This window comes from Hibiscus syriacus, unplaced genomic scaffold (genome assembly GCF_006381635.1).
Source record: "Hibiscus syriacus cultivar Baekdansim isolate YM2019G1 unplaced genomic scaffold, ASM638163v2 tig00110457_pilon, whole genome shotgun sequence".
Classification (NCBI taxonomy): domain Eukaryota; kingdom Viridiplantae; phylum Streptophyta; class Magnoliopsida; order Malvales; family Malvaceae; genus Hibiscus; species Hibiscus syriacus.
This window is the reverse complement of record NW_024062744.1, coordinates 284,938-357,026: the sequence shown is the minus strand read 5'-3', so window position 1 is coordinate 357,026 and position 72,089 is coordinate 284,938. Positions and strand designations below refer to the sequence as shown.

General features: G+C 35.0%; 2 protein-coding genes across 3 annotated transcripts; one reads left to right on the top strand and one right to left on the bottom strand.

Annotated features, from left to right (window-relative positions):
• Nucleotides 1-44,141: 44,141 nt before the first annotated feature.
• LOC120126321 (transcription factor MYBC1-like) lies at nt 44,142-46,206 on the top strand. Of its 2 annotated transcripts, XR_005516452.1 has the most exons (3): nt 44,142-45,233; nt 45,362-45,424; nt 45,852-46,206. XR_005516452.1 is itself a non-coding variant. In XM_039144540.1 (2 exons), the coding sequence occupies exon 1, from the start codon at nt 44,322-44,324 to the stop codon at nt 45,219-45,221; it is 900 nt and encodes a 299-aa protein (XP_039000471.1). In that variant the 5' UTR covers nt 44,142-44,321; the 3' UTR covers nt 45,222-45,233; nt 45,852-46,206. The 2 variants fall into 2 exon arrangements, 1 of the variants encoding a protein (XP_039000471.1); XM_039144540.1 differs by lacking the exon at nt 45,362-45,424.
• Nucleotides 46,207-54,199: 7,993 nt separating this feature from the next.
• LOC120126337 (4-alpha-glucanotransferase DPE2-like) lies at nt 54,200-67,486 on the bottom strand. The gene is made up of 23 exons (XM_039144555.1): nt 67,349-67,486; nt 66,822-67,172; nt 64,738-64,855; nt 64,585-64,640; nt 64,338-64,465; nt 64,089-64,215; nt 63,798-63,994; nt 63,340-63,418; nt 63,204-63,242; nt 62,841-62,960; nt 62,647-62,748; nt 62,389-62,472; nt 61,999-62,241; nt 61,717-61,842; nt 61,536-61,610; nt 61,004-61,072; nt 59,937-60,056; nt 58,959-59,056; nt 58,684-58,843; nt 58,482-58,580; nt 54,859-55,056; nt 54,613-54,706; nt 54,200-54,481 (listed from the first exon to the last, which is right to left on the bottom strand). Exons 2-23 carry the CDS (start codon nt 67,164-67,166, stop codon nt 54,336-54,338), a joined length of 2,823 nt encoding a protein of 940 aa, XP_039000486.1. The 5' UTR covers nt 67,167-67,172; nt 67,349-67,486; the 3' UTR covers nt 54,200-54,335.
• Between the last annotated feature and the right edge of the window lie 4,603 nt (nt 67,487-72,089).

The following is a 72,089-nucleotide window of genomic DNA, read 5'->3' as shown; positions in this document are numbered from 1 at the left end:
AGGATGAAAATAGCTAATGTTAGGCTTTTTAATTTTAAAAAGTTCATATGGATTTTTCTTCAAAATAGGCCTAATCGTTACTTGATTAATAACATAACAAGCGGTATTTGTGGCTTCCGCCCAAAAATATTTTGGCAAATTGTTTTCACAAAGCATGGTTCTAGCCATTTCTTTTAAAGTTCGATTTTTCCTCTCAACATCTCCATTTTGTTGAGGGGTTCTAGCTACTAAAAAATTATGGCTAATACCATTTGAATTACAAAATTCAGTAAATCCAAAATTTTCAAATTCAGTTCCATGATCACTCCTAACACTAGTTATGGAGTAACCTTTTTCATTTTGGATTACTTTTGAAAACGTGATGAATTCTTTTAATGCTTCATCTTTAGTACTTAAGAATAGAACCCAAGTATATCTAGAATAGTCACATACCAAGACAAATGCATATTGTTTTCCACCCAAGCTAGTAGTTCTAGATGACCCAAAAAGATCTAAGTGGATCAATTGTAATAATCTAAAAGTTGATACATCGTTAATGGATTTAAAAGAAACTCGCTTATGTTTTCCTTTAGCACAAGCATCACATATTTTATCATTATCAAATTTTAGTTTAGGCAACCCTCGAACTAAATCACCTTGAATTAGCCGTTGCAAAACACTCATACTAACATGTCCTAGTCTCCTATGCCATAACCAACTATCATGCTCATCCTTAGCAACTAGACATAAATTAGTCATATCAATAGAATTTAAATACACCATGTAAATGTTTCCTATTCTATGACCAACAAGCATAATCTGATTAGATGCAATGTCAATGACTTTACAACCATTAGTTTCAAACATGACATTGAATCCCTTATCACATACTTGACTAATACTCAAAAGATTATGCTTTAACCCATTCACATATAAAACATTTTTAATTTGTATGGAATAGGTATTACCTATTGTACCTATACCTTCAATATGACCTTTTGAATTATCACCAAAAGTCACTTCTCCTCCATTTTTGGCGTTAAGCTCTATGAACCGGCTTTTGTCTCCAGTCATGTGTCTGGAGCATCCACTATCAAGGTACCATGATTTTAAATTTGTTTCCCGTGCCTTGTAGCAATGCTCCTTTTCCTACAAACATAGATTAATTTCTAATTTTTGGTACCCAAATTCTTTTGGGTCCATATTCATTAGTTTCCAAAATCCTAGTCCCTTTAGGTATCCATTTGTGTAGGATATCCTTATCTTTAGTAGTAATGAGTTCTTTAAGAACACATATACTTCTAACGATTTTTCTATTAGAGGTTCTTCGGGGACCTCTATGGTTGTAGTTTTTAAAACTTTTTCTAACAAATTTGGATTTTGAATTTTCTCAATTTTCAAAACGTTTTGTTCCAACTTTATCAAAAGAAGCTTTAAGATCATTAATTTTCTTTTGATGATCATCATTGACCTTTGAAAGTAAATTCTGCAAATCCGAATTTTTCTTTTCAAACTCTTCTAGTTTGGTTTGGAAATCTTTGATTTGCTTTCAAAATCATTATTGGTTTTGGATATGAGCTTATTTTCATTTTTCAATTTTGAGACATCATTTTTATATTTTAAAAACAATTTCTCATAATCCGAAGCCAACCCATTATATTCCTCTAATAACTCATCATAATATAAATCATCTAATTCAAATGAGTTAGAGGTTACCTTAGAATCTTCCCCGAATGCCATCACGCACAAGTTTGCTACTTCTTGTTTCTCTTCATCGGAACCTTGTTCATCACTCCATGTAGCCACATGAGCCTTGTGCTTATTCTTTGATTGACCATTTCTTTTCAATTATGGGCAATCATATTTGACATGCCCCGGCTTTTTGCATTCATAGCAAATGATAGGGTCCTTCTCTTTTGGTTCATTTTTAGGCCTTCTTTTCGTTTAAATTTTCTTCCACAGTAAGGTCTCATCATTTTTCTGAACTTTTTGGCAAACAATGTCATTTCCTCGTCATCATCATCATCATCTTCATCCGAATCACTCTTATCTTTTGTGGATTTGAGAGCAACTCCAATGTTTTTCTTCTTCTCCTTCTCCTTTGGTGTCTTGTCAATCTTATCGAGGTCCACCTCATCTTCAAGCATCATTTCATGAGTGAGGAGGGAACCGATTAGTTCTTCAAGAGTTAAGGACTTTAGGTTATTAGCCTCGATGATTGTCGTCTTCTTGGATTGCCACGATTTTGGAACTGAGTAAACTAACTTCCTCACAAGCTTTTCGTTTGGAATGATCTCTCAATATGATTTGAGACCATTGAAAATCGTTGAGAATCTATCTGTCATAGCTTTGATATCTTCATTTGGTTTTATCCTGAAATTTTCATAACTATGTGTTAAAAGACTAATTTTAGATTCTTTTACTTCGTCGGTGCCTTCATGAGTGACTTGTAGTTTATCCCATATTTCTTTGGCGATTGTACAAAAGGAAACTCTTCCATATTCATCTGGTCCAAGAGCACAAAATATGATATGGATGGCTTTGGAGTTGAGCTGGAACATTCTTGTCTCTCATTCACTCCACAATCTTGGATGAGTGAGAGGTTTGATATATCCGTATTCTACAACATTCTATGCTCCCATGTCACTTGATTGAATGAAATACATCATTATATTCTTCCAATAGGCATAGTTATCTCCATTGAAGAAAGGAGGCTTGTTGACGGGCATCGAATCGAGACCGGAGTCGATATTTGAAGTAGAGACCATTGATGACTTGATAATCGATGTAACTCTTCCTGAATCGACTCAAGAGGTGATTAAACCTTCAAATGAGTGAGGCTCTGGTACCAATTGTTGAGTTAATCGATCGATGGAATTGACCAAAAGGGGGGTTAATTGGTAATAAAAATTTTGGTGGAAGCTTTTGCAGAAAATTGAAAAGATTTGCACAGCGATTTAGAGTGGTTCGACTTTCTCAACCAAAGTATACGTCCACTACCTTAGCTATACACACTAAGGATTTTCCAACAAATTCACTAATTTGTTCTTTCTTTTGAGGCCAAAGAGATAACCTTACAACTTCCTCAAAAATATACCCCAATTCTTGAGAACACTCTTTCTCAAATAGAAGATTACAAATTTGCAAACTTACAAGGAAATCTTCACAAGGTAGATTGTTTTCACAATTCTAGAACAAAGAAAAGAACACTAAAAATGAATACAATTGAATACAAGTAGTGTTCTTGAAAGCAAAATGAACATTGAATGAAAAATAGGCTTGAAATGCTCAAACTTGAGGTTTGATGCTTTCTCTTTGATTCTCTCTTGATTTTTGTTTCTTGTGTTTTCTTGTTATTGATCAATGGCTTCTAAGCTTGTTTAAATACTCCTTCAAATTATTCTGAACGTTGGGGATGATTAGTTGAGTCAATAGAGTCGTTTAAGTGTGAAAACAATTAATTAAATCAGTTGGGAGCGTCAGTGCATCGGTGCATTAAGTGTAAAATTCAAATATTTTGACCGTTGGACCCTTAGTGCATCGGTTCACTAAGAGGGCATCGATGCATAAAATGCATTCGATGTTTCAAAATAGCCTGAGTGCATCGATGCATGGCTGGTGCATCAAATGCATTCGATGTTTTCATAAAACTCTGAGTGCATCGATGCATAGTATGTGCATCGGTGCATGAAATGCATTCGATGTTCAATTTATTCCATGGTGCATCGGTGCATCACTCTGAAAAATTTATTTTAGGCTTGATTTTGGTTCAAAATACTTTGTGAAAATTGTTTCAAAAATATATTAAGTATAAAACACAATTTTATATATTTAGTAAGGTTTGAAATTGATCTTGAAGACTTGGAGTAATAATTTGATATTCGAGTAATTAAATCGAATATACTTAGAAAATCATTTGTAAAATCTTAAAATTCATTTATACTTAATTTGTTATATTGAAACATCAAAATGTTTTCAATATAAATACCACACATACATGTACTTATATAGTACTATGAAACATATACAATAACATATGATGCATGCACTCATTTTCATGTACTCAAGCACATATAATAATCAAATCAAACACATGCTTATATTCATGAATTCATGTATTCTAATATAGAAAATAGACTTGTCGCAAGTCTTATTTCCATAACAAATCATATACCAACTAATATGCACTCACCTGGCCTCTCTAGTCAATGTTGATTTCTTATCTCTTTCTCGATGACTCTTACTTGATCGACTTGTCAGAACTTGCTCTTGATCATTATCTACACAAATATACGACTTAAATGAATATTGGAATTCAAATCGTTATAACTTATCAGTGTAACTTATGCTGGAAGAAACACTTAACTTAGTATTTTATACTCAATAGTATCGGTACTCCCCATATAGTACTGATACCACTCTTCTATGGTATCGATACCTCTACTTGGTACCGATACCCTCTTGGCATTCTGTGCTAATATCTTAAAAATGGTATCGATACTAGTCACTTAGTATCGATACCTCTTAAATCAATACCAATACCTCATAAATCAGTACCAATATCATTCTTTTGGTATCGATACTTTTTAAAGATTTCATTCAATTTTATCATATAGTATCGATAATGTTCCTTCAGTATCGATACCCTAAGCTCAATTTCTACTCATCTTTGCTTTGAAGTATCGGTACTGGATGAACAATACCGATACCCCATGCCCAAAATATACATTTTAAACCTGAAAATTCATCAAAACTTATCTAAACTTCTTACTTTAAACTCCTATTATTACTTTAAACTCACATATACTTCCTTAAACCATATTATACCACTTTATAAACATCTAAACATTCAATATCTCATTAGAATACTTGAAACTAAAAATCTTGCCAATTATTCAACTTTGTAATTCATCCCATTTAACCTCTTTAATCTCTTATTCTAACTGATGACAAGTCAAATATGACTTCTGAATTAGTTAATAAACTCTATTTCAACAATTCACTTAAAAACCATTTTTCTTTAATCACCTATAATTTGAAATTCTTTTAGTGTTAAGCCACCCTAAGTTTCCCTTAAGCTTTATTAACATCCCAAGAATAAAATCAACTTAAAAATTACAAGAATTAACCAACTAAAAGCATTCTCACCTTTGAAAATGAGCTCACAGTGGAGATGAGGAAGAAGAAGTTCCCATCTCCAGGCTTTTCCTTTTTCATTTCCCACTTCCAAGTGTTTATATCCCTTAAATAGATAAAATAAAAATCTTCTCTTAGAAAAGACCCTAATGCCCTTATTACTTTCAAACTTTACTATTAAATCCAACATCAAAATTCTCCAGTTAAGTCCTTGAACTTTTTATTTTTTTGAAATTGAACACAAAGTTTTCAAAACTTCTATTTTAGTTATTAGCCATGATTTTGGGATGTTACAAGTCAGGGTGCATAGATAATACACGGTATGGTCAAGTTTGCATTTAGATAATGTAGAGGAGTATCAATGTCACATTTAGATAATGTGTAACAGTTACAGTCATTAGGGTTAGAGACCCTTAGGAGGTGTACTCATGGTGAGGCCCTTAGCAGAGGATTAAGGGAAGAGTAAGACTCCTACTTTAGTGATAGAAAAGTAAAGCCTTAAGTAGGTAGCACTTGATCTATATCATGCATGTACCTATTACTTAGTCCCAAGTATTCAACATGTTTATTTTTATGAAGTTCTTATGCTGCTCTAGATTAACGATTATATTTGTTGGGCTTTGTAAGCTCAACCTTCATATTTTTTCCGTTGGCAGCTCAGTAGCTTGAACAAGTTTGTGGAGCACTATCACAACAGGTCTTCCAACAACTCTTTCAGAGTATTGTACCATAGTTAGTGGGTATATGTATTCATAGAACCTTACTCATGTATTTAGTTTATGAAACTTAGAGTTTGTATTATTTAGGTTTTAAATTATGTGTCATGGAGCTCCGATTTTATAAAATGTTTTTATAACAATTATTTATGTTTTATTTATGATACCATTCAACATGTTTGAAAAGAAAATGAATAAGTTTTGAAAATTAAGAGTTGCCTCGGCAGCCCAAGGTGGCACTTTAGGCCTAATCGGTTTAGGGTGTTACAAGCACTAAGATCAATTAATCATATATCTAATAACAACTAAGTGACTTATTGTGATGACCATACTTATGCTTTGTGAGAGGCTTGATCATTGGATCGACAATATTATCATCTGTCGATACTCTACATATTTTCATATCTCTTTTATCAATGATTTATTGAATGTGATGGAATTGTCTAAGTAAATTTTTGGATCGCTGGTGAGATATGATTTTTTTTACATTTATAATGGATCCATTGTTGTCTCAAAAAACTATATGGCAACTGATAAACTAAACATAACTCTTAATTTAGAAATAAACTTCTTGATCCAAACAACCTCATTTGTAGCCACATTGGTTGTAATATTCTTGATTTATATTATAGACTTAGTTATTGTATCTTACATTAAACTTTTTCAGCTTACAATATCTTAATTAAGATAAAACATAAAATATGATTATGAGCGTAAATTATCTTTATCAATTTGGAATTTAGTATCTCTATAATCTTTTATACTTAGCTCTTTGTCACCTCCATATATAAGGAATGCATCATTAGTCCTTATCAAGTACTTAATATTATTTTAAATTGTGACCCAATGACCTTCATTAGGATCTACTTAGTAACGATTTGTATTGAATATAGTGTGTACACATGGCTATGTAGATCAACTAAGGACGTTAGTGGTTAGGACGTTAGTGGTTGTTAGTATGTAGTTACTATATAGTTAGGGTTCTTGTATTCATAACTATGTAACAGAATGAGTACTATAAAGCTAATCTCCTCTCCTCTGTAAATCATATATTTTCTTTAAAAAAAAGTAAACTTTTTGAATAGATTTCTTGTATTAGAAACTTCATCATGGTATCATTCGCTTCAAGATCTTGAGGGTTTCGTTGTTTGCTGTGTCTGCGATGGAGTTTTCTGTTTACGCTTGTAATTCATTCACCAATAATAATGTCAATGTTGTTCTTGACGAGATTAACTACATGTTATGAAAGCAGCAAATTTTGTTTACCATTCGTAGTCACTTCCTCGAGCACATGTTAAATGGGCAGTTGCAATCTCCGCCTGAAACAGTTGTCTGTGAAGATGGTGCCTTAGTTCATAATGAGTTGTATGGGAATATGTTGCTCAAGATAGTGCTCTTACTTCTTGGTTGCTATCGAAAATTAGTCCTCATCTATTATCTCAATTTCTTAGTGTTGAAAATGCTACGAATGTGTGGCGTACCGTTCAACAGTTCTTTGCGAATCTTTCTGCTACAGCAATCATGAATATGTACTACAAATTACAGTCATTGAAAAAGGGTAATGGCAGTATGAGGGTTTATCTCACTCGTATAAAAGAAGTATGTAATGTTTTATCTTCTTGTGGTAGTGCTATACGTCTATACCACAACCTGAGCATATTGTCAGCATCTTGAAGGGGCTGCCTTGGGAATATCAACCTTTATGGCCGTTATAACAATGATACGCGAATCTTTGTCTCTTGATAGTGTTTTTTCTATGTTAATCAATACTGAAACACAATTAGCTGGTTTTGATACTCAATAAGAGTCAATTTTGATATTTGTTCATCTTACTCATGTGAATCTTGGCAAAAATATGACTGAAGTACAGGCTGGGTATAATGATCGACAAATACCTCGTCAAGAGTTTAGGGGTTGATCTGGTGGGCGAGGTTGTGGTCGTCCTCGTGTACAATGTCAATTATGTGGTAAGGTTAGGCATCTTATTATGTTGAAAACATTTTGATGTTTCGATATAACAAATTAAGTTAAATGAATTTTAATATTTTACAAAAGATTTTCTAAGTATATTCAATATAATTATTCGAATATCAAAATATTACTCCAAGTCTTTCAAAGTTCAATTTCAAACCTTACTAAAGTGTAAAGTTGTGATTTATACTTAAAATATTTTTAAAACAATTTTCACAAAATATTTCGAGCCAAAAATCAAATTTGTGAAAGGATGCACCGATGCACTCATTGATGCATCAATGCACACACCATTTCGAATGCATTTTATGCATCGATGCACAAACCATGCATCATGCATCGATGCACTCAGGCTTGTTTGAAATATCGAATGCATTTTATGCATCGATGCACCCTTAGTGCACCGATGCACTAAGTGTTCTAACGGTTGAAATATTTGAATTTTACATTTGATGTATCGATGTACCTTGACTATGCATCGATGTACACACGCTCCAAACTATTTTTATTAATTTCACACTTAAACACTAATCATCCTCAACATTCAGAATCATTTGAAGGAGTATTTAAACAAGCTTAGAAGCCATTGGTCAACAATAAGAAACAACAATCAACAAGAATTGAGAGAGAATAAAAGGGAAAGCATCAAACTCATTGTTTGAGCACTTCAAGTCTATTTTTCATTCAATATTCATTGTGCTTTCAAGAACACCATTTGTGCTCTATTGTATTTATCTTTGAGTGTTCTTTTTTTGTTCTAGAAGTGTGCAAACAATCTACCTTGTGAGGTTTTCCTTGTAAGTTTGCAAATTTGTGTATTTATCTTTGAAAAAGAGTGTGCTCAAGAATTTGGGGTATAATTCTTGAGGGAGTTGTAAGGTTACTCTTTGTCCTCAAAAGAAATAACAAATTAGTGAATTTGTTGGAAAATCCTTAGTGCGGATAGCTAAGGTAGTGGACGTAGACTTTGGTTGAGAAAGTCGAACCACTCTAAATCACTGTGCAAATATTTTCAATTTTCTGCAAAAGCTTCCACCAAATTTTTTATTGCCAATTCACCCCCTCTTAGTCAATTCCATCGATCGATTAACTCAATAATTTGTATCAGAGCCTCACTCATTTGAAGGTTTAACCACCTCTTGAGTCGATTCGGGAAGTGTTAAATCGATGAAGATGGAGTCCACTTTCGGTTCATTCTCCATGGTAGAATCCAGACCAATTGATGTGCCTCCTTACTTTAATGGAACAAATTATCGTCGTTGTAAGAGGTTCATGATGATATTTATCCAAGCACGTGATATGGAAGCTTGGATGATAATCGAGAAAGGATATTCCTCTCCTACGAAGAAGGCAAAGAAGTGGTGTGATCAAGAACGAAAGAAAGCTCAACAAAACAAAAAGGCTATACACATGTTGTGTTGGGCAATTGATCCAAAAATATATAAAGGAATTTCTTCTTGTTCAAATGCCAAGGAGTTGTAGGATAAGCTTGAGGAAATCTATAGAGACGAGAAAGAAGAGCAAATTCCAGTGATGTCTCTATTAGCTCTAACAGAGCCAAAGGTATCTTCAAACTCAAATAAGTTAAATTTACATTCTTTTAATGAGTTACAAGATGCCTATGATGAATTATTTTCGGAGTTTGAGACCATGAACTCCAAATATAAAAATCTGATTTCTAAATTTATTGCTAAAATGATCTTCTTTTGAAAGCTAAAATAGACTTGGAAAATCAAAATGAAATATTGAGAAATGAGTTAGAGCTTTCAAAAATAAAATCTGAAAACTTTGAAAAAGAAATTTTTAAATTAAACAAATTTCTTCTAGAAACGAAAATGGATTTTGAAAATCAAAATGAAATCTTGAAGAAGGATTTAGAGCTTTCAAAAATGAAATTTGAAAGTATTGAAAAAGAAAATTTCGATTTGAAAGTTAAGCTTGAATGTTTAACAAAAGAAAAAGAAATCATTTTAAATAATTCATCTAGTTTAATAATGACAACATGTTCACATTGTCATTATCATGGTCATAAGGAACATACTTGTCATTTAAAGAAAGGAAAAAGATTTAAAATTAGACAAGTATGGGTTCCAAAAGGAACAAGAGGCATTGAAACTAATGTTCAAGGATCCAAAGCAATTTGGATATCAAAATCTACTTAAATGACTCTTGTAGGTGTGTGGGAGCAATGGTGATGATGATATTCAAGGTGCTCTAGCCACACATGAAAAAGGAATGGGTAACCTCTAAACTTAATGTTATTATTTTATTTGGTTGCTCATTTAGTTTATGCATGCATGAGGTTTTAAATGTTGAATAATTCTAAATGATTATTGTCAACACACCTTTTTCGTCCTACTAGGATTCAAACTCTCAAAAATAAGATAGAATTCTGCTAGGATTCAACTCTTAAAATAGGATAGAATTTTGCTATGTTTTAAACTCCTAAAGATAGGATCCACAAGCATTATAAATAGCCATTGTAGCTCACTATTGTAACACACGATTGGCATACGAAATTACCAGAAAAAAATACGAGCAAATAGATTGTTTTGAAGCTATTGTAAACAATTCAGGAGCAATAAAAGGTGAAAGCTTTTACCTTTCGCATTCTTTTCTTCACTTGCATGTGTTGTTATTCGTCTTTGTGCTTGAAAAAAAAATAGTTTTGGCCGAGGAAAAGGGGTTGTCGTTCGAAACTTTTCTTTTAGATCTACACAACCCCGAGGCCGTTTTGGAAAAAATACTAGGATATTTAAAACGAGGGAAGGAAAGGCTTTTAAAAATCATTTTTTTTTAGGTTTGTCGCAGATGAACGGTCCCTTATGTATTATTTTCATATTTTTATTTATTTCTTTTTGATAATTCGTATTATTAAGTATATATATATATATATTAATTATTTTTATTCTAATATTATTTTAATGTTTTTTAAAGTTATTATATATATATTTATAACTATTATATTTATTATTATTTTACTATTAACGTATATAAATATATTTTTCTCTTTTGCTACTATTATTATCATTATATGTATATTTTTTATTGTATTTTATTTTTATTTTTACTTTTTTAAACATATGCATATATATACATTTAATTATATTTTTATATTTTATACTTCTTTATTTTTTTGTTTTCATGTATTTATATTATATTACATTATTATTTTACTTTATTAAATTATTATTTTTTTGTTATAATATTTATTATATATATATATTATATCATAATGTTTTTTTTGTTTATTCATTCTTACTATATTATAGGGATACATCACACTCATTTATTACCTACGGTCCCACCCCTTATCGTCTTTTTCCTTCCCGACAATTATACTTCACCAAACCTTGACTTTTTTTTTTACTTTTTTGGTGTGATTGCGTTTTTTATTTTACTACTTATTATCATTATTATTATTTTGCACTTAATAATTATATGTTTTTATTCCTCTTTTAGTTTTTCATCATTTTTTTTATTTTTTTTCCTTCTATTTTCTTTATTTCATTTACTCTTATTTCCTTTTCCTTTAACGCGTTTCTCGACTTTTTAAGGGTACTCTTTCAAATTGATCGGAGGTAAGTAATTTTGGATCATATGTTACCTTTAAATTTTAACTTTCGATTTTCTTAATTAAAAACAACTGGAAATTATGTAGTACCGAAAGGGCGGTTCAAGGGTGCTAATCCTTCCTTGACCGTAACCGACTCCCGAATCCGACATATCTTTGGTAAGACGCATATCAGGTAAGATATAAGGTATCCGATTAACATATTTATTTTTTTAAATAAATAATCGGTGGCGACTCCAATCACATTTTTCAAGTCGAAGCCCAATTCTGGGGCCCAACCGAAAGACGGTTAAGACAGCTTGGCGACTCCGCTGGGGACACAGGTAAGTGAGTCAGGCTAAGGTAATTTCCAGTTGTCTTTTTAATGAAAAGGGTAAGTTTAAATTTTAAGGTAACATTTTGATCCTTATTACTTACTTTTGATTATATTTTCGAGTAATTAGTTGTACTAACCGTTTTCTCAATGATTTCAGCCCTTAAAGTCTTTTTTCATCTAAGGCTCTATACCCGAGCTCCGAACCCGTTTTAAGTGGGGGTGAAAGCGACGCATTCGTGTGAATTTATTCACCGCATATGCCTAGCAAGTAGCCTTCGGGATTCATATACCTTATGTCTTCGTGTGAATTTATTCTCCGCATAGACATAAGGGAATGTGTCCTCTCGAGTTTAACTTAGTCCACACAAACCTGTGATGGGTTTAGGACTAAGGGTCTGGCAAGCCCAAAGGGGCACCAGCAAGGAGAACTCGGGTACCGTTTTTTTAGAACCTAAACCGGGAGACTATGGAGAATTAGAGCCCACTTCAAAACCTCACTTCAAACCCTAGGCTGCTTTATTTCATGCTTTACTTTCTGTTCAAAGCATGCGAACTAGACAAATATGCGGTTAGGATTTGTTTGAAATTAGCATGCGAGATAGAGATCATGTCCGGGTAGGAATAATAAGCATGTGGGGTAGGTATCATGTAGGGTAGGACTTTCATTTTTATGATCGTTTTTTATTATTTTTCACCTCACTAACTCTTTTCATCTTTATTTTATTTTATTTTCATCACTTGCATCATTAAAAAGAGGTCATTGATCCACTAAAACGTGTTTGTTAAAACTCGAATAATCTGAATCCATGGACAAATGTGTTGTAATACAAGAGATGAAAATACAGAGGATAGTCTACAAGGCGACTATGTGTCACATTCAATCCAGAAGACGTGGTGCCCACAATTGAAGAGTATATCACTCTGCTGCATTATAAAAGACTCAAAATGAACCGGGTCTACGTCAAGCACAATGAAAGCTTATCTTTGAAGAACTGACTGGCAGAGGTTGCAGGGGCAAGATGAAGGTTATGTATCTCGGAAGTCCCTTTGAACACAACAATGGCAAAATGATAGCTGAAATTGGAGACCATTGTCGGCGAATTCAAGAAACAGATTAATGAACTTCACATAGTTCCTATCAATTAAGGGCTCCAATGACGAATTCGTTAGGAACAGGCTCAACAAAAGTAAATGCTCGAGATGCGATCATTCGAGACTTCTTGGACCAGTACAAAAAATAACTCAACATTTTCACGGTTCATCCAGAGAGGCCGGAGAGGTTCGACAGGTTATTCAACCGGTGAAAGACGAAAGCAGAAGACTAGTCAACATGTCAGAAGCTGTCAGGATATTTTTTTCTCTTAAAAGATAAAACATTTTTGTCCCCAATAAGGATTATTCATAATAACAGTCACATTTCTTGGATCAATGCCTCGAACATTTCATGCATTCTTGCATTCTTGCATTTTTGCATCTTCATCTACATTTTTAAGCATTTTCATAAACATGAAATTAAATCACGGAGGATTCGATGAAGTGGTCTTAACCACATTACACCACATGGAAGCCAGATTTTAACAATTAAAGAAAAACTGAAATCAGTACAGGGGGAGCTGGATCAGCTGATTGTAGGACTAAGCCTGCCAGGATGATCTGAGAAAAGAGTACCCATCTCCTAAGGGCTACGATGTTGAAGTTGTTACCACATAAGGATTCCCAAACATTCTTCTGAAAACTGTAAGGCGCTTGCCGAAGAAGGGGGCATGGCATATACCATTTGCACTTAGAGGATTATTTTGTTTGAACACATCTTTTAAACGATTGAATTCATGTTACTTTCTAAGGTGGAGCAATTGAACAAATTTTAATCTTTAGTTCTTTGAATATTAAATGAATTAAGGATTCTTTTAATTCTTCAAGAATTATAGATTTTTGACATATGACAATATTAGACCTTTCTTACCCTGTCTCAAACCCTAGAATAAAACACATTGATTCTTTACCCAAAATAACTCATGGTCATTATCAAAAAACCAAATTTTGACATTACCTCCATTTGAAATTCTTGAACATTACCTTTATCTTTTTGATACACCCACACCTTTCTTTGAGTCAATAAGATCACACAACTGTCTTTTTAGACTCAAAATTAACCTTTTTTACCATTAAAACCCAAGGCATTGAGTTGTTCATTTGAACATGAGCATTCTTCCAAGATACAGTTTGGGGCATCTCGCCAGGAGCCTGAACATTGAGACATGTTGGGAGCAAGGAGCAGAAAAAATAATTCATTCGAAATAATTCTATCATGCATTAATTGCACTGTTTTCATATGAATAGAATTAATCCTGAAAATCTATCCCCCTGGGGATACCTCTTCTTTGAAGACTTACATGTATGAAATGATGAACGGCTTTCTTTCTTTATCCCTTCACAACAGGAGAAAATATATATCCCTTGCGTCCCCTTTTGAGCCTATAGTATTTTTTTTCTTCTGATTCAACCCTAACCAAGGATCACCCTCCACACTGGGGGTAAGGTGGAGAAAATCTGCTCACATGAGTGAAGACATTGATTCAGATGAGATACCGAAAGGTGAACCAAATGCCAAGTGCGATGATTCAATCAGAACAAAAAGGGCAAAAAGAAAAAAGAAAAGAAGCAAAAAAGGAAAAAACAAGAACAAAAAAGAAAGAACAAAAATAAAAAAGGGAACAAAAAGTACATGCAAAAATTCCCTAAAGAAAAATGGTGCATCAAGCTTCAATGAGATTGATCAAGCACAATCATTCCCGAATCACTGAATCCCTTCACTCGAAGATCATAGAGCATCAAGAGAAAGAGACATTTTGAGCAAGACAAGATCGATGGCATCAGAATGAATTGATCCTTGGTTCAATACCCTGAAACACTTGTTTGGGCCTATTTATCCTTTTCTTTCATAACCACGAACCCTGGCCTACATTACGTGCCTTAAAAGTCCCTTCTAATCATACATGGATTTCTAAATAGAAGAGACTATCTTCAGATTTCATCCCGCCCATCAAGATTAATCTTTGTTTGCAAAAAAATAATGTAATTAATGTATGGTAGAGAAAAATAACAAAGGGGGGGTTCAAGACGTAAATCCCGAATAACGTCTTGAAACCAAATGAGGATTCGAGTTGAAAACCTGAAAAGGCGGCTCGAATATAAAAATTGTGCAACTGAAGCGATCACACAAATTCCTTGATAAGGCATCGCACAATCCGAGTGTGACAACGAAGGTTGGGAGTCAGAGAACACTTCCAGTAGAGAAGCATGCAAGCTACCCCATCAATCCTTTGAGCATCAAATACCAAACCTTTGAGCATCAAATTCCAAACCTTTGACCAAACACAATGACCTGGGACTTTTTATCCTTTCCTTACTTGACCATCTCTGAAAGATAGCTTTGATCTTGACACTTGTAAAATAGCTATAATTTATTGAAGGATTAACATTGTAATTAATTCTTTGATATCCAATGAACTCTAGTTTTATGATTCGTCTCAATTGTAAAACCGTGAAAGGGGCAATATTTTTTTTCAAACAAGACAGTCTCTCTAGAGTGGATCTTGGTAAATGACATGTGACTCTTAGACACAAAACTCATGCTCAGAATCAATGCTGAAGCAAGAAATGAGGAACATTTGAGGCATCTTTGAAGATTCAACATGAAATATTGGGGCATTTTTTTGGGCATCTTTGGGGATTCAACATCCTAATGCGAATTATCAGGCCTTTTTCAAGAGATAAAATATAACCAATTCATGTTATATGCATCTTATGCATACATTTTAGAGCATCATTTTTCCCCACATACATAATTTTTGCAGCTTTTAGAGTCAAGTTTCGACTTCAAGACAAAGGATACTCGATTCAAAAGCACCTTTAAAGATTGATGTTGGTATCTTAACTCAGCAGCAAGAAGCTACACTTCAACCAATTTGACATATTGAAAGATCAACAGATCTTAGAATCAACTTCAGACGAGTTCGAGATATAATTCAGAACCGATCCAGTTCGCATTTTCAAGTTGGATTTCAACTTCACGACAAATGATATCCAATTCCTGGCTCAACTTCACGACGAAGGGGCCACCCACGATTTCAACTTCACGACGAAGGGAATCGTGCTCACCATTGTCTCTCTTGAGACAGTTTCCCTTGAAACAAACTTTGTCTCTCTTGAGACAGTTTCCCTTGAAACAAATTTTTTTCTCCCTTGAGACAGTTTCTCTTGAAACATAAACATTGAAAACATTTCCCTTGAAATGAGTTTTGTCTCTCTTGAGATAGTTTCCCTTGAAACAAAATTTCGTCACCATTGAGACAGTTTCTCTTGAAACATAAACATTGGAAACATTTCCCTTGAAATGAATTTTGTCTCTCTTGAGATAGTTTCCCTTGAAACAAAATTTTGTCTCCCTTGAGACAGTTTCTCTTGAAACATAAACATTGAAAACATTTCCCTTGAAATGAATTTTGTCTCTCTTGAGATAGTTTCCCTTGAAACAAAATTTTGTCTCCCTTGAGACAGTTTCTCTTGAAACATAAACATTGAAAACATTTCCCTTTAAATGAATTTCGTCTCTCTTGAGATAGTTTCTCTTGAAACATAAACATTGAAAACATTTCCCTTGAAATGAATTTCGTCTCTCTTGAGACAGTTTCTCTTGAAACAAAATTTTGTCTCCCTTGAGACAGTTTTCTCTTGAAGCATCATCTTTGAATATGTTTTCCTTGGAACTAATTTCATCTCCCCGTGAGACAATTTCTTTTGGAACTAAGTTTTATATCTCTTGAGACAGTTTTTCTTAAAACAAAATTTTATCTCCCTTAAGACCGTTTCCCTTGAAACAACAAATATCTTTGAGATCGTTTCCCTTGAAACGAGTTCTGTCTCTTTTGAGACAATTTCTCTTGAAGCATCATCTGAACCGTTACACTCAGCTCAGGCACATACTTTGGATAGCATTTCTCAAATCAAAAAATAGAATGTGCACATCAGATTTGAACATTTGAAGAATTTGAGACCATGGATCAGAACTTGAAGATTCCAGAACCAAGATTCCAGAAAAACAACCAGAGATCGAGATTTCTCTCCTGAGCCCCAAAATAACATATGTTGTATATTCATTTTAGGCATACCTAAGAGCATTGCATCCATCTCATCACATATATGCATAACTTTTTTAGGTTTTAGCTAGAGTCAATTTCGACTTCACAGAGAAGGATATTGGACTCGAGACAACACAAGTTCAACTTCACAACGAAGGGACGGCTGGTTGTCAACAATAATTTCCTAGTTTCAGGGCCAATTTCAACTTCACAGCGAAGGATATTGGACCCAAGACAGCACAAGCTCAACTTCACAGCGAAGGGGCGGCTGACTGTCGACAAGCAATTTCGGAGCCAATCTCAACTTCACAGCGAATGATATTGGACTCGAGACAACACAAGTTCAACTTCACAGCGAAGGGACGGCTGGTTGTCAACAAACAATTTCCCAATTCCAGAGCCGATTTCAACTCCACGACAGAGGATATCGTGCTACCCGAGACAACACAAGTTCAACTTCACAACGAAGGGACGGCTGGTTGTCAACGAACAACTTTTCAGTTTCATCCGCGATTTTAACTCCACGACGGAGGATATCGTGCCACTCGAGACAACACAAGTTCAACTTCACAACGAAGGGATGGCTGGTTGTCAACAAATATTTTTCAAATTTCAGAGCCAATTTCAACTTCGCAGCGAAGGATATTGGACTCGAGACAACACAAGTTCAACTTCAAAACGAAGGGACGGCTGATTGTCAACAAGATTTCGTTCAGAGTCAATTTCATCTTCACAGCGAAGGATATTAGACTCGAGACAGCACAAGCTCAACTTCACAGCGAAGGGGCGGCTGACTGTCAACAAACAATTTCCCAGTTCCAGAACCAATTTCAACTTCACAGCGGAGGATATTGGACTCGGAACAATATTTGGATTTCAACTTCATGGCGAAGGATATCCAATTCTCAGGCTCAACTTCACGACGAAGGGGCCCTGTACGATTCCAATTTCACAAACAGATTGACCCAACTTCACGACGAATGAGTCATCTGTAACGCATCAACACCGAAGTCTTCAGGTCAAGTTTCACCTTCACGACGAAGTATCTTGATCCAGAAGATGATTCAAAGGCCACTCGCCAAAAGCTTTGAGTTCGATTCCAACTTCACGACGAAGGATATAGTGCTCAGAAGCTTCCAGATGAACTCGACTTCACGACGGAGGAGTCATCCGTAACTCAATTCGACATGGAGTTATTGAAACATCATAGTCAATTTTCAACTCCACCGAACGAAAAGTGTGTCTTTCAATCTTTGCCCTATCCCCGTTACACGACTATGGGCAAAGAGGGGCAGCTGTCAACACACCTTTTTCGTCCTACTAGGATTCAAACTCTCAAAAATAAGATAGAATTCTGCTAGGATTCAACTCTTAAAATAGGATAGAATTTTGCTATGTTTTAAACTCCTAAAGATAGGATCCACAAGCACTATAAATAGCCATTGTAGCTCACTATTGTAACACACGATTGGCATACGAAATTACCAGAAAAAAATACGAGCAAATAGATTGTTTTGAAGCTATTGTAAACAATTCAGGAGCAATAAAAGGTGAAAGCTTTTACCTTTCGCATTCTTTTTTTCACTTGCATGTGTTGTTATTCGTCTTTGTGCTTGAAAAAAAAACAGTTTTGGCCGAGGAAAAGGGGTTGTCGTTCGAAACTTTTCTTTTAGATCTACACAACCTCGAGGCCGTTTTGGAAAAAATACTAGGATATTTAAAACGAGGGAATGAAAGGCTTTTAAAAATCATTTTTTTTAGGTTTGTCGCAGATGAACGGTCCCTTATGTATTATTTTCATATTTTTATTTATTTCTTTTTGATAATTCGTATTATTAAGTATATATATATATATATTAATTATTTTTATTCTAATATTATTTTAATGTTTTTTAAAGTTATATATATATATTTATAACTATTATATTTATTATTATTTTACTATTAACGTATAAATATATTTTTCTCTTTTGCTACTATTATTATCATTATATGTATATTTTTTATTGTATTTTATTTTTATTTTTACTTTTTTTAAACATATGCATATATATACATTTAATTATATTTTATATTTTATACTTCTTTATTTTTTGTTTTCATGTATTTATATTATATTACATTATTATTTTACTTTATTAAATTATTATTTTTTTGTTATAATATTTATATATATATATATATATCATAATGTTTTTTTGTTTATTCATTCTTACTATATTATAGGGATACATCACACTCATTTATTAACTACGGTCCCACCCCTTATCGTCTTTTTCCTTCCCGACAGTTATACTTCACCAAACCTTGACTTTTTTTTTTACTTTTTTGGTGTGATTGCGTTTTTTATTTTACTACTTATTATCATTATTATTATTTTGCACTTAATAATTATATGTTTTTATTCCTCTTTTAGTTTTTCATCATTTTTTTTATTTTTTTTCCTTCTATTTTCTTTATTTCATTTACTCTTATTTCCTTTTCCTTTAACGCGTTTCTCGACTTTTTAAGGGTACTCTTTCAAATTGATCGGAGGTAAGTAATTTTGGATCATATGTTACCTTTAAATTTTAACTTTCGATTTTCTTAATTAAAAACAACTGGAAATTACATAGTACCGAAAGGGCGGTTCAAGGGTGCTAATCCTTCCTTGACCGTAACCGACTCCCGAATCCGACATATCTTTGGTAAGATGCAGATCAGGTAAGATATAAGGTATCCGATTAACCTATTTATTTTTTTAAATAAATAATCGGTGACGACTCCAATCACATTTTTCAAGTCGAAGCCCAATTTTGGGGCCCAACCGAAAGACGGTTACGACAATTATGTTTTATCTCATGTATGTTGAAAAGTATTGTATGATGAACATAATAACTTTTGGTAATGTTTTATAAACTCTAGTTCATCATATTAATTTTTGGTCAAAATTGTTTTTAAAATGTATTTGATATCTCTTTAACAATTGATATCGATTTTTCAAGAACTTTGGTTTTGCAAATTTTGACCTTAAATTTTTCTTAATGTTTATGCATAGATCTTATTTTTTTATTATAAAGTTTTAATGCATAACATTTTCAAAAACTTTATGCATAAATTCTTAATCTTGATTATCGACATTGCATAATGTTTTATTTGTGAATGGGTTAAAAGCATAATCTTTTGAAAAATGAATTTAATAAAAAAATACAATGTCTTATTTTAAATTAATATTTGCAAAATTGATTGACATTGCATCCATTTTGATTATGCTTGTTGGTCATAAAATAGGGATATATACATGGTGTATTTAGATTCTATTGTTATGACTAATATATGCCTAGTTACTAAGGATGAGCATGATAATTGGTTATGGCATAAGAGACTAGGACTTGCTAGTATGAGTGTTTTGTAACGATTGATTCAAGGAGATTTAGTTAGAGGGTTGCCTAAACTAAAATTTGATAATGATAAAATCTGTGATGCTTGTGCTAAAGGAAAACAAAAGCGAATTTCTTTTAAATCCATTAATGACATATCCACTAGTAGAGTTTTACAGTTGATCCATTTAGATCTTTTTGGGCCATCTAGGACTACTAGCTTGGATGGAAAACAATATGCATATATATTTGTATATGACTATTCTAGATGTACTTGGGTTCTATTTTTAAGTACTAAAGATGAAGCATTAGAAAAATTCATCACTTTTTCAAAAGTAATTCAAAACGAAAAAGGTTACTCTATAACTAGTGTTAAGAGTGACCATGGAACTGAATTTGAAAATCTTGGATTTACTGAATTTTGTAATTCTAATTGTATTAGCCATAATTTTTGAGCACCTAGAACCCCTCAACAAAATGGAGTTGTTGAGAGGAAAAATCGAACTTTAGAAGAAAGGCTAGAACCATGCTTTGTGAAAACAATTTGCCAAAATATTTTTGGGCGGAAGCCACAAATACCGCTTGTTATGTTATTAATCGAGTAACGATTAGGCCTATTTTGAAGAAAACTCCATATGAACTTTTTAAAAATAAAAAGCCTAACCTTAGCTATTTTCATCATTTTGGATGTAAATGTTTTGTTTTAAACAATGGTAAAGGAAATCTTGAAAAATTTGATGCTAAAAGTGATGAAAGAATTTTTGGATTATTCCTGAAATTCTAAAGCTTATCGAGTATTTAATAAAAGAACTTTAGTTGTAGAATAGTCTATACATGTTGTTTTCGATGATAATCCCCTTCCGAGGAAGGATTCTTGTGTGAATGATGATGTACGTATTATAAACACAAATGATGTTATATATGATGTTGGAGAACCATCATCAAAGGAAGAAACGAAAGATGAGGAAACTCAAGATCCTCTCGAGAATCCAACCATTGAAGAAAGGGAAGTCTCTTACCCAAGGGAATACAACTATGTCAAGGATGGTGAAATAATAGGTGATCCATCCAAAGGGGTAACAACTCATTCTTCTCTTAGAAATATATGTAATTATGTTGTATTTATTTCATGCATAGAGCCTAAGAATATTAAAGAAGCATTAAATGATGAACATTGGATTATGTCTATGCAAGAAGAGTTGAATCAATTTGAGAGAAGTACAGTATGAACATTAGTTGAAAGGCCTAGTAATAAATCTATTGTAGGTACTAGATGGGTATTTAGGAATAAGCTTGATGAAAGTGATAATATAGTGAGAAACAAGGCTAGACTTGTTGCTCAATGCTATACTCAAGAAGAATGCATAAACTATGATGAAACATATGCTCCCGTAGCTAGGATGGAAACAATTAGAATGTTATTAGCATTTGCATGTTTCAATGAATTCAAACTATATCAAATGGATGTTAAAAGTGAATTTTTAAATGGTTTTATAAAAAAAGAAGTGTATGTGGAACAACCTCCTGGTTTTTAAGATTCAAAAATTCCAGATCATGTTTTTAAATTGACAAAAGCTCTTTATGGTTTAAAACAAGCTCCTAGAGCTTGGTATGAAATATTGTCAAACTTTTTAATTGAAAAAGGTTTTTCAAAAGGAAAGGCTGACACTACATTTTTTTAAAGCATAAAGGTAAAGATTTATTAGTAGTTCAAATTTATGTTGATGATTTAATATTTGGTTCTACTAATGATGTTCTTTGCCAAGAATTTTCTAAGTTAATGCAAAGTGAATTCGAGATGAGCATGATGGGAGAACTCTCATTTTTCTTGGAACTCCAAATCAAGCAAAGAAAAGATGGCATCTTCATCAATCAAGCTAAGTACGTCAAGGATATGCTCAAGAAGTTTGGAGTGGAAAATGAGAAACCCATGACACTCCAATGAGCTCATTAACAAAGCTTGACAAAGATGAATGAGGTAAATGTGTGGATGTTAAATTATATAGGTCAATGATTGGCTCTTTGCTTTATCTAACCGTAAGTAGACTAGACATTATGTTTAGTGTTTGCTTATGTGCTAGATTTCAATCATGTCCTAAGGAATCACATTTACTAGCTGTTAAGAGAATCTTTAGATACCTTAAGGACACTCCTAGTTTAGGACTTTGGTATCCTAGAGACTCTAGTTTTATCTTACATGCCTTCTCTGATGCAGATTATGGAGGATGTAAAATAGATAGGAAAAGCACCTCCGGTGCTTGCTAATTCCTAGGAAATATGTTGATTTCTTGGTTTTCAAAGAAACAAAATTGTGTTTCATTATCTACCACTGAAGCGGAATACATTTCAGCGGGTAGTTGTTGTGCACAAGTTTTATGGATGAAACAACAATTTTTTGATTATGGAATTGAAGTAGGTACCATACCTATCAAGTGTGACAATACTAGTGCTATTTGTCTAACTAAAAATCTCATCCAACACTCTAGAACTAAGCACATTGAAATTAGACATCACTTCATTAGAGACCATGTCGCTAAGGAAGATGTAGTTCTAGAATTTGTTGACACTTTGCACCAATTAGCGGATATCTTTACAAAACACAAAGAAAGATTTTGGACACTTAGGAGAGAATTAGGTTTAGCTGACCTATCTTCACTTAGTGTTTAAAATAATTTTAGCACTTTTAAATTAGATTTGGAAATGCTTATAAAATAACATTCTTGAATGCATTCCATGCTAATAGTTAGGGGGAGTTTATGATTTTTAGTGAGAATTAATTATATGTTCAAATGTAGTTTAAGGATAAAATTGATTGATTGAACATGATTATTTTCCAATATATGAGTTGCCAATACCACTAGAGCTAAATAATTTAGCATTTTAAGTGTTTAAAATGGATTTTTGACATTTTTGTGCTTAATACATCGATACACTAAATAGTGCATCGATACATCCCTTTGAATGTGCATCGATACATCATGAAGAAGCACCAGATGCACTCCTTGAATGTGCATCGATGCACAATGCCATGCATCAATGCATCCGTCGGGTTTTTGATTAAAAACCCTATTTCTTCTTCATTTTCTCAAACACTCCCAAACTGCCAATCGTCCATCTCTCTCTAAACTCTCCATTTGCCTCAAATCAACGCATTTTTGACAGATTTCGATCGTTTTTCAACTCCAAATCCTACTTGTATCATTAAATCGTGCAAAATAACATCAAATTCCTCTCAATCCGAAACTTTCAAGGTAATATTTCAAAACCTCTGTTTTATTGATTTATGAACTTAAAATTAGTTTTGATTAGTTCTAAAATGAACATTACATCGGACATTGATTGTTTAGTGTTTAGAAACTAGATTTTATAATCAATTTCATCAAAAACACTAGATTTTTCAAGAATTTTGAAATAATAAAAAAATCGAGAATCTTAATTCTAAATTTGATGTTTTTATTTTCATTATGTTAATTTGAAAACTACACATTGATTTTTCAAACGTTGTTTTCAAAATTTTTCAAAAAAACTTTGCCCATTAGGATTCGGTTTAGAGAACCTTGAATTATTGTAGACTCAATTGAGTTTTGGGATTGATTATATTGCATACATGTTTTTAAAATTACAGGTTACCTATCCCATTCCATTCCTTAAACCATGTCTAATCCAAAACGACCTAGGACTTCCTCAAGTCGTTCGAACCAAAATTGGCCTCTCATTCCTCCTCAAAATCCAAACGATCTAAATATGACCATTTTAAAATCTTGTTTTAATGTTTCCGATCGTCGTAGAGAATAACTCTTACATCGATACCATAATTGCTTTGAGTCTTATAAAATTCGGGAAGAACGCATTCCTTCCATTCAAGCTATGGTCGATCTTAACTTTTCATATCTTCCAACTCTTAGGTCTTGGAAGTTTGATAAACTTTGTCACCTAAAACCTATTGTCCATCAACAATTGATCCGCATTTTCTACTCTAGTGCGGTATGTATCCAAAACGAGCGTCGAACTGGAACTATAGGAATTAGATCCTACCTTTTAGGAAAATTTAATCATATTGACTCCGAGACTATAGCTAAACAGTTTAGACTAGATGACGATGGTTTATATAATGAGAAAGAGATTGTGGCATCTCCTTATCAATCTAATGTTAGTGTTAGTACTTTACAATCTCATCACGATCGATTTCTTCATTTGATGATCTCTTGGTGGTTTAGACCATCCGGAGGTAGGTACTCCACTCTTCGTGTCAGAGATTTCTGGCGAATACATTGTATCCAGCATAAAAAAAAAAGATAAATTTGCCACAAATCATTTTTAGTGAACAAGTAGATACCATAAATGTTGTCCCATCTAAACATGTAGAAACTTTAATTTATGGGTGTCTACTTACTAATCTTTTTATCAAACTCGGTCTTAGAGTTTTTCTAGATATTCTAATTCCTCTTCAAAACCCAATCAATCTCACTTCCTTAAAAAGCTGAATGAAAACTGAATGAGGAAACTGGGCAATTGGTTTTTCGACCCTCTAAGCAAACCCCAGGAGCTAGTTCTTCACGAGCTCCACCTGTACCTATCTCTTCTCGTGCTCTTCCTCCTCCGGCACCAGCTGCTGACGATGATCTCGTGCTTCAACAAATAATGCAAGATATTGACGATCGCGTAGCAGACGATGAGCCCGCACCGGAACCAGCAGAGCAAGAGGAACAAATGCCTCCATATTTTTGATCATTTATGGAGTCATTTGATCTAAGGTTTACTTCCATGGAATCTTAACTGATTGAGTTTCAACGGGAGATGCGTGAACGTATGGATGCTCTCACAATTGAAGTACGAGCACATTATCCTCCTCCTCCCAATCCTCTGATGGAGTATATCTTTACTTGCCATACTTTCTTAGATTAAGAACTTGGATTGACAAACATTTTGATGTTCTTGGGTTGTTTGATTTCGGATGATTATATGTTTGGATTTATGTTTTGGATGCTTGGATATTTGAACTTAATACATATTTGGTGTGTTTGAATTTTTATCTTAATGCATGCATCATTTAGACATATATGACCAATTCTCCATTACACATTTTATGTATGAATATTGTTTTATGAAACTAATGGCTAATCTTTCTCTTGATCTCAGAAGCTTTAGCTATATTTACTAAAATCAATTAGCTAAATTGTCATTTTTCTTGTTTAAAATCCTTTTAGAGTCTTTTTGATTTAACAAAAATGGGGAGAAGATGTATCATAGTAAGGGGGAGTAATTTCAAATGTGATTTCAAAAATGATTTTCTTAAAATCTTAAAATTACTCAAAAGTTTTGTTATATCAAAAAATGGGAGATTGTTGAAAACATTTTGATGTTTCGATATAACAAATTAAGCTAAATGAATTTTAAGATTTTACAAAAGATTTTCTAAGTATATTCGATATAATTATTCGAATATCAAAATATTACTCCAAGTCTTTTAAAGTTCAATTTTAAACCTTACTAAAGTGTAAAGTTGTGTTTTATACTTAAAATATTTTTGAAACAATTTTCACAAAGTATTTCGAACAAAAAAATGAGCCAAAAATCAAATTTGTGAAAGGATGCACCGATGCACTCATTGATGCATCGATGCACACACCATTTCGAATGCATTTTATGCATCGATGCACATACCATGCATCGATGCACTCAGGCTTGTTTGAAACATCGAATGCATTTTATGCATCGATGCACCCTTAGTGCACCGATGCACTAAGTGTTCCAACGGTCGAAATATTTGAATTTTACATTTGATGCATTGATGCACCTTGACTATGCATCGATGCACACACGCTCCCAACTGATTTTATTAATTGTTTCCACACTTGAACGACTCTATTGACTCCACTAATCACCCCAACGTTCAAAATCAATTGAATGAGTATTTAAACAAGCTTAGAAGCCATTGATCAATAATAAGAAACAACAATCAACAAGAATTGAGAGAGAATAAAAAAAAAAAGCATCAAACTCATTGTTTGAGCACTTCAAGCCTATTTTTCATTCAATATTCATTATGATTTTAAGAACATCATTTGTGCTCTATTGTATTTATCCTTGAGTGTTCTTTCTCTGTTCTAGAATTGTGCAAACAATCTACCATGTGAGGTTTTTCTTGTAAGTTTGCAAATTTGTATATTTCTCTTTGAAAAATAGTGTGCTTAAGAATTTGGGGTATAATTCTTGAGGGAGTTGTAAGGTTACTCTTTGTCCTCAAAAGAAAGAACAAATTAGTGAATTTGTTGGAAAATCCTTAGTGTGGATAGCTCAGGTATTGGACGTAGACTTTGGTTGAGAAAGTCGAACCACTCTAAATTGCTGTGCAAATATTTTCAATTTTTGCAAAAATTTCCACCAAATTTTTTATTGTCAATTCACCCTTCTCTTGGCCAATTCCATCGATCGATTAACTCAATATATTGCAAGTTGTTGGTATTACTTCGATAAAAATTTCACTGAAATGTATTCTGATCACTCTACTCATTCGACTGATGGAGTATGCAGTGCATATTACTCTAATTTTGAAGATAACACCTCTGGCGCTGAGGGTTTTCATTGTTGTAATCATGGACGATTTGCTCAGACTCATATAATGACCAGTGCTCACGAAAATTGGGTGGCCGATACTGGAGCCACTCATCATATGACTCCATATGCCACTGTTATTCAACATTCAAATGAGTTCAATGGCCCATGTAAATTAATTGTTGGTAATGTTGTTTAGTTGAATATTAATGTTGTTGGAAATTCTAAGTTATATTCCACCTCTCGTGTTTTGATGTTGAATGTGCTTCTGCATGTTCCTAAGATAACAAAAAAAAATTCCTCTTTGTTTCAAAGGTTGCTAGGGATAATGCAGTTTACCTAGAATTTCATTCTAACCGTTGTTGTGTTCATGATGAGAACGCGGGTGAAGTTTTGTTGCAAGGGAAAGAGAAGAATGTATTGTATTTTTTTTGCCTTGGATATTACAGTTACAGGACAAGTACAAGTTGAAACAAATGTTTTGTCTGCTCCAACAAGTACTCGTGAGTTGTGACATAGAATATTAGGGAACCCAACATATAATACGCTTGAAAATGTGTGTAAAATGTTGAATATAAGTATAAGAAAATATGTAAATAGTGTTTTTAGTGCTTGTTGCATGGATAAAAGTCACAAACTCCCTTTTCAGTTTCTAATACAGTGTATGATTCACCTTTTCAATTGATCTTTACTGATTTGTGGAGTCTTTCTTAAGTGGTTTAAAATAATTCTCGATACTATGTGAGCTTTGTCGATGCATACTCGCGCCACACATAGCTCTACTTACTGTAGAATAAGTCACATGCAATACATGCATTTCATCTTTTTCAACATCTTAAAACTCAGTTTGGTTCTTAAATTTTGGTTGTTCAGACTGACTGGGGGGAGAATTTTGAAGCATGTCTCAGGAACTTCTTAAAGCAGGCATACAACACTGACTTACTTGTCCAAGCACGTCTGAGGAAAACGGTGGTGGGAAGGAAGCACATGCATGTCATTGAGTTATCTCTTGTCTTGCTTGCTCAAGCTTCAATGCCAATTCTATTTTGGGCTTATGATGTGGCAATGACAGTTCATCTTATCAACAGACTGCCTACAAAGGTGCTGCAAGGTAGTTCTCCATTTGAAAGGTAAACTAAAAAGAAGATGGATTACAATATGCTCAAGGTCTTTGGATATAGATGTTACCCACACTTGCGAGCATATAACAAGTATAAGTTGGACTTTCACTCTTAGCCGTGTACATTTCTAGGCATCAGTTCTCAGCATAAAGGTTCTTTGTGTCTTGGAACTGATGGTCGTGTTTACATTTCATGGCTTGTAGTGTTCGATGAATGAAATTTTCCCTTTGACAACAAGGTGTGTGATTCACAAGGGTCCACGTCATTGCAACCGTGTAGGTCACTTGAGGTTGTGACAGATGTCCGTCAGTTTGTTAATTGTGGCCATGGAGTTTCTAGTTCATTGGAGGTGATCCACAATGGCAAAAGTTCTGCTTCAGCTAGTTCATCTGCTAGACCTACATATAATATGACATCAGTAGGGAGCATTGGAGTACAAGAGACAGCTCAAATAACAAGACAACAAGCTTTGTTGAGTCTGGTACTATAAGTCCAAGTGTTTAACCTATTGAGTAGGTAGGTGATACAGTGAATAACCCTAATCCTTAGTCTGCTGAATAGACTGTTGCTCCTGTGAGTAATACTCATCCCATGCTGACACATAACAAGTACGGGGTGTTTTGTCTGAGGGTATACATAGGTTTTTTAGATTAATTTCCTGCTACATTGGAAGAAGCGTTTCAGTCTGAAAATTGGTTAACAATTGTTCATGATGAGTTTAATGCATTGCAGCAAAATAATACATATAAGTTGGTTGAATTACTTGAAGGGTGTAGTGTTGTTGGATATAAGTGGCTTTTCAAGCTCAAAAGGAACCCCGATGGATCCGTTCTTCATTATAAAGCAAAATAATACATATACGTGGCTGTGTAGATCAGCTAAGGACGTTAGTGGTTAAGATGTTAGTGGTTGTTAGTATGCAGTTACTATGCAGTTAAGGTTCTTGTGTTCGTAACTGTGTAGCAGGAGTACTATAAAGCTAATCTCATCTCCTCTGTAAATCATATCTTTGCTTTAATAAAAAAGTAAACTTCTTGAATAGCTTTCTTGTATTAGAAACTTCATCAACTTGTCATATTTAAAGTATATGATATATCTTGACAAGTACATACATAATATACATGATGGATCGAATAACTGAAACTTATAGAATCTTACTCATACTTTCTCTGTCTACAGAAGTCGAAAGACATATTTCCTTCAAGGGTGAAACACCATATCTCATAGGTAAGAACTCCCTATTAGAGTCTTTTATGTTGAACATTTCTAATACTTTTTCTGTGTATATATTTTAGCTTATACCTAGTTGTCGTCATTATCTATCGTTATAGATTTTGACTCCTAAGATGTAAAGCCTCGCTCAAGTCCTTCATGAAAAAGCAACTTCTTAACTAAGTTTTAATAGAATATAAATTAAGTATGTCATTTTTTTATGATAAGTATGCGATTCACGTACAATTCCAAGAATCCAATAATGCTCCCACTCTCTTGTAAACGCATGGCTCTCTTCATTTTTTTTCTTGTTGATAAAATCAAACTCTTTTATTACATCTTTAAAGAAGAAGAAAATATAACTTTGAGAAGCTTGCTTCAATTCAAAACTAGATCCTTGTAGCTTGCATATTTTTCCTGTATTTTTTGGATGACAAACTTTCAGGTTGAATCATACATTCTCTTTGAGTTCTTCATTGAAGAAAGTCATTTAATTAACGTCCATCTACCAGATTTTATAATTATATAGTGTAGTTATTGTTAATAAGATTTGGATGGATTAATAGTAGCAATATGTGAATACTTTTATCATAATTTATATAATATACTTGACAAAAACCATTAACGACTAATCAGATCCTTTGTATGTTTGCACATTACTATCTATGTTGTTTTCTTTTTGAAAACCCATGATGATCTTATGAGCATAACCTCTTCAGGTGGTTCAACTAAGATTCATATTCTTATATAGAATCTATTGTATATCTCATGACCTCAAGTCATTTCTCAAAATATAAGTTCGCTATCATTTCTTGATAAATTTTAGACTCATCTTGATTCGTAGATAGAAAATATATATTATAATAAAAAAAACCCTATATATATATAAGATAAATGACGTTCTCTTAAAGATTTTCGCAATAGTTATGTTTCTAAAACAGTTGATTGTTCCACTACAACTTGAAGAATTTGTTATTAATTGGTTCAATAATCTATATTACTATTCTCTTTAATTTGAGGAAGACTAGAATCGAATACAAGAGTGACAACGGCCCAATCTTCAATGTGCATACGAATATGAACGATGGCACTACGAATATGCCTATGAATATGAGCGATGGAAAGATTAGTATAATCAAAATTGTTTAGGATTCATATTTATATATACTTAACTATAAAATCATGATATTAGGTGACATCAATTGTAGGGACGTATAAGATGACAATGAGTGGTGTCAGCTGTTGTAGATTTAGATTAGAAACAATAAAGGCTAAGCAAGGAGACTTAGGTACAACCACTTATTATAAGACTAATATGATTAATATAAGGTGCGACCTAAAATATTATGTTAACTTTTTTTTTTACTTTTTTCGACTGTAAACATATTTTAGATTGCAATCAAAAATATTATTATTTTCATAATATTTTAAGTTACAATCGAAAATATTAAAACATATGATATTTTAAGTCCTGTTTTATAATATTTTAAACTGCATATTTCTTTAACTTTATATTAAGTTGATGTACCCATAATTATATAGGAAATGTCAGGAAAAAATATATTCTTGTGGAGCAAGCAAAGCAAGGGTAGGGGTTGGTTCTTTATTACTATCATTTTGTTTCCCGGTACTCATTCGGTCAAAGTCTACGTTCTACATCATTGAGGCATAACTGCTACTTAATATTTCTCCTTATGGGCTTCCTTGTTAGTGGCTATTGAATGAATTAATATGATTTCATTAATTTTAAAGTAATCAAATTAATTTTGTAAATTAAAGTATCGATCATCCAAAATTTTGAGTTAAAATCTTTGAATACCTCAATCTTTAGACCAATTAATTATATGGGTATGATTTGTGATATCATCACATAAATCATCCAAAAAATAACTTGTGATATGATCACATTTGAGTATTTTTTTACAACAGTAAATATTTTTTTAAAGACTCATACTTCAACTTTTTAAAATAATATACATGGAAAAAGGTGGACAGCTGCCTGATTGAGCAAAAAATATGATGAAAATATGTTAGAAATTCATCATTACAGCTTTGACAGATTTTTAATAGAATTTTGACGCACTGTTGAGATATTTTGTAAAGTGAAAGTTGGATGATTTTACAACCCGAAATAACAATTTCCAATGCAATATGAAAAGGCGACAAGTGGTACAACTAATTAGAAACATATTGAAGTTTATTTGGTCCTCTTCTTCTGACCAGATGATCACTTAAAATCCAAAATTTATTATATATCCACAGCCACGCGTTTGTAGAGATGAGAAGGCAGCCTTGGAGTGGCCGTTGCCTGCAGTGGAGTCCTCATGTAAGCAGCCAATCCAGGGTTCTCGAGCATGTCGATTTCCTCGGCCTTCACCCCCTCGGCTGGTGTCCAGCTAAAATGGTGCAACAAGTGACCCAGCATCGATGTTACCAGATTGATCCCGAGCTGAGCACCGAATGGAAGCAGTCTAAAATCACGGCCTTTCATGTCTATGTCTTCTTCAAGGAATCATTCTGGCCGAATAAATTGATATGAGATATTACAGATTATTTGTTGATTATAGTCTACTATAAATATCAAGAAATAATATATATGTCATACAAGTGTGGATATTGTCTATCCTAGAAATAAAAGACAAAAGGATGTAATACATAAAAGAGTTAGTCACGAAGATGATACGTCGAATCATGATTTCTTGTAACTTAGGTGGCAGGGACGAATGCACTAAGCCCCCTAGGAGTCAAGTGCATCCCCATTATTTAGTAAAAAAAATGAAATTTAGTATAATATGTTAAAGAAAAATGAAAAAATAAAAAATTTTGCACCCTATTATTTTTAAGAAAAGAAAATTAAAATTTTGGACTTCCATTTATAAATTTTTGGATTCGGCACCGTTAGGTAACAATGATATATTGCTATATGTCACTCATTGTTTGTAATATTATAATGGTTCTAATAATTACTATTAATGTTACAAGAACCTACTGGGTCACAACTTAGGGTTGAAATGAGCAAATATTAAACAGATTTTATTGTACAATTTATTATACAATAATTAAAGAATATAATTAGAATTAATATATGTATATTTGATATAAATATAATTTAATTGATCCGAATATAATAAGTAAACATTAAAATAATGTAATACAGATTAAAACTCTTTTAATGAATATTTAATTCAAAATAATTAAATAAGATTTTATTTAATTCAAAATTACAAGCCCTGAAGGCTAGGGTAACTCGTGTATAAAATGATAAGCAAAGGTCTAGCAGTTTTTTTTATCTTTTGCACGATTTTCTCAAAATCGTTTTGAAAAAGTGAAAATATTTGCTCTCAATCGGGTTAACTGAGTAGAGGCTGAGATGTTTTCATGGAGTCTTGAGATTCAAACAGTTCGTGATCACTATTACCATTGTTGCAATCTTGTTATTTTTCAAGGAACCCAATGTAAATAATCGTATCCCTTTCTCCCAATTTTGATTTTATTATACATGAATCACTGGTGAGACTGTCGAGTTTATTTCTGATGCATCATGGGGTGCACCGACGGTCCCAACAATAGGTTCATGCTAAGAACCAGAATTTATGTGCATCATAACTTAAGGCCCTCAGTTTATCTTGGATCCTCGAGAGGTCGGGATGCGGTCCAAAATTTACGTGCATCAGAAGCTCCTAGTCGAGCATAATATACGATTCCAGAATTTACGTACATCGAAATTCATATTGGTATGACCCAAAATTTGCATGCATCGAATGCGTAACAAACAGACAATATCCGAATATTCACAAATAAATGACGATCATCCTAATACTAGAGTAACTCGAGTGTCCTAGCTGTTTCTTGAGCATCATACAGTGGCAACTCTTATGCCATCCTATCTTGCTTAATTTCTAGGTAAGAATTGAGTTATCTTGATTTATTTCACTTGTATTGAATACTTTTAGTTTATATGAACTCAAAACACCTCAGCCCGAACACCAAAATTTGGCAACAATACCTATATTGAACCCTTGGGTATCGATACCCACTCGAGTATCGATACCCAATTTTCCTTCGATGTTTTGAAAAATACCTTGTATTGAGTATCAATACTCTACCCTGGGTACTAATACTCCCATGAGTATCGATACCAAAATTAGTTTTGAAGTTTTCAAAAATATCTCAGTATCAATACTGACCATCTGAGTATTGATACTTGACACAGAGTCCGATAATCCTTGAAGGGGTATCGATATTGCCCTTATAAATGACTTAATTTTTTCCTTCCACAAAAAGCAGTATCGATATTGTTCTTCTAGTACCGATACTGACGTAACTGGGTGCTCTGTTTTGAGAACGAAAACATGCCCAAATTTGAAGCCTGAGAAGTGTAGATGTAAAACCAAATCTGATTAAAACGAAACCCAATGGGTTTGAGAATTACACATGACCACCGAAGTGGCTAACCAAACCCAAAATTTTCTTCAAAACATTCTATTTTCAATTCATAAATCATCCAATTTAAACAAAAGAGATAATAACAGTTAAGTTTACAAAATCGGGCAGCTTCCAAAATAAATACCAAAATACAGTAATCCAAAGTGATGACTCGAATACAGAAGGGTATATGAAATACATGCCCACTAAAATAATCAAGACATACTCTATCGCTGTTGATATCTGAAATTCGGCTATCTGACGACAAGCTCCTGAGATCCGATACCTACTAAGCTGCGAACTGAAACAAATCTGAATACTGAGCTACAAGCTTAGTTCCACATAAACAACTTCACTATACTATATGTATTCAACCATCATGAATGCTTAGCAAGTTAAGTCATATTACAAAATGCATTAAGCATAAGTCATATCATAAGGATGTGTACAATACATCACTTAAATCATAATAGAGCTTGCCATTAAATCATGAAAGTGCCTTAGCACTAATACTAAAGTGTCTTAGCACTTTTACAAAAGTGCATTTACATTGATGCAAAAGTGTCGTAACACTGGGGAAGAGAATCTGGATATCTCCACATACATATTTGAGCAGTACATACGATCGCTCAAGTAACCCGCATGTCCTTGTTATTTCCCGAGTGTCTTACAAAGGCTAGTTTTATGCCATATAATTTAGTGTTGTTGATTATAAGGGTTTCAAATAATGTTGTCACTTGTAGTCTTATTTAATAAACCTCGATGCCCCCATAAACCCCTTCTTAAGATTTCAAAGTTAGCCAAGGTTTTCTGCCCAAAACAATCCATCAGTATCGATACTAAGCTTGTCAGTATCGATACTCGCATTAGGGTATTGCTACTGGCCTTAGTATCGATACCAATTTTAGCTTTGATGTTTTATATTATTTTCTAGTATCGATACACTAATAGAGAATATCGATATTCACCCCTTGATATCGATACTCCCATGAGTATCAGTACCAAAATTGTATTATGGAACCCTCAAAGTATCTCGATCTCTATACTACCCTTTGGTATCAATACCAGACCCTGAGTCGATACCCCTTAAAGGGGTATCGATATTCACCCATAAAATTTCCTTATTTTCATCCTATACAAAGAATAATATCAGTAATGTTCTTATATTACTGATACTGATGCTCTTACATACTCTGTTTAAGAACAAAAATGGCTTCCAAAAGCCTCTCATAAACCCTTTAAGGCTACCAAATGATTTTTATCTTTTATGGGGTTCTCACTCAAATGAACACAACAAGAAAATACACATAGATTCATGGTTTACATATGGTAAAGAGGAGTTACTAATGTGTTACCTTAGCTCTAGATGATGAAAGGAGGCTCCAAAGATCACCTAAGCACCAACTTGTCTTTGTTCTTAGCCTCTGAGCATTCACTCTTTTCTCTCACTAACCAAGCAAAACAAAGGAATTGCAAACTCATTTTATGCCTCATATAGGTTGAAAACACACTTTTAAACCCTTGAAAACAACTCAAATCATTTTCAAGCCTTAGAGCTTAAACCTCTAAAAAACCATATCATGACATCATAGCCAAACCTCATGATTCTTAACTAGAAATGGAGCTCTAGAGATGAGGATTGATTTTTTTACCTTTTTAAATCTGGATTAGTTGTGTATGACTACAAAGTTCTCTCCTTTGATGTTCAAGAGAGAAGGAAGAAAGCAATGGTGAGGAAAATAATAAGACAAAAGATAATGAAAACAAGGAAAAGAGTTTCAACTTTCTATTCTCGTTTACATCATCCTTTTTAATTGTTATTCAGCCTTATTTTCAAACCATGGTAAAATTTCTTCCTTAGTCCTCCCTCTTTTAAGACCAAATAAAAAATGTCATTTTTATCACTTTGTGGACTTTTTTAAAACCCAATTCTCTTATCTTTGACCCAATTGATTTAATTTTTAGTCTTAAGCAATTACTCGAAACCCGACAATAAGACCCAAAACTACTAACCTAGTTTTTGAGGTTTTATAACTCTCTCCTCCAAAAAAGAATTTCATACTCGAAATTTACCTGATTCGAATAAATGTAGGTACTACAGTTGCAAGTCCTCTTCAGTTTCCCATGTTACTTCCTCTACTCCATGATTACTCCACAAGACCTTGTCTAATGGAATGGTTTTGTTTCTCACTTCCTTGATATCTCAGGCCAAGGTTTCCAATGGTTTCTTAACATAGGACATATTTGGGCTCACTTTGATCATCTCTAATAGAATGACATGTGACAAGTCGGACCGATATCTCTGGAGTATAGACACATGAAACACATTATGAATGCGCTCCATCTCAGGCGATAAAGCTAGTAAGTAAGCTACAGGACATATACTCTTGATAATCTCATAAGGTCCAATGAAGCACAGGGTCAATTTTCCCTTATGGCCAAACCAAAGGCGTTTCTCCAAAGTGACACTTTAAGAAACACTTTGTCACCCACACTAAACACAATGTACTTCCGCTTCAGATTCACATAAGACCTTTGTCTACCGAAAGCTTCCTTTAGTCAACCTTGAATCAATTGCACTTTATCCTCTGCCTCTTAAATCAACTTTGAACCAACCAACTTCTTTTCACTAAACTCATCCCAACACAAAGGAGTGCTACACTTTCGCCTGTATAATGCTTCGTAGGGTGCTATTTGAATGCTAGTCTGGTAGTTGTTATTGTAAGCGAACTCAAACAATGGAAGGTGATCCTCCCAACTACCCTCGAGGTCAATAACAAAACATCGCAACATATCCTTAAGGATCTGATAACCCTCTCTGATTGTCCATTCGTCTGCGGGTGAAAAACAATGCTAAAATGTAACTTAGTACCCAAGGACTTGTGCAATGCCTCTTTAAACCTCGAAGTGAACAACGAGTCTCTATCAGAAATAATTGACGGGGTACGGTACCCCATGAAGTCTTAAAATATCTTTGATGTAGATTTGTGTGAGTCTATCCAAAGTGAAGTTCATTCGAACTGGTAGAAAGTGGGAGTACTTGGTCAGTCGATCCACTACTACTCACATGGTATTGTGTTTTTAACGAGTCTTCGATAACCCGATAACGAAATCCATGGTCACCCTATCACATTTCCATTGTGGTATTTGAATTGATTAAAGTAAACCAGAGGGAACCTAATATTCTGCCTTCACTCGCTGATAAACCAAACACTTGGACATGAATTCAGATACCTCTCACTTCATGTCTGGCCACCAATACAGTTGTTGAAGTTCTCGATACATTTTGTCACTTCCGGGGTGCACAGAAAAATGGACTACAATGTGCTTCACCAAGTATCATTACCCTCAATTTTGTTTTAACCAACACATAAAGTTGGTCTCGAAAATACATCATGTCCCGATCTTTTTGCTAGAATTCTAGAAGCACGCCTCAACGAAGTCGCTCTGTCTTGGCCATCAAATGATCATCTGACACTTATTATTCTTTTACCTCCTCAAAAAACTCTGGATCGACTCAAAGTTTCACTACCAAGCCTCCATCGGAAGTCAAGCTCATCCTAGCTAACAGTGTTTGAAGGTCGGTCATTGACTTGCGACTCAAAGCATCGACTACTACATTAGCTTTTCCTGAGTAATACTATGACATATTCATAATCTTAAGTAGCTCGACCCAACGACATTCTCTCAGATTTAATTCCTTCTGGGTAAGTAGATATTTGAGGCTCTTATGGTTGGTAAAAATATAGCACTTCTCTTCAAAGAGATAATGCCTCCAAATCTTCAAAGCAAAGACCACTGCGGCCAACTCTAGGTCATAGGTGGGATAGTTACGTTCATACGGTTTAAGTTGTCACGAAGTGTATGCCACTACCTTTCCCTCTTACATAAGGATGTATCCTAAACCATTCAAAGAAACGTCAATGAATACGGTGTACTCTTTTTTGAGTTAGGGTTACGTTAAGACCGGTGTCTGGATAAGAATCTCTTTCAACTTATCAAAACTTTGCTGATATTTTTCATTCCAAACGAAAGACTCGTCTTTTTTAAGAAGCTTGGAAATAGGAGTGGCGATCATGGAGAAACCTTTTACAAAGAGACATTAATACCTGATAAGCCCAAGGAAACTACGCACCTTAGATAAGTTCCTTGGTAGCTCTCACTTTAACAAAGCTTGAATCTTTAGAGGATATACTCATATACCCTCGGCGGTTACCACGAGGCCCAAAAATGACACTTTGGATAACCAAAACTCACATTTTTTGAACTTTGTATACAAATTATGTTCCTTTAGCATTTGAAGCACAACCCAAAGGTGACGATCGTGGTCATTCTCTGACCAGGAGTAAACTAAGATGTCATTGATAAAAACTATGATTATTGGTTTATATAAGGGTAGAACACCCAATTCATCAAGTCTATAAAAGTTGTGGGCGCATTGGTAAGTCCAAATGACATCACTAGAAATTCGTAATGTCAATATCTAGTCCTAAACGCCATCTTGGTCACATCTTCATACTTGACCTTTGGATGGTAGTATCCTAACCTTAGGTCTATCTTAGAGAACAGTCTGACTCCTCTAAGCTAGTCGAACAGGTCGTCAAACCTTGGAAACAGATACCGATTCTTGATCGTTAGTTTGTTTAATTGATGGTAGTCAATATATAGCCTTATCAACCTATTCTTTTTCTTTATAAATAACACTGATGCTTTTCACGGTGAAATGCTTGGGCGAATGAATCCTCGATCCAGAAGTTATTAAATATGGGTATTTATCTCCTTTAACTTGGTCGGTGCCATGCGATACGGAGTGATGTATACTGGGGTCGATCCGGGTAACACCTTGATACTGAACTTCAATTCACGATCTTACGGTAACCCATGCAACTCTTCAGAAAATACCTTGGGAAAGTCTTTCACAGTACGAATGTTCTCGAGTATCGATTACGTGGGCTTGAAATGCCTCGCAACCCCGAATGACTAATCTCTGAGCAGCTAAGGCTGTGATGATTCTGAAGGTGCAACAGAACTCACTATTATCTATCATCACTTTGGTCTCATCCTTGCGTCTAATTTTGAGTTTCCTAGCCTTGCCTTTTAACCTCACATCATGTTCAGTCAACCGGTCCATCCATATGATTGTATCAAATTCTTAGAATGATAGCACCATAAGGTTGACGGAGAAGATTTGACCTTCAATTTCTATAGGACACCTACAGTGGACCTTGTCCACTAGTGTGCCTAGTCCTACGGGGCTCGAAACTCCCATCTTAACCTTGAGATCGTCTAACTAAATACCCCACTCTTGTACAAGTTCACAACACAAATAAGAATGAGTAGAACCAGGATTAATCAATATTGTAACTGAGTGCCATAAATAGTAAAGATACCTGAAATGATATCTATTGGCTCGCAGTCCTCTTAGGCCATCACTATGTACTACCTCAAAGCGACCCTGGCCTCAGGACCGGTCACAGATCGAGTGGTACCTCTACTCTACTGTCTTATCACAGAACTACCACCTCTGTAGGTAGATCCTCAGCCTCTCTGAACCGAGTAGGCTAATCTCTGAGGAGACAATAGTGTTGTGCTGCCTCCCTCATAGTAGTCTCGGATAAAGTGCTCTAATAACCCATAACTGAAGCAAGCCTTTGTAACCCGATAACACTCCCTCGAATGTCACTTTTTCGTAATGCTTGCACTATAGAGGTTGTGCTCATCTGCCTAAACCTCTGTTGTTAGCCATTGAGGCCGATGTCAATGGTATCCTACACTACCAAGATCCCTGGTGGCGTCCAAAACTTTGTCCATTTCTCCTAGACTACGATGGTAGGGACCTTCGTTCTTTACGAGATTCTTTGCCCGTTTTGGCCGAAGGTTGGAATGGCTATGAAGAATCTGATACTCTCTAGCTCTGGCCTCTTGAATCTCCTATCATGTTGATCCTTCTCAGCAGAATCCTCTCAATCGCCTTGGTCTGACAGGTCAGCTCTATGAAAACTCGCAGGGGGTCGACAGCCAACTGCGTGAGGATGTTGATGTGGAGTCATTCTCTAAAGCTCCAACAATGATGATACTCTATCCTAACTTGGGCACATAGGGACTCAGACGAAGGAAGTAACACTCATACACTATCATTGATTGGTCTTCTTGGATGAGAAGGGTGAAATGATCCCTCAAATCACCTACATACGCCTCCCCAATATATTTCTATCGGAACTCCTCAAGGAAAAGCTCCCATGTCGACCTCTCAGGCTCTAAAGATAACTTGTATATCTCCATCAGTCGTTGGTATCACCTTTTAGCAGAGTAGTGATACACTCCAGCTTACTCTATCGGGTATTGTGCATCTGTCTCAAGGTGAGAAGTATCACACGGTGCCACTGATCGATGGTTATCGGATCGTCATCTCCCAAACCAAAAAATTCTAGTCTTATAGAGTCAGAGTCACTCTATAGGGGACTTCTGAGCTGCTGTTGGTGCTAGAGTGGTTGGGTAACTGCAACGATTGCTCTTGGAATAGCTCGAACAATATTTCTAAGGGCATCAGTGAGATCCCTGAAGAAGGTGGCCTCAATTATCATTGTGCCTTTTAGAACATCCCTTTCATAAGTGTCCGGGATGTACTCATCGTCGACATATCTGGCGAGTGAAATTGGACTCTCATTACGACCCTTCTGGTTGGGAGCTGAGTCATCAATCATAACCTACAAGGTTTAAGGAATGGAGTTATTATCACCATTTCCAGATAACCAAGTACACTGACACTTTAGGGGCATGTAAATCAATGGCTCTTATTAACTTTAACCCGCGGGTCCTAGGAACGACAAAACCTGACGCTATGATACCATTAAATGTAACACCTAAATCCAATTAAAATAAAACCTCATAGGTTTGGGCATTATATGGACTACCGAAGTGGCTAACCCAAAAAAATTTCTTTAAACATTCCATTTTCAATTCATAAATAATATGGTTTAAACAAACGAGATGATAACAGTTAAGTTTACAAAACCATGGAGCTCCCAAAATAAATAACAAAAAACATTAATCGAAAGTTATTACTCGAATACATAAAGGTCTATGAAATACATGCCCACTAAAATAATCAAGACGTACTTTACAGCTGTTGATATCTGAAATTTGACTGTCTGGTGACAAGCTCCCGAGATTCGGTACCTACTAACCTGTGAACATAAACAATTCCAAACATTGAGCTACATGCTCAGTGCCACATAAATGACTTCACTATACTACATGCATCCAACCACTATGAATGTTTAGCAAGTTAAGTCATATCACGAAATGCATTAAGTATAGGTCATAGCATAAGGATGTGTACAATACATCATATAAATCATAATAGAGCTTGCCATTAAATAACGGAAGTGCCTTAGCACTAATACTAAAGTGCCTCAGTACTAATACTAAAGTTCCTCAGCACTAATACTAAAGTACCTCAACACTGGTACAAAAGTGCATTCGCACTTGATATAAAAGTGTCATAACACTGGGGAAAAGAATTTGGATATCTCTATATACATATTCGAATAATAAATGTGATCACTCAAGTAACCCGGGTGTCCTTGATGTTTTCTGAGTGTCATACAAAGACTAGTTTTATGCTACATAATTTCGTGTTATTGTTCATAAGGGTTTTGAATAATGTTATCACTTATAGTCTTATTAAAGAGCCCTCGATGCCCCTATAAACCCCTTCTTAATCTTCCAAAGTTAGCAAAGGTTTTTTTACCTAAAACGGTCTGTCAGTACTGATACTAAGCCTATCAGTATCAATACTGACATTAGGGTATCGATAATGGCCTTAGTATTCATACCAATTTTAGCTTCGATGTTTCATTTTAATTCCTAGTATCGATACCCTAATAGAGAATATCAATACTTACCCCTTAGTATCGATACTCCAATCATTATCGGTATCAATATTATATTCTGAAACCTTCAAAGCATCCTCGGTCTTGATACTACCCTTCGGTATCGATACCAAAACCCGAGTATCGATACTCATTGAAGGGATATCGATATTTACCCTTAAAATTGCCTTATTTTCATACTATGCGAAGAAAAATATCAATATTGTTCCTATAGTACCGATACCGACAATCCTGTGTGCTTTGTTTAAGCACAAAAATGGCTTCCCAAAGCCTCTCGTAAGCCCCCTTAAGGTTACAAAAATATTTTTAAGTTTATGGGGTTATTTCGCACCATAATGAGTCATTTTAACATAACAAAAACATCAATCAAGCATGATATCATTAACACCCACTTTGCACTCAAATGAATACAACAAGCAAACACACATTGATTCATAGCTTACATATGATAAATGAGAGTTACTTATATGTTACCTTAGCTTTAGATGATGAAAGGAGGCTCCAAAGATCACCCAAGCATCAACTTGTCTTTGTTATTGGCCTTTGAGCACTCTCTCTTCTCTCACTAACCAATCAAAACAAAGGAATTACAAACTCATTTTAAGCCTTAAATAGGTTGGAAACAAACTTCTAAATCCTTGAAAATAACTCAGAATCATTTCCAAGCCTTAGAGCTTAAACCTCTCAAAAACCTATATCATGACACCATAGCCAAACCTCATGATTCTTAGCTAGAAATGGAGCTCTAGAGATGAGGATTAACTTTTTTACCTTTTTAAATATGGATTAGTTGTGTATGACTACAAAGTTCTCACCTTTGATGTTCAAGAAAGGAGGAAGAAAGCAATGGTGAGGAGAAGAAGAAGACAAAAGGTGGCGAAAACGAGGAAAAGAGTTTCAACTTTCTATTCCCATTTGCATCATCCTTCTTAATTGTTATTCAGCCTTATTTTCAAACCATGGTAAAATTTCTTCCCTGGTATTCCCTTTTTTAAACCCAAATAAAAAAATTCATTTTTATCACTTTGTGGGATTCTTACAAGCCCAATCCTCTCATCTTTGACCCAATTGATTTAATTTAGCCTTAAGCAATTACTCGAGACCCAACAATAAGACTCGAAACTACTAACCTGGTTTTTGGGGTGTTACAGTAATTCATGAATCTTACCTTAGAATTCTGAAACAAGCTTGCAAAACTAAAAAGCTTAGGCCTTTTTCTTGACTTGTGAAATAAGAAGATGGAGAAGAAGAGAGGAAAAAGACAAGATTGGTGAAGAAAAAGATATGTGAAGCAACCTGCATGATATCATCTCAATTAATGGGAATTACTCCATTAGTCCCTATAAATAACCCCAAATTAAAAACACCCCTTTTTATAACTTGTTGGGCTCATCTATGGAACAAATTAAATCCGTTTGGATCCAAAGCTTGATATGCTAAGAGAAATTTATTCTAAAGCCTAAATGATTAAACCCGAAACTCCTAACACGTATTTCAGGGCATTACACCTATTTATAAAATACCTCGTACTCCTTTCGAAGTGAGGATTCAATGGAACTTGCGCTTGGCAGGACGTGATGTTTGTTGAAAAGATGCTACTTTAATTTAAATCAATTCCAATGTTTCAGAAGGGATCTCACTATGTGCAGAACGCGAGATTTTTATTTAAAATCTTTTAAGATTATATTTTTTAATTAGGATTTTTTAAAATTGTATCTTTTTTAAAAAAAATTATAATTTTTTTAAGATGCATCTTTCAGTTTTAATCCTAAACCCTAAACTTAAAACTCCTAATCCATATTTTAGGGTGTTACACCTATTTATAACATACCTCACACTCCTTTCGAAATGAGGATTTAATGGAACTCACGCTTTGCAGGACTCGTTGTTCGTTGAAAAACGCTACTTTAATTTAAATCAATTCCAATGTGTCAGAAGGGGTCTCACTATGTGCAGAATGCGAGGTCCCAGAACATTTAAGTTAAATTTTTATTTAAAATCTTTTAAGATTATATTTTTTAGTTAAGATTTTTTTAAATTCAATATTTTTAAGATGCAGCTTTTCAGTTTCAATCAATTATACATGTGAGAAAGGGACCTCACTTTGTGCGGAACGTGAGGTACTTATCATAAATCCCATAAAAATTTCTTGCTTTAAGAGAATGCAAGGTTTTTTTTTATCAAAATGCTAAACTCGATTAAGTCTTTTTTTTAAATAATGCTGGATAGGGATATTTTTATAATAAGGTAATAAAAAAGAGTTTTATATTAAAAAAACTCACTCACTCTTATTTTAGTTTAGGGTTATTATTTCAAGTTCAGTTTGTTATGACAAATTTTGAGAATGAATTATGAATTTGGGGTTGGGCATATAATTGAAGTATTTTGGAATTTGAGATTTAGAATGTAATTGAAATATTTTGGAATTTGGGGTTTAAAATGTAATCGACAATTGTGTTGTAAGTTTTAAAAGTTGGAGGGGACTTAATTGCAAGTGCCTGAAAAGTTTAGTGAAAATTTATATAATTTACCCTAACGGTAGTGAAACGGCCGTTAGGTCGGAGATCATATTGCAAACGAACTAAATATTTTGTGATTGTATTGCAAGTTTTAAAATTTTGGGGACCTAAATGAAAGTATTTGAAAAATTCAGTGATCATTTATATACTTTACCCTTTATTTTATTTTAGAAATGAAAAAAAAAATAGGAATTTGAAACAGCAGACTTGATGAAGCTGAAAAGAAGAAAAACAGAGATCCACCTCGAACCTCCCTCCTCTCTCAATCTGATTTCGGTTTCTTACATGCGATTTCCTCTTATCTTGTAAGTCAAATCCTGATATTCCATCACCTTTCGTTGCTGGTGCAGTGAGCTGAGTTAAAGAGCCTTTGGGGTTCGTTATTTTGTGAATAATTCAATTATGAGGGAAGAAGACTCTAATTGGTTCTCCAGATGGAAGGAACAGCTTCCATCCCCGGAGGAGCTTATGCCTCTTTCCCAATCCCTTATTACTCCCGATCTTGCTCTCGCCTTCGATATCCGTAACCCCGACCATGCCCACCACCAACACCCACCCCCTCCTTCTCAACCCTCCTTATCCGAATTCGCTGCCGATTCCGGCGACTTGGGATACGGGGCGGCCGGAGATGAGCCGACTCGCACTCTCAAGCGGCCTCGTCTCGTGTGGACCCCACAGCTACACAAGAGATTCGTTGACGCCGTGGCTCATCTGGGGATCAAGAACGCTGTCCCCAAGACCATAATGCAGTTGATGAGTGTTGATGGCCTGACGAGAGAAAACGTTGCTAGCCATTTGCAGAAGTATCGCCTTTATTTGAAGAGAATGCAGGGCTTGTCTGGTGGTAGTGGAGGAGGCTGTGCCAATGGCGGATCTGGGGGTGCCGGATTAGGGGTTTCGACTGATCCCGCGACGGACCGTTTGTTTGCAAGCTCACCGGTTCCACCACACTTTCTTCATCCTGGTAGTAGGGCTAATTCAGAGCATTTCTTACCCTTCGTGTCAGTGCCGGCATTGCAGCATCACCATCATCACCAGCAACAGCAAATGGTGGCAGCCGCGGTAGGACATCCTCATTTACAGTCTCAGTATCATAGGCCGCAAATGGGGCATTACGTGTCATCTCCAAATAGCCAATTTGAGCATCCCTTCTTAGGCAGGCAGACGCAGCAACCAATGCATAGGATTGGAGGGATGCCTGTGCATAATCAAGCGGCCAGTAGTTATGTTGAAGATTTGGAATCTGCCAATGGGAATGGTGGAAGGAAGGTTCTTACATTATTTCCTACCGGGAATGATTGATTCAAAACTTTGGTAATTATTGACTCCCCATTTTCATCATTCCACTATTCTTCTTTATTTTAGTTGTCCCTTTTTTAAAGTTTCATCATGTAGAGTCTTGGTGGGTAGTGATTCCTATTTCTATCTTCTTCTTTTTTTAGTGATCCTGAGGGGGTGATGAGGACTGGAAATGAACTTGAATTTCTGAATTTGATCTTGAGCTGGTAGGTAGTGTACTTGATATGTTCTTTGTTTTTTTTTCACTACACACTATTGAGTCATTGTTGCAGTGTCAGTTCTACAGAGTACAGACTCCTAGGTCTGCAATTAATTGTCAGTTTCCGTCTGTTCTCTCAGTCAGCTTCTGGTTAAGGACAGGAATGAACTGAGGGGGGGGTTCCGCCTAAAATTTTTAAATTCTCTTAAATTTAAGATTTTTTTCTTTATATATTCTACTAATAATCTGTTTTCGCCCTCATAAAATTTATAAATTCGCCCCTCTAATATAAAATCTTGTGTCCATCCCTGGTGATGGATATAATCCTGAGGTCACTCTAAGCAACAATATGTTCTTAGTCTAATCATGCTTGCAATTACATTGCTCTGCTGGTATTAAGTTAATCTGGATTTCTTTGTGGCAATGGTTACTAGGATTCATCGTCTTTCGGCCAATAAGGTGGTTTTGAGGCTACATGACTAAATTTTGAGCTTGAGGTGGGAGAAAAAGACATGCTGACCATCCCTAGTCAGTGTCTTTATCTGTTACAGTGGGTATTGAGTTTCTCTTCTGTGTTAATCGTCTGTTTTTCTTAGTTCTGTGTTATGTAGAGGTAAGCTGTACTTGTACATTGTATGACTCCATAGAAGACTTTGGACCTGTGATATGAAGAGCAACTCAGGGATCCCTGACTTCTTTTCTCTTCCTTTTTTCTATTATTTCTTTCTTACGTCTTATCCTAATGAACATTAGCTGGATTTCTGATATTTCACAGCATCTGTAACATTTTATAGTGTTATTGAATGACATGAATATTAGTGCGAAGTAGAACAATCAGCATTTCTGATCAGTGAACCATGTAGAATTTGTTGGCATGCTGTTTAAAACATATTATCTTCGGTCTTCTTTGTCTGTCATTTCTAGCTGAAATATTAAATCCTATAAAAAAGAAGGCACTCTATTAAAGCTATAATCATTTCTATTTTGTAGTGAAGTATTACGGTTGCCTTTGTGGGAAAGACAGAAGTCAAAGACGCCCAAAAGGTAAAGAAGACTAATAAGTTTATATTAGTAATACTTCTAATTAGAATAATCTATTTAGAATATATTTTATTGCAATTGATAAGTCCATTTTAGTTTCTTCAATTATAGTTTCTTATTCTACAATAATAAAACCCTTTAAGAGGATAATTCTTAGTAATAAAATAAGATTAAATATTCCAATTTATAAAGGTTTAAGACTCTCTTCCCAACAAGTCTAAGGTTAGGAGCCGCCTTTGGCGAGTTCCATATATTATTTAATTATAGGTTCTTCATTCGGTAGGAATTGATTGATAAGGTTTATCAATCAAAGCTATGAATTGTCTTGTGACTTGATTCTTTATTGTTTATCACTGATAAATAGATTTTTAAATATTTACTAGCATGTTCAATTATACGTTCATGAACATGTTCATTTAGTATTTGCAAACATTTAACTAACGGACAAAACCATGCATTTTTATGTAAACAAACATAAACACAATTATGAAATTTTAACGAACACGAATCAAATAAACAAAAGAACATAAACAAATGTCTATTAGTTCAAGCTTGGTTCATTATAAGCCCTCGTTTCAAATGAAACAGCGAAAGAAAGTTGATGGGAGTATGAGAAACAGTAACCATTATAGAAGAAACAACCAGATGGGACTGCGAACAGGGTTTGAAGTGCTGTTGTGGGACACAAAGCTTAATTTTCCAACCTTTGATGGGTCGAAGGATTTGTTAATTTGGTTACACCAATGCGATAAATTCTTTTCCAATTAGCATACAATAGAAATACACAAGTTTTGTTTGGTGCCATTTCACATAATGGTGAGGTGCAACTATCTGATGGAGCACAAGGAACCGAATGTCACATATGAGGCATTGAAGGAATGTTGCACTTTGAAATTTGGCCCACCACCATGCAGTAACCCTTTAGGATTAGGAGCATCAATTTCAAGGGTTGTTGGCACTTGTTAGTACCTTTCAGTGCTCCATATCATTGTTTAAATGTTGAAGTATTTTCATTTTTGGGTCAACTATGTTTTTTTTTTCCTTAGAAAGTAGGATCTTTATCTCATGGTTTAGTGGCATTTTGAAATTCTGACTATAGGATCATTAGACCATATACGTCCCTTAATGATTTCTTTAAATTTTCAAAACTGGAATCTGGTTTCCCATAGTGGATTCTATAATATACGCTTCCTTGTGGTTACAGTACCTTTCTGGATTTATTATACCGGTCTCCTAAGTTTAACCATGCAAATGATCATGATTGTTTACTTTGGCCCTTGAGTGGCAACAGCAGTGTTATAATTTACCGTTACATTCTATTTTCTGTATAGGTAATTTGCATGTGATGTTATCGTCTGAAATGTATGTTAGTACTTAGTAGACTTGCCATGGTTGTATGATGTTCCTCTTCTTTAAATTCTTTGTCAATTCTTGTAAATCTTGAGATAGCTGATTGAGCTTCTCTAACTAGGGCCTAAGGGGTAAGCACGTCCATCCATCTGTTTAAGGTTTTGCCCTGCTACATGTATGGGATTGTATCTTTGGTTCATTTTGTAGTTGTGATGAAAAAAATGAGCTGCTTATGTTCCAAATGGGTGAAAACAGAAAAATATCTCAAGTAACTCAACAGTACTAAGATATCTCTGGAGTCAACTCTGGATTATACATCAATTGGCATTGTGGGCTACTACTTTCATACTTCCATCCAAGAGTTCAATAGTTTGATTTTATAGTTCAATGTTTTATAGCTATATGGATTATAAAGTGTGTAAGTTTTAGGTTCGGGTTTTGTTTTCTGTTTAATTATTGTGACTACTAACAGCAACAGAGTAGAGTTGTGTGTAGCATGTGAGGCTAGTTGTTACTGCCTTACTGGAGATTAGGATTGCTGGAAGAAGCAACTTTTTCATTCCCCTCAATGAGCACCGACTGGTTACCTAAATGTTTACTATTCTTTGGTGTTAAAATGGGAACTGAATTTGGATGTTTTGAGTAAGAAATGTTGCAAGCCGATTACTATAAGCATGGTCCACATTGACCTACATGGTAGTATTTGCTTCTTCTACCTGTTAGGGTTTAGGCTTATAACCACAGACGGTGCTTGCAGATTAAAGATGGTGGGAAGTGGGAACACGGGTATACATCATATCATCTGGCGAAGAATTAAAAAGAAATTGTATGCAGCACAGCAGTAGTAGTAGAACTGAAGTCAGTTTTTAGGAGGTAAGCTTGAGATTCAAATTATAGAATCTGCATTTCTTTTTCTGAAGCTTGGGATTCAAGTCAACTAGTTCACGGTGACTACCCTTGATGAATGCTTAGAAATTCAGTGACTTTCTTTCTAGGCTGACTGGAAGTGTAAATAAGATGCTGCTTCCGTTGAGAAAATATGCTATGGGATAAAGATTAAAATATGCATCCAGTACTTGTCTTCTTCGTATATTCGAAATCTAGTCATCTTTTTATTTCCAGTGATTTAGTCCATCTACTTCTCAAATTTGAAAATTTAAGTCTATTGATTAACATGTTAAAATTCTACTGTAAAATTTGTTAATATGACATTTTGAAATTCAAAAAAAAAATACTAACTTGTCACTGTTAAGAATTGGATTTGAATACTTTAATTTCGAAAATTGAGGGATTAAATTCTTAAAAATAAAGGCAGGAGGGTTAAGTTTCAAATATATAAAGAGCATAGGGACTTGTGGAATACTTCAACCCCAAAAAAAGCAAAGAGAGTAAAATGGGGTTGAATATACGAATAGTCCTTTTTGTTTTCGGTCTAATTGAAATTGGTCACCGGTTCAAAAATTAAATGCATTTGATTCTTTACTTTATCGATCGTTTTAATTTTAACTCCTTGACCATTAACTCTCGTTAACTCATAAACGGAATTCTGAGTTAGCATTAAAAAAAAAACCTAAAAAATCCCACGTTTCTTTTTGCTCACTTGCAATTTTTAGTTTCCATGACCCAAATTATAATGCCGGAGCCCCAGGACCTAGATAATTAGACCAATTGTTGTCGTAGTATAAACGTTAGGGGTGAGTAAAACTCGACTCTAATTGACTTCGAGTCACAATTCCATAAACTCGACTCGACTAAAAAAAAATTCAAATTCAAACCGAGTTGTAAAATGCAACTCGAACAACTAGAAATTTTAGTAATTAGTAGATTTATTTTCAAGTTTGAGTCGAGTTCTTGAACTTTGTATGATATATGTATATCACGTATGAAAAAGAATATGGAGAAATATATTTGTATTGTATATATGATTATAGAAAGTCACTTAACTTGGAATCAAATAGTATTATAATATTATAAATATTTACAATTAAATTTAAACAAAAACTCAAAAAAAACGACTTGACTCAAAAAAATTTCAAATCAAGTCCGAGTTGTAAAATAGGACTCGTCAACTCGAATAACTCAAAATTTTTTGACTCGACTCGATCAAACGGTCACCCCTAATAAACGCCAAAAGCCAAATTACACCAATAATCCAAAACCTATTCAGCCTTTCAAAGAATTGAACAGCCTATATATATGATGGTTTGCACAACGGTATTAGTTTTAGAAAATCTTTAAGCTGATTTTGGAATGTTAGTAAAAAGCTTGCAACAGGGGCAGACACTCAAAAATAGTAAAGAAATTAACACCAAAGCTTGGCGGAATCTAGATTGCAAAGCCCCAACTTCTTTTACCTCCTCCTCCGGCACAGCAAAACAAACAGAATTCTCACTACTAGCCTGCATCAATACTGAGAAATGAGCACCCCATAAGTTATGATATATCACAACCTAATTTAAGGTTAAATAACGGTAGGAAATGGACACAACCTAAACTGTTAAATTTTTTTATTGTAGCCTTCCTGATTTCAAGGCTTTTCTTTGACTAATCCAGAATGACCCACGTCGCATATCTGAATTTGGTGAGCAAGTCTCCCAGCCAGGATTTTTTACATACACGCAGACTCGAACTCGAGACATTTCTTAAATTATATCAAGCTGATTACCACTTGAATCAACCGTTGTTAGTTAAGATGTTAATTTTTTAACTTTTTCGGTTGAACTGAAAACGTTACGAATAAGGTAATATTTTTTGTTGTCAACCGAAAATGTTACGAAGAATGTGTGCAACTTAAATTTTTTAAAAAAAGTTAATATTTTAGGTTATATCCACCCGAAAATATTAGGATTTTTTTATAATATTTTCAATTGCACCATTTCCTAGTCGTTCTTTAGACTTAAATTAAAATGCGGTCCCTTAATATTTCCCATGCATAACAAGAATAGCAACAAGTGGAATATTAGAACACAGGCACCTGGGATACCATAATGACATTAGCCCCCACATCTTTCGCAGCTCTAAAAATGGCACTAGCTGGGCATACCAGTTCTACCAATAGAAAATCAATGGTGCAGAATAAATATGAAATAATATCACATGACCAAATACGTGCAGAAAAATCGTATGGGGAAACATACCTCTTAACATTTACTAGTGCCATATTATCAACAGCTGCAAACCCCTTGACTGGAGAATCTAGGTTTTGACCATCTACGTTTTCACTTGCAGAATGACAGATTTTTGTTCCAGGGACGGAGAGATTGAAAATATTCCTTATCACCAAAGTCTTTTAGAGGCAAACCTTAATAATGGACACCAAAGGGTCTAAGGGTTATTGAGTCGCTGTGGGTGGAATTCAGCACTGGAAAGCATATGCTACGGGTACGAGTCCTTACATGGTCGATGCTAGCTGAGCAGCCATTGAATGCGAGATGGTGGTGGAGGAAATCAAGGTAGGGTTACGAGTTGAATCAGGAAGAAATGGGATGAGGCCAGGGTTCGTGAAATGAGAAGTGTTGATGAAAACGGCAAACATAGGCAGAACAACATGGGAACTAGAGGGGGCCATGCTTGGAAAAATTATTGTAAGGCCCTTTAAAAATTTTAATAATTCTATTTATCTCACTTAGAATATTTGAAAAAAAGTTTCTTCAAGGGATAAAAATTTAAAATTTTCAACAACCTCACATCATATTTTAAACCACTTTTAGGCTCTTACCTTATTCTATAAATAAAGGTAAAATTTCTATTAATTTTCTAAATATTTTAGATATTCTGTTCACAGTTTAACTGTCAAATTCTACTACTATAATTTCATTTCATCTTCTTTCCAAGAAAATCTTAGTGGAATTTTTTTTAATAAAAAAACACACCTTATAATCTACATTTGTTTTATGAAATTACATATAAATATACTAGATTTAATGTATAAAACTATTGTTAAAATCACTTATAATAATTGATCCCTCCAAAATAAATAGTGAGGGATTTAATGGAAGGAGAGGAGAAACAAGTGAGCAAAAGAGTGAAAAGTTGCTTTAATGGATGAAGAAGAATAAGAAAATATGTGGATTTCTTTTTAAAAAAAAATATTTTTAAGTGACAACTCAGACTTTCATGAATGGATTAAAGGAAGCTAATGATCGAGAAGAAGAAAGCACGTTAGTTTTTTTAGATTCTTTTTATTTTTTAATTAACAACTCAAACTTTCGTTAGTGGGTTAACAAAAGTTAACGGTTAAAAAGACTTAAATCAAACGAACAGATAACTTAAAGAGACCAAACATATTTAATTTTTGTCCGCCTTAAACCGAGCGAACAAATAATATAAGAAACTAAACATACTTAATTTTTGAATCTATAACCGATTTTGATCAAACCAAAATATGTATAGTTTGCCCAAGTAAAATAACTTCGATGCACGTAGAACAATCACTTTTTTCGGAAAACAGTGTGAAATCGTTCATTATTTTAAAAGAAAGTCTTTAAAATATTTGTGTATGACATAAAACCAAATAAAAATAACAAGACCAAAAGCAAATAATGAGGAGCAATGTAAGAACCAATCAACCACTCTATGAAATATACCCATTATTCTTTGTTAGGCTACCCTGGACATTCACAGTGAACACTCTTTTTTTCCGTGTCTATTATAAGAATACGTCTCATTAAAAACCTCAATAGTAAAATCTTACGAAACAAAACCTAATGAAGAAAGAGTAAATAATCCTTTGATACAAGTAGACCTGGCAAACTTGACCTGAACTTTATCCGAATCAATTTATCTTATCCAATACTTCATATTAACCCCAATATGATGATTAAATTTGATCCAAAATCGAACCATATCCGACCCAAAATTTAGCTAACCCACTATGGACCCATATCCAATTTGGCTCAAACCCTAAACAACTCAAACCAAAATTAACCCGGACCGAAATTAATATGAATCGAAAACAATCTGAACAAAAAATAATCCAAATCGAAAGCAACCCGAGCATAGTTTAACCTGAGTCGAAAGTAACCCATACCAAATTTAACTCGATCCAAAAGTAACCCAAATCAAAATTAATCCAAACCGAAAGCAATCCGAACGAAAATCTATATAGATTTGATTAGAATTATACTCAAATTAAACCTAAATAATAAGATTAACAAACAAGAAGACATGTTTTTTTTACAAGAATATGTCAATAATTCTATATATACTTAATTAGACTCATAACAAATTCAACCCTAATTGACATGATCTAAAGGTTGATCCAAACCGAAAATCAGCCAATCCGATATTGATCAGATTCGAAAATCTATCAATCCGATATTAACCCAACTCGAAATCTAACCGATATGATATTAACCCGACCCAAAAGTCAACCAATATGATATTGATCCAAACTGAAACAACCGATCTAATAATTACCCGACCCGAAAACTGACCCATCCAAAAATTAGCCCGATCAACCCGATTTCACATATACCCGAACTAAATCCGATCCGACTCAAATAAAATTAAACTGAATATAATCTAAACTCAAAATACCCGATCCGTATGACCGTTTACCACCTATGGATACAAGTATCACTTCCCCATTAATGATAGTGAGTAAATTTACTCCCCTAAATCAAGTATTCCTTAAGATCTTTAAAGTGATATAATCTAATGTTAAAAATTACCATCTCAAATGTAACGATAAGTACTTTAGTAAAAAAATTATTAAATTCTCACGAACTTATTAAATATTAATATCTCAAGTTATATTAATTTCATACAAGACTATTAGAACTTTTTCCTTAGAACATAAACCACAGTCTTCTCGTATGTGATGAATTACAAATGCTAGCTTCACGTATTCACAATTAACCTCATGTATTATCAAACTTTTATGTTTCAGTATACTTAGAAGTGATAACTACTATTTGTTTCATGGAAGGCTTAAAAATTACAATCCTACCATATGCGAAAACATAATCCATTTATGATTAACTTTACATTTGTAAAATCATTATAATTTTGAGGAGATTAACGAAAAATAATTTTATATTTTATGTACCTTGAAGATAACAAAGTATAAGCTTGTTAACATCATCATTATTCCAATTCCTACGATTGAAAAAGAAACAAATCCTCCGAACAAATTGATAACGAATGTTATGTCGAACCATATATGACTAGGAAGATACATCAATGACACTTAAAGTTGATACATCAAAATCAATATATCTTAAATTTAACCTAAACAGTCAACTAACAAGTATAGTAAACCTCAAAATATAGTCATGAATTACACAACTTGCATTATTTTCAGAATCCAAATCTATTTTTTAAAATTCATTTTCTTCCACAATTGACGAGGTTTATTCAACAAACTAGAATCCCCAAGTACTGAGCTTAGGATAACAATCTTTATTTTGAAGGATAAGCCAATCATTGCCACCGTAGGCAGTGTTTTAAGTGGCAGAGCAGAACATCAGTTTTGGCTGTAATACTTATTAGTTATATATAATGGTAGGACTTACATGATGGTGATTCTACAAAGCTATCGCTGCTGTTTCTCGACTCAGTTGCTTTACATCTTCGGCACGAGGATACGATCGACCACTTCCTGATATGAGATCTTTGATGGTGGCTTTAAGCTCTTTATCCTCCATCAAGGATTCCATTGTAACATGAACTCCTGAGTTAGAAGCAGGATTAAGAATTAAAGCACCACCACCATTTACCAAGGGAAGTTGCTTGAATTAAATAGAGTAATATCATATCATATCAAACCAACTTGTAAGACATCAGGTGAAATGAGTTACGTACGATATCTCCAATAGTGCTTTGGATTTGTAGGGTCATTTATTGTCTCCTCCGCGGCTGGGCGAGTCGTGTACTTATCTTTAAGAGCCAACAAATCCTGATCATGAAACCTACAGTTTTAGACACTTCCATACCAGGAATTTTAATGCTTGCAAGAAAAATGCCACAAGTAAAAAACATGTATTTTAGTTTGTTCGGCATCAGCTGCAGTTTCGAGAGGCTGCTTCCAACTTTTTATCACAGACAGACCTGAAGGGGGAAAATTGCCCACATCGATGGAGCTTCAGCATGCTGCCTTATGACGAAGTGTACCACATCTGGAACACATTGATCGGGGGGAAACCCATCGCACCCCATCACAGAGTTGAAAAACCGACGCCGTCTCTCTTCATCTTCTTCCCACCAAGCACGCAGGGTGGAACAGTCATGACATGATGGAGCGCATACCTGAAACAAATTGTCATAATCAAATCTTAATTAAATGCATCGAGTAAAGGAAGGAACCATTAGAATTAAGCGAAGCTAAAGATCAGGAAAAATAAGAAGAAAAAAACTTGGGTAAAATGCGCAAGACGTTACATGTTTTAGGGAACAAACATCACTTATTATCCCTCCTTTCATACTATCAGTCTTATCATATATTTCAATGAAGTTTACAATCATAATCAAGCCAATAGATCGTATGTAAGAAATCCAACATAAAGTTGGGCCAAATTCACAAATCATGGGACCTTGAACAAGGCTTCCTCTTCTGTCATAAAGACAAAAGCTTCAATGGCTCTTTCTAATATTAACCCTTGATGATGCATACCATTACTATGCAGATCATGTGCTACTGTCTTTAGTGTTCATATACTTGCACCATACTTCTAGCTACAGTAGCACCAAGTTCATATCCACAATTGATACAACTGGACTAAGACCAGGCATTCATTTCACCAGAAGGAAATGCAGCAAACACTGTTCTGTCCAATGAAGCTAATTCAGGCATGCCATATTTTTCAGCATATAGTTGATACAAGTCGGTCCACTTTCCACAACCTTCGGTATCTTTCATTGAGCAAAAGTTGATTTTTTTTTTTATAGAAGTTGGAGGTCTCATTAAAAACTCCCTTCGTATTCGTTCACATACTAAGAAGTATGTTAACGAACATTGGAAGGAAGAAAAAAGAACCTCAAAGTTTATTAATAATAATACCCAATACAAAAGATAACACCGGATTATCCTCCTATGGTGATATACACCATTACAACAAAACACCTTAACCTCATATAACCTCTTCCAAAATCACAGTTGAATCACCTATTTCTAATTACACCTCCATCAATAGGATTAAAACAGCGCAAGAGAACATAATAAAAAGAGAAGCAACACCTACAACCATATAAACTAAATCAAACCACAATTGGAGAGACGAGATCTATTGGGATTCGTCTTCTTCAGGAGCCCAAGAGTTTGGCTTGAATGAAGGCTCTATCTCATGCACCATGATCTTGAAGGAGTTGTCACCAACCTTCAATTCCAACGTCGCATCAATTCTCGCTCCAGCCTTTGCGAGGACTTGAATTTTTGCCCGATCAAAGGATAATGGTGTCTGACAGCTTTCATCGATTGCTAGCAACTGACCCCAACTATCAGCAATGTTCTTGAAAGTATCCCAATTCCATGCTAAAACGGAACACCCTCACAGACTAACCATACTCGGCGACACTCCAAAACCAAACTCTCTGACCAAGCTTCTACTATGGAGAACCACTCTGCGAGAGTCTCTGATTTATCGTTCTTCACACTTCTCAATGAAACAGAGTCTTCGAAAATCATTAATACCGCATTTCCAGCAGCTCTCATTAAGGAGAAGCCAGTGAGGCCCTTCGCATGCATTTGTCTAGCGAGATGATCGATTTTGATAAAGTCTTTGCACCACCCCACTAGACAATTGCTCAACACCTGAAGTTTTTCTTCATCTATAACGCCTTCAACTTTATAATGATTCTTACTCGAATCATCTTCTATCTCGGACTTGCGGAGAACCCTTGTCGAAGACTTTCTCCAATAGGAATGACGAGGTTTGAATTTAGCCAAAAAAAACACCAATTTTGCTACCGTCGATGTAAAAGCCATTCATTTTTGAGGTCGCTCTCCTTGCTTCTTCGATAGAAGCGAAGCGAATGAAACCAAAGCGAACTCTTTTTGAATTTCTTTTATTTGGAATAAAAGCATCAAGTACCAGACTGTGGGAGCAAAATAAAGATCCAAACCTCTTCCAATGGATCTTTTCTGGTAAATTTTCAACAAATAACGTGTAGCATCCATACTTGTCATTACTGAAGCCCTTTGTGATGGACTCCTTGGTTCCCTCGAGGACACCATCTACTGCAGATTTTCCATTGCAACACCCATTTTTACCAGACACATGAAAACTAGGAGATGCTACAGAAGCTGAATTTGGCATTGACAGTAATGGAGGAACAGGATCACATCCATACTTGTCTAAACCATCAGAAGCTGTAACTAATCCACTTTTAACAACAAGATTCTTCCTTGCCATTTCAATGTGCATAAAAGACTTCAACTTAGCATCAAAAACCATTTTCTGAAGGGCATCCTTGGTAGCAACTGCAAATTCTGCATTTGAGAATAAAGCGAAACCCTTAGGCTTTTCTCCCTTGTAGCTCACTTGCGAAGCTTCAAAACCTGGAAGCCATCTCAATAGATTCTGCAGCTCTCTCTCTTTGACATCTTCAGACAGACCCATAATGAAGATCGTACGAACCACGTCATGATGAGGAGGGTGAGATGACGGAGAAGGCGCAGCTGTAGAGGGCGGAAGAGCTTGGACCGAAGGACTCTGCTGGAGAAAAAGTTCAGCACCCGGCATGAGAATATAAACTGTTTTTTCTACACCTTCTGGAAAATCTCTTAGGCAACTGGAATTTCGAATGTTTCAATTCTTGAATGGGACAGTCCTTGAACTTCCGGAAAAACTTAGGTCTGAATTTTCCTTAAACCAGAATGAGAGTCAAGGTTAAACACATCAAAACAGCCATGCTTTAACCAACTCGGTACATGACAGAGTTCATGGCGCGCGCCCGGCGGTGATGAATGTAGTGACTGCCGGCAAAGAAGAGAAGGGTGGAGATGATGAAAAGAGTCCAACAGGTAGAAACTTGAACCTGAGGAAAGATGAAACTACGTATTTGTCTTTCAACCAAACCCTCAGAAATGGATTAGATCGGGAGAACAACTTGACAGACCCATGACTTGTTCTGTTTTGACAAAACGATCGAAGACTGATTCACATAGATTGGCAACGGGTCTGGACGTTCGTATAGAAGGGATTTATTCACGTGTACGGCGAGCCCAGTGGTAAACCGGAGAAATGGTGACGGACGGCGGCGAAAATCGGTGAAAACCGATGTTTAGATCTATGCCGATAGACTGACTTTCTCTAAAAACTAACCTCAAAAATGGAATCAGAGTGAGGAAACGAACATCCTGAGGCAAAACGGCGGCGAACGGATGACGGAGTGTGGCGGCTGGCGGCGGACGGCAGGCGGCGGTCGAAGGACGGTGGACGGTGATGATTAACGTTTGCGGACGGCGATGGTAAAGATGAAATGATGGATGAAAATAAAATCACCTTCAACCAAGAGAGAAGCGGGAGCTTCTCTCACTAGGTTTGAAATTCAAAAAAATTTAAAATAACCCTTTTTACGACAAAAAATAGAGCAAAAGTGGATTACTTTTAAAGTTACATAGAATAAACTATCCTAGTATTTTCCCCTGCCACATGACAGAGGCAAAATTGAAAAGCTGATTGGCATATGAATATGGTAAGTGCAATGCATATTAATGTGATTTTGGCTCTTACTGTCATGTAGCTGTAGTGAGAAGGAATACCGAATTCAAGATCCGGATCACTGGGCATACGTTGAATACGCAAGCCAATTAGTCCAAGTTCTTGCATTACCTGCATTTAGGAAGAAAATTACAACGAAGGAATATATTCAAATTATAGGAAGCAGAGAGGGAGGGGACAACCAGATTGAGAATGGGAAAGGTTGAAAACATACAGGATGAACACATGCGGGAATAAGGCCCAGATCTTCCCCACAAGCTAGCATATTTGATGAATTCAGGAGCACAGGTAGGGTCTTTAGAGCATTTTGCCGCCACAACTTTTCTTGCCTTTGGAAATAGTAATCGTAATACAATCTCTTCAGAACATTTTTGCTATATAGCGTGACAAACAGTTCAGAGGTCAATGATTAATGTGTTTTTAAGAACAGAATAATTTAGGATTTTGAATATGTAACCAAGAAAAACTGACGTAATATCCTCATACTACCTGTGATCATCAAGATCTCTAAAACTAGAAGTATCTTCAAGATTAAAACGGGGATAAAAACTTCTTGCATGTTCTGGATCTCTGAGAAGAACTATGTTCTGCATAAGAGTTAATGGACAATGAAGTCAAAGATTAAGACTAAAAGGTATTGAACACCTAAAAATGAAAAAAAAATATGAACCAGATGTTCCAGCACATGCGTCTTATTTAACAAAGACAAATTTCCTGAATCTATATCAATTAATCTGTTGGATGTACTAGTTTTTACCTAAAATGCAATTTTTATGTGAACCATGATGTTATATATTAATTATTTACATCAATAAAAAAAACCTTGAAGTATCTTCAAGATTTATATGGAGATAGATAATTCTGTCATGCTCTGTATCAGAAGAACTATGTTCTGCAAAAGGAATTGATTGGATAATAAAGTCTATTCTAATACGATGAATAAAACATTGAGCATCCAAAAAGAGAAAGAAGAAAGAGGACCCCAATTTTGGTGCATGCATCTTATTTGACAACAAGAAGTTTCCGGGAATAATCTACATCAAAGAATCCTTAAGACATAACAGCTTTATTTGACATGCAGTTTTCTGGTGCACTATGATGTGTTAGTTCTTAACTAAATAGTAGCAAATAAAAGTTATAATAGTAAAACAAGCACTCTGTTGATTTTGTTCTCAAAAAATTGTTTTCAACAAAAAAATTATATGTAATTATTTTATCTTATATGATACTTCGTTAAAATTGACTAATTTTAACCAAGTTTTTGTATTAAGCTTTAAGATTTGTCAATTTGTGAAGTATTGTTTAAACCTGATAGGATAAGTACTCTATTAGTCAACAGATACTATTTTTATTAATAATAAGAACGACATAATTGGAATTCAACTAAAAGTAAAAGGGCAATATAGTCTTCAAAAATGTTTTCGCCTCTTAAACATGTATAGAATATATTTATATAGATTATACTACCTTTAGAAGATCAAATAGATCACGACGTATCTTATCTTCACTGTCCGGTAACAAGTACCTTTCAGCACATGACTTCAGCTTGGCAGCGATTTTTTTCTCAGTGTTGCAGTCCTCCTTGAACTAGAATTTCATGGAAACAAAAAATTGATTGAAAGTAAATTCAGAAATCCTGATCTTCAAATTAACAACACTTATACCATGAACTCGTTAAAAACCAAATGGTGACTGACAACTGACTCAATGAAGGATGCCAGTTATGATGCATTCTAGCAATAGAAATAGATGTTTCACAAAAAAACAGCTAAAAGTACTCTCAAATAACCAGAGGAATCAATGGGAGAAAACTTTTCAGAATAAACCAGAGGATCTATTTTCCATTAAAATTAGCCAATCTCATAGTGCATTTGTCTTTTAATATTTAATTTCAAAATGTTTGTTTACAGGATATATCTCGTAGATTGACAGTGCAGGAGAAATTAGGTTTTCTTAAATTGATTTACTGAATGTCGATATTCAAACAGAGGAACAAAGAAACAGGAATGAACCGGCAAGCAATTTATTACCAGGTAAAACTCCAGTGAGATATAACTATGGTTACTGAAGGAGGTATTCACAGGTAATTCAATCTAGTGAATATAACTATGAATTAAATGCTTTGTATTTTGGAATCCACCAAAGAAAATGGAAGTTCTAACTACAGTTGATATGCATCATTAAAGAAAAGCATTCCATGATTTGATTTCCTCATACATGTTAATCAAAATATTTGCACACATTAATAATCATATTTCCTTAAATCCAGTTGAATCCCATCTTGTTCATTCATTTGAAAATTGATCAACACAACCAACGATATTTAAATGAATGAATCCATAGACAGTTGTTAAATTAGAATTTCCTTTCTCCAATTAGGTGAATCAACACAGTAATTCAAGGTTCAAAATGTTGGCATGAAATCACTTAAACTGACAAGTTCAAGAGGCTTAAAAAAAGAACAGAAAGTTCCAGAGTTGAGTGAAAGAATGAAATAAAACACACACATATAGCAATTAGAGTGTGACCATCACCTCATATCGGTCCAGATACTCATTAAAAAAAATTGCAGCAATCAAAGTCCATGAATCTCCAAAATTTTCCTGAAATCAAAGGAAGAGATAAATATGCATATGCTAATTTCTGATACTAACTGGAAGGGAACTGGTTTTGAGAAAATGGTTCATTTTGGAATCTAACATTTACCAAATTCTTCATTTTATATTCTACATATCATTTCTCATAAGTTAGTTCCGAACCTTATAGATCCTATACATTTGGGGGAAATTGGTGAAAATGTTTAGATGGAACCAGCTGAGGCAAATCCATGTTACGGGTTACCACAAAATACCAACTATTAATAATATCATTTTTTTCATCAATTTCTATTAAATACATAGAATCGAAATGAAGAGTTCAAATTTGGAAGAAAATTGATCATCTTCAAAGTGAACATTTTGATTAACATAAAATGAGAAAAAAAATAGTATTTAGCCAATTAAATATGCAAAAAGTCCATATTCTCCATGAGACTAATTTGAATCACAAAGGTATTTTTTTCTCTACCTCTAAAAACTCTTTTCGAACATAAGGACGTGTCAATCGATCAAAGTCCCATATACCCTCTCTTTCAAGTTCTTCCTGAAATCGAAGCATTATTCAGTTACAACTAGAGCAATTTGATTCCCCTTAGTTGTTATATACCAGAAGAACCTTTGCATGCTTCAAGGAATTGCAATTTTGTTACCTGGCTTAGAGGGATAGATGGCCGGAACTTTCCAATTAGACCAGTCATAGAATGGTCTGGGAGTTCCCAAATTCTAAAGAAGCCTAAGATGTGGTCTATCCTATAAGCTGTAAAGTACTTTCCCATCTGCAATGAAAGCAAAGAAAATTATAAAAATTTCAGCAAAAAAGACAGAAAGAAAAGACATACTCTTTCCTTAAAACAGCATTAAAGCAAACAACTTATTGAATTTGAGGTAAAAGTTAAGAGGAAACTGCAAATGAAAAAAGGAAATAGAAAAACCTGTGTAAGGCGAGCACGCCACCAAGCATAGTTGTCTTTGGACATTTCCTCCCAGTTATAAGTAGGAAACCCCCAATTCTGGCCATTTTTGTCAAAATAATCTGGAGGGGCCCCGGTAGAGGTGTTCATGCGGAATAAATTAGGATAGACCCAGGTATCAACACTATTCCTGTCAACCCCAATAGGAAGGTCTCCTTTCAAAACCACCCCTTTACTTCTTGCATATTCTGCAGCTTCTGACAACTGTCCATTAAATTAGACAGTAATAAAACACCAAAAGAGTATTTTATTGAACCAAAACAAATAGAAAAGAAAACAGTGTTAATACACCAAAACACACACATACATATATAGACAGGTGCAAATCATATTGAAATCAATTTTACTTACCTGCAAATGCAAGTGGAACTGCAGATAAAAGTGAAAGCAAATTGTATCATAGTGCAAAGCATCTTTCGAGACAAGTTTCTCAAGCTGTATGAAAAGGAGAGTGAATATTCTTGTGATAAATGTTAAGAAATATACACTTGTATAAGCAATAAAGCCAAAGGCAGAAAAAAAGAATAATTAAAACTTCAAATGGACAGGACAATTTTAACTTTATTCCTCCTACCTCAAATAGTAAGTTAAAGTTAGATGGATCATTACCTTGTCCTTAGAATAACTAGAAAAACGACCCCACTGACTGTGATCAGATGTTTCAAAAAAGTCCCGCAAGAAACAGAAAGCCGCATACGGTTTTAACCATTCCTTTTACCAATTAAAAGTACAGTCAGAATAGTCATGATATGTTGGAAATTAACAAACTTGGTAATTTGTAGGCAATCAAAAGTTCAACAGACCTCGTTCTCAGAAAAAAAATTATGAAAAGAACTGCTGTTCAGTATCAAATCCTTTTCTTTGATGAAGACTTTCTTGGCAATTGACAATTTGGTAGCTAGAGTAGCCTCATAATCAACATCCTGCATACACCGAATGTACAGTGTTAGAATCTTTATAATCATAAATGTGGAGAACATAATTAAACAACTATTATGGGAACATGAAGGACCTTGGTGTGCTCATTAGTCAATTACCATAGGATAGTTAATCACCCTATTTTCCAGAATTTTTTTCTGGCAATCCCATTTTATATTTAAAACAAGCAGAAATCAAGTAAATATATTTCCTCAAACAAAAGTTAGAAAATAGTAGAGGGGGTTTACCTTTCTATCTAGGCGTTCTTTGGCATTTTTAATCTCGTTCTGGAAGGAAAAGAATTAACATGGTAATTTTAAAGATACAAAGACCTATCAGTAACATGAAATTAAATAATTAATGTCGAGCAGGCTGTCACTCTACCTTGATATCCTCTGGCATATTTTTCGAAAGGGCTTGTACTCTCAGGTACAAAGGATGTAAAGCAAACACGGACAGTGAACTGGCAAAGAAATAAAGGAAGATTATTGAGGTTTTAGCATTGGAACTTTTAAGTTTATCAATATAACACACAGTAACAAATGATAAGCACTCTTCTAAAGCAATCAATGGTTTTAATGGTTTCAAACAAGATATAATCCCACTTCCTGAAAGGTGGAAAACAGGAGAAACTAAAATCAGAAAGAAACTGCAAATTGAAAATGCATATAAGTGGATGCAAAAAGAGTTGTCGAGCAGAAAACATACAGCAGTTTACAAGTTTAAGTTAAGTTGAACATATCAGCTCTGACCTTCCAGAGTGTAAATATAAAAAGGTGGGGAGAACTTCTAGTGAGGAACTAGTTTGAGCCTGCTATCTACTATCACATTTGCAGGGTTACCTGTACGGATATGAATCCCACCACATCCCATGTACAGACGTATCATTGATAGGTAGAAGCTGAACTAAATGGAATCCAGACTCCACCGCCCAGTCAACAAGTAACTTCAAGTCAAGGAATTCTCCAACACCAAGATCAACTTTTGAGAGGACAGAGAACATGGGAATAGCAACACCAGCACCTCGCCAGGGCATTTCCTACAATCCCGATTGACACACAAGGATCATGAAGACCACTTTAAAAGTTCATCATAGTATTCACTTAACAATTAAGATATCCTCAATTTTGTACCCTCAACATGCCATCTGAAAGGAAAATATACTGCCGCTGACTTTTAGTGAAACCAACACAGAGCTCCCTAGGTGAAGAAATTTCCAATGAAATATTTCCATTTTTTCCATATTTACAGTACTTATATGTGGAACACTTGTCAAGGAAGAGAAAAGGATGGCTGGAACACAAGGACCAAAACAAACAAACTATAGGACAATATAAAAGGAATACCTTTAAAATAGAATAACATATCTAAAAAAGGGATATCTTATTGGAAAATCAGCCCTTGGAATTAAACAGTATGCTTCCCAGATATATTCACCAGTATAACGCAGCTTAAGTCCATCCTGAACCTTCCATTGCCCCAACTTCATAGAGCTACCAATCACATAAACCTGTGCAATAGTCCAGCATCATGAACAGATGCAGCTAAAAAAACTGATGGAACGTCAACCAAAATTTTAAAGTAGCAATTAATTCACCCTAGAACTCTTTTGGGAATAAGAATACGAACCAAAGTGCCTTCTTCTACATTTGGACAGCAGATTTTAAAACGTACAAGGATTGAATCTGCATCAAATTCAAATTTCATAACAATAATGAAATAGCTAAATTCCAGTCACCCTGCCTTTTCTATAGGAAAAAAAAAGGAGAGATGGTGAAATACCTTCCTGATCCAATTTGTCCTGATGAACTACTTCTGGATTATCAATATTTGAGGCAGATGTTTTAGAAAATATGACATCTTTAAAGGCACTTCTGAATGGAAGAGCATCACTTCCAGTCTGGATTTGTTAATACAAAATTTTACAATCAGTTTCAAATGTCAATTTACCATCCATTACAAATACAAGAAAGCATCCTTTGAAGAACAACAGTTCTTCACACAAAACCAAAATTGTTCAAGAAATAGCTTAAAGATATATGTTGGCTTCATCTTTCATACTGAACCCAGCTAACTAAACCATTTTGATACGTAACAATAGTCTCAAGAAAATAGAGCCATTAGGAAAGGTAAGTTGATAGCAAAATAAATTTCACAAAATTTGGATCAAATTGGCTCATAAAAATAGCAGTCCAGACTCCAGATTGACATTGATAAAGCAATATTCATTAGCAAAGAGTGTAGCTGAATGCTGAGCATTAATATTGGCGATGGCTAGCTATGCAGCCATCACATAGAGTCATAGACCAAAGATCAAGACTTAAAAACAAACAGAGAACTCCAGTCGCATTCAACTTTTTCCTACATCATTGAACCCAGTGGTCCTTTATTTTCAGTTCACAATATTTCTCAGAATTGCTATATGTTCACTGGACTTGATTGGTTAAAATAAAAAAGAATTACGTAAAATCCATGATCAAAAGGCAGGCAGATACGTTCAAATTTCAACCTTGCCAAAACATAGCCCAAGATTAATACTGACACCTTTGATCCATTTCCCAAAAAGAGGCAGAAGAATAAATGGAATAAGTAAAACCTAGTAGCTTAAATTTTTACCATTTAAAGTCCAGGAAGGTGAAAATATAATTGTTATTTGAAATAGATAAAGGATGCAAAGCTGCCAAACTACAGAGGCAAATGACGGAAAAAGAGACAGAATTGCCCAAGATATATATATATATATATATATATATATATGAAATAGCTTAAACTTAACTAAGAGTCCAACAATAAAATCAAGAATAAGTTGCAATAGTTTGTTCCATCAGCATAAACGAAAAGATATTTTGTACTGTTATAATTAGTCAAAGCTGAATGCATTCAACTGTTCTCATGGTTTTTTTTTGGAAGATGGAATATACTGCAAACCAGACTAGAAAGTATTACAAACAGGGGCAGAAAACAGTCAGGACATAGACTATTATCAACCTAGGCTATATCATTACAGACCCTCAAGCAAGAAGCTCATCAGAAACACAAACTAAAAGAAAACAAACGATCATAGCCCACACAATACAAACCAACACCATGAAGAACTCTAACAAAAGTAAATTAAATAGAAATAGAGACTAAGGTCCTTTGTTTCTCAGATCTCTATTGAACAACAAGAGTCATTGATATTAAAACCCATCATCAAAGAAGTGAAATGCTTAACCTGTTGAAATCACATGTCAGGTGTCATGGCATAAAGATAAGGGAATAGAAAGGGAGAAAAGAGAAATCTATGCTTAATAGAAAGGTTACTGAAACATCGTTGGTGATGAACATAGTTAGGCAAGAAATGCAAAACAAACGTTAAAACCTTTTTCTACCGTTTTACTCTTCTTATATCACTTCAAGATGTTGCTGGAAACAAAATCAGAAAACTACCCAATCCATAGTAGGATAAAAGAAAAGGGTTATTATTGGGGACTTTCCCAATTCACTGATAAAACTGCTGCTTTGCAACCAATTGAAAAGAAAAATAGGGCATTAGGGGAACATTTTCCATTGAATTGATTTCTAATGCCAAATTCCAGCTTAACTAATTTACTCTATACTTCCACAGGCACAAGTACAGAATAGCAAACAAAAGTATAAACATAAAAGCCGATATCAACATAGGCTAGAGATAAGCATATCAGTCTACCGGGTCAGAAGATCTACAAAAGTCAAAAGAATATTGATAACAACAAAGTACTGATATTAATGTAGCTACTGCTTTTATATGCACTTTCCAACCAAAGAAACAAAAAGAAAGTGTTTTAGAATATTCACATGGAAAGAAGCTAAAAAAGTGGGTGAGGGAGGAATCAAACGTGTAGCACCTGCCAAAAATCATGAAGCTCAACAATTTGACCCCCCTGACAAAAAGGAGGCAAGGAAAAGCTTCGCTTGTTTCCCATCTCCCATCTCAGCACATTTCTGGCATCATCCACCACATAATAACGGTAGTCGCAATTGAACTGACCAGGCACCGCAATGGTTCTAGTCCAGATGAGCTCGTCCCCTTCATGAACAGGGCTCAGCAGCAACCCTTTCTTAACGTCCCACGAACCAAGCATTGGTGCGGAGCCGCACACCAACAAAGATTGACCCCATTCCGTGTTATACGGTATTCTGAACGTGATTTTCACCGACTTTGTTGATGAAGACAATCCCGAATACCCCATCTCTCCCTGAAAGAGATTACACCCAGAACCAAAATCAAACGCTATTCCCCAGATTATGAAAGACCCGTGATTATAAACTAGAAGCCGAAATTAAGTGGTCAACAATTCGAATTCACAAAAATGAGGAATAAAAAGAAAGCTGTGTGTGTGTGTGTGTGTGAGAGAGAGAGAGAGAGAGTCACCTTTGCTTAGATTGAAAGTTGGCAATAATCTTGTGTATCACTCGATCCTTTAAAGCAATGGTGGTGAAGAATTAGCAATAGAAGTAGAGAAAAGATGAATCTGGAGAAGAAGAAAATATCTATTTTATCATTTAGTGAGAATGATGGGTGTGTGGTGTTTGGGAATGAAAAGAGAAGCGGTGCAAATCTGAAGATTGCAATTTGCAATTTGCAATTTACAATTTACAATTTACAATTTACAATTGAGAAAATCGCCTCAGTGACCAAAAAAAAGTTATAATATACGATTTTAACCAATTTTTTTTGGATTTGCCAAAATGACCAACAAAATCACAACGCGAAATAAAAATCGCAACGCGATCCCCAGAATCGCAAATCAGTTTCCAAAATCGCAACGCGATTCTTGAAAATCGCAATGCGATAGTACAAATTCGCATTGCGATTTTCCAAAATCGCAACGCGAATATGAAAATCGCAACGCGAACACATAAATCGCAACGCGTATCCGTAAATCGCAACGTGTATCCGTAAATCGCAACGCGTATGGGTAAATCGCAATGCGTATCCGTATATCGCAACGCGTATCCGTAAATCGCAACGAGAATCTGTAAATCGCAACGATAATCCGTAAATCGCAACGCGATATTTAAAGCGCCATTATAATCGCTACGCGTATTTTATTTTCAAATTACAAAAAGAATATTAAGACAAAATCCCGTAATCGCAACTCATAACCTAAAACCTAAAATCACAACTCAGTCCCATCTCCATCTCTCACTCTCTACGGCGAAGAAATCCGTCCCCATCTCCGAAGATTTCCGTCCCCATCTCCGGCGAAATCCCTCACAATATTCAGAAATGGAAAATCAACCTCCGAGGGTTAGTTTTTTTAATTATTTTTATTTTGAAATGTTTGCATTATTGTAGGTTTTTCATATTGAAACTGATGATAAGTTTACTGGTCATTTCAATAATAGATTAACCATTTCACTTAGATTTCATTTCGCGTTACGATTCTGTCGTTGCGATTTTCATTTCGCGTTGCTATTCTCTCGTTCCGATTTTCAAGTTAGTATTTGTCTTTGTCTTTGTTCTGTCTTTTGGTTGAAGTAATGCAATCCATTCAAGTTTCAATTTGCAGAAGAGTCGCAACGAGATAAATGAAAATCGCAACGAGAGAATGACTGTCGCAACGAGAGAAATGAAAAGCGCAACGAGAGAATCGCAACGCGAAATGAAAATCGCAACGAGAGAATCGCAACGCGAAACCAAAATCGCATTGCGATTTTCATTTCGCGTTGCGATTCTCTCGTTGCGATTGTCATTTCGCGTTGCGATTCTCTCGTTGCGATTGTCATCTCGCGTTGCGATTCTCTCGTTGCGATTTTCATTTCAACCAAAAGACAAACAGTGTTGCAAATTTTAGTTTCAAGAATAAACTACTACTTTTTATGTTTATTGTTTTTGGTATATCTTCACAGTGTAGTTTTTGGTATATCTAACTTGGTATGTTTATTGTTTTTGTAGAAATTTTTTTCGGCTCAATTGACCTTGAGAAATAAAGTCAGCCTGGCCACTACAATTGCAAAGAAGCTTTCACCTGCTCAAAGACAATTGTTTGAGGAAACCTACTTCGGGCCATGGCTGAGAGTACAGCATCCGGGTGGAGATGCTAATTTGACCCATTTGTGGCTTCAGACCATGACATCAAATCTACCCGACAGTATACAACGTGGTGAGGAAGAGATATGGTTTCATTTTCCACCAGCGTATACTTGTTTTGGGCGGAAGGAGTTCTGCTTAATCACTGGTCTACGATTCGGACACGATGATGTAGGCCGGTACACTCGTCATATCGCCCGCCCATCATGGTTATCCCGGGTTTTTCCGGATGAGTCAATGGAGAAGCCGAACCTACATGTCGACGACCTGAAGAAATTGTTTAATAAGAAAGCTGGTTTCACTCGGATGGATGACGTCGATGTTGTCCGAGTATGCCTTCTACTACTTGTGTATGCCGGCTTTTTAGGCAGAGAGGCCAGACAACCTATTCATCGGGAGCTAATAATATTGGTAGAGGACCTGAATGCATGGAATCTGTTTCCGTGGGGTTCGTATATATGGAAAGCTACCTGGACTAAGTTGTCGTCTGCCTTTGATGACCGCAAAAGTTTGCGGGGCGATGGGTCCAAATACACTTTGTCAGGCTTTGTTTGGGCCTTTAAGGTAAGAATTTCTATATAATGTTTCTAAAATTATAATTAATTATTTAACAATTACTAATTTTGTTATTATATTGTTTGTAGATTTGGATATTCGAGGCTTTCCCCAGCATGCGTACATATGCAATAAAAACGTCAAATGATATTCCCAGGGCTATTTCCTGGAAGAGGAAAACTCTGTTGGATTGGGAAGACTTAATACCATATGCCACAATAAATAATGTAAGTTAACACAAATACTTTCATATAATATAAACAAGTTATTAATAGTAGACGTTTAACTTTGTTTGAGTTTTTATATTTTAGGAGGCTAACATTCCATTACAAAGACTGACACCCACGGAGGAAGAGCTTGCCACTGATTGGTGGCAAGCTAGTCAGAATTTTTTGATGGCACGGATGATGAGCAGCATCCACTTCCTCCAATTCGAGAGCTATCACCTCACCTAGAGCCATCACCCGATCGACCCGACTATACACCTCTAGAACGAGAGCCATCACCTATCCCGTCACATCATCGAGCCTCTTCTCCACCATCACCTCATGATAGGCGACCGGCAAAGATGCCACGACTCCTATCTCCCTGTTCTCCACCTCCACCTCAACGGGATGAGTCAAGGGAGTTACGTGATGAGGTCAATGCCTTGCGTGAGGAGATCGGTACTCTACGCGATAACGATGGTGCATGGCGTGTGGAGGTGTCAACTTTACGTGGTGAGGTTGCCGCTCTACGTGAGATGATAGTATCGTTGCAGAATGAGGTTCATACTCTACGCAACGAGGTAAGTTTAAGATTTTCCATATTTAACTTAATGATAAATTTACTCGTAATTTCACTTAGATTAGCCATTTCACTTAGATTGCTTAGTAAATTTATTCGGTTGCTGCCAATTCTGCTAAACTGTGTATTCTTTAACACTGTGAAATAGTATTTGTCTTTGTTTTGTCTTTTGGTTGAAAGTAAATTTGTTCGGTTGCTGCCAATTCTGCTAAACTGTGTATTCTTTAACACTGTGAAATAGTATTTGTCTTTGTTTTGTCTTTTAGTTGAAAGTAAATTTGTTCGGTTGCTGCCAATTCTGCTAAACTGTGTATTCTTTAACACTGTGAAATAGTATTTGTCTTTGTTTTGTCTTTTGGTTGAAAGTAAATTTGTTCGGTTGCTGCCAATTCTGCTAAACTGTGTATTCTATAACACTGTGAAATAGTATTTGTCTTTGTTTTGTCTTTTGGTTGAAAGTAAATTTGTTCGGTTGCTGCCAATTCTGCTAAACTGTGTATTCTTTAACACTGTGAAATAGTATTTGTCTTTGTTTTGTCTTTTGGTTGAAAGTAAATTTATCCATTCAAGTTTCAATTTGCAGAAGAAGAAATAGTTTACTTTCGCAACACGAAACTTAAAATCGCAACGCGAAACCAAAATCGCAACGCGAAATGAAAATCGCAACGACAGAATCGCAACGCGAAACCAAAATCGCAACGACAAGATCGCAACGCGAAACCAAAATCGCATTGCGATTTTCATTTCGCGTTGCGATTCTTTCGTTGCGATTTTCATTTCGCGTTGCGATTCTGTCGTTGCGATTTTCATTTCGCGTTGCGATTTTGGTTTCGCGTTGCGATTTTAAGTTTCGTGTTGCGAAAGTAAACTATTTCTTCTTCTGCAAATTGAAACTTGAATGGATAAATTTACTTTCAACCAAAAGACAAAACAAAGACAAATACTAACTTCAGGGTATTAGTTTGAAACATATTTTTCTTTGTTATCTGATGCATTTTGTGAACTATGATAGAATAATGACTTGGGTGAATACAATGCAAGTTTGAAACATATTTGTCTTTGTTTTCACTGTTTAAATATCATGTCTGTTTATTTACTGATTTTTGTATTTAATTATTTAGCGGCCCGATAGAGTGGATGCTTTACGTCGGGTTATGCTTGCACGACGGAGTTCACGCATCAGACAGCGTGCACGTGCTATTAAGTCTCCGTACACCCCAATAGTGCGAAGACACCGCAAGAAGAAGCCCGACTCGCCTGTCATCCCTCAAGAGTCCACTCCTATCGTTGAAGAGGCCCCCCCTATCATTCCTCGAGAGTCCCCTCCCACCGTTCAAGAGGCCACTGTCATCATTGAAGAGGTCCCTCCCACCATTCAAGAGCCCGATTCACATGGCGTCATATGTAGGCTTCTTGAGAAACCCTCTGCCGTGCCGGACATGATGGATTCAAGTTGGCTCTTGTATGAGTTACCGGCCAGTACCATACCGGTATCTGAAGAGGAGAGGGAACAACTACCGGACACAATTCTGGATAACACCCTTTGGGCTAAGACCGCTGTTGATTTTTATCTACATGAGTGGAGCCAGGGGTGTTTCACTGACATATGCAAGCTCACCGATGATATCTATTTGTTGCTTGATCGGTCTTGGTGGGGCGTATTATTAGGGGTCGAAGACAATGGCTATTTCGATGGGGGGGTAAGTCTTATATTTTTCTTATATTTCAATTTGATTAA

Excerpts from the sequence above, each read along its gene's own strand:
- LOC120126321 (XM_039144540.1), top strand. The coding sequence starts at position 44,322 with ATGAGGGAAGAAGACTCTAATTGGTTCTCCAGATGGAAGGAACAGCTT.
- LOC120126337 (XM_039144555.1), bottom strand. The coding sequence starts at position 67,166 with ATGGGGTATTCGGGATTGTCTTCATCAACAAAGTCGGTGAAAATCACG. Across the intron at positions 64,856-66,821 it reads AGCTTCATGATTTTTGGCAG|ACTGGAAGTGATGCTCTTCC; the intron begins GTGCTACACGTT and ends TAACAAATCCAG. Across the intron at positions 62,242-62,388 it reads AGTTCCACTTGCATTTGCAG|TTGTCAGAAGCTGCAGAATA; the intron begins GTAAGTAAAATT and ends TTTAATGGACAG.